The sequence below is a fragment of the Sinohyriopsis cumingii genome, chromosome 3 (assembly GCF_028554795.1).
Source record: "Sinohyriopsis cumingii isolate HCF-2022 chromosome 3, ASM2855479v2, whole genome shotgun sequence".
Classification (NCBI taxonomy): Eukaryota; Metazoa; Mollusca; class Bivalvia; order Unionida; family Unionidae; genus Sinohyriopsis; species Sinohyriopsis cumingii.
The window spans coordinates 143,999,763-144,071,851 of NC_142963.1; the positions used below are offsets into that span (position 1 = coordinate 143,999,763).

The 72,089-nt window shown below is 38.3% G+C and overlaps 6 non-coding genes across 6 annotated transcripts; 5 read left to right on the plus strand and 1 right to left on the minus strand.

Annotated features, from left to right (window-relative positions):
• Positions 1-403: 403 nt before the first annotated feature.
• On the minus strand, positions 404-489 carry Trnay-gua (transfer RNA tyrosine (anticodon GUA)). The gene is given in 2 exon segments: positions 404-439; positions 453-489. It is a non-coding gene; the product is annotated as a tRNA-Tyr (tRNA).
• A 6,902-nt stretch (positions 490-7,391) lies between these two features.
• Trnay-gua (transfer RNA tyrosine (anticodon GUA)) lies at positions 7,392-7,477 on the plus strand. Its single transcript is given in 2 exon segments — positions 7,392-7,428; positions 7,442-7,477. It is a non-coding gene; the product is annotated as a tRNA-Tyr (tRNA).
• An 11,778-nt stretch (positions 7,478-19,255) lies between these two features.
• Positions 19,256-19,341, plus strand: Trnay-gua (transfer RNA tyrosine (anticodon GUA)). The gene is given in 2 exon segments: positions 19,256-19,292; positions 19,306-19,341. It is a non-coding gene; the product is annotated as a tRNA-Tyr (tRNA).
• Positions 19,342-26,717: 7,376 nt separating this feature from the next.
• On the plus strand, positions 26,718-26,804 carry Trnay-gua (transfer RNA tyrosine (anticodon GUA)). Its single transcript is given in 2 exon segments — positions 26,718-26,753; positions 26,769-26,804. It is a non-coding gene; the product is annotated as a tRNA-Tyr (tRNA).
• Positions 26,805-63,237: 36,433 nt separating this feature from the next.
• On the plus strand, positions 63,238-63,324 carry Trnay-gua (transfer RNA tyrosine (anticodon GUA)). The gene is given in 2 exon segments: positions 63,238-63,273; positions 63,289-63,324. It is a non-coding gene; the product is annotated as a tRNA-Tyr (tRNA).
• A 2,653-nt stretch (positions 63,325-65,977) lies between these two features.
• Trnay-gua (transfer RNA tyrosine (anticodon GUA)) lies at positions 65,978-66,065 on the plus strand. Its single transcript is given in 2 exon segments — positions 65,978-66,014; positions 66,030-66,065. It is a non-coding gene; the product is annotated as a tRNA-Tyr (tRNA).
• Positions 66,066-72,089: the final 6,024 nt, after the last annotated feature.

Sequence of the window (72,089 nt, forward strand, 5' to 3'; positions counted from 1 at the left end):
TATCTAACGCTATTCCTCAGAAAACGTCATCATTAAACACTAAAGACACCAAAGATGTATCTTTACCTGGTGCTGAAGGCGTTAAGGACGAGCATAGACCTGTTAATCACCCAGCTAATGGTATTTTGACCGAGGCGAATCTGGGGTCACAAATGAATCATAGAAGATCGGAGATATGGATACTGCTCCAATTAATTAAAAGAGAAAACCCATACCCAAATCATAAACCCCCTTCCACAAACCATTAACTTTCTCAAAATTATTCTTTCCATAACATTCAGTTATCCCTTCAACGGTATTCAACTACCCATTCTATATTATTCCAGTAGTCTTTGCTTGGATAGAATCGATTACATTACAGGTCAATTTAGTTGAACATTAAAAATAAAACAAAACACGTAGTTCCCGCGAGCCGGATTTGAACCAGCGACCTAAGGATAGCCATCAACTTTCTACAGTCCTCCGCTCTACCAACTGAGCTATCACGGGATCATATAAGAGAAACATATTTCAAATTATTTATTGATTTATGTTACTTATTGCCTGCCTTATCTTCCAGGAACGATCGATCAGTTTTCCTGGTGACGCCACCGTTTGAAAGTTGATGGATTGGTTCTGCATCACTAACTGTGCTAAAAGCTTTTAATTGGAACCAAATACATATAATGGGCATTATTAAATTGTGGACTTGTGTTATAATAAAATGGGTAATATAATTATCATGTGTTCAAATATAAATTAAAACCGTATATCTATATTCTAATACAATTGGTGTTGTAATCCGTTTAAATAACCTCAGGATCTGTCACGATATATATGACGTGAGAAAACAATGTCTGCGCATCGTAAGTTCAGACAGACTCCTATTGCAGTGGAGGACACATTCTCGTGAATGAATTCATTTTGGGTGTTGGAAGATGTAAATCTTTATTCCGGTTGAAGTGAGGACTCATCTGAAATTTATTTTCTTCGACAAGGTCATAAAATATTTTTTTAGAATGATACATTTTTGTCTGGACATTAGTGGTGCCAAATAAAATCATGAACAGGTACGCAGGATGGAAAGCATATGGGCGGGAATTCTCGTTGTTATAGAAGAGAATACATCTTATCCAGCTTTATTCCCCAAAAAAATCCGATTGATAGAAAACCAATGACACAAAGGATATACATTTAACAATATTGCATGGTTCTGTGTGTTTTATGGCAGTTTATGGACCTATAAAATTGTATAAATATTTACTTTGCATTGTTTGTTGGTTAACTGTTTATATTTTTCATATTCATTATATGCTATGGATAATTGTATTTTGTTGTTTACTACATTTTATATTAAAAGTTTAGAAATAGACTTCTAATTCCAACCTAGATTTTTCTCTTGTAAACATTTGGAGTCTTCCAGAAGGAAACTTTACATTAGGTAATAGTTTTTTTATTTCTTCAGAAAATGTTAAATGTGACCTGAGGCCAGGTAGAGGACTATATAATATTGTTTTCCTAGAAATTAATTATTCGTGATGTAAGATCAAAGCACAATCAGGTGTATTATTGTTGTGTCCATTAATTAATTTGGGCTGGAATTTATTTATTCGAATTGTTTATTCACTGGAAACACAAACGTGATCTTCCTAGAAATAGACACTTGAATTTATATTGAAATTTCAAATAAGAATATATTTTTGGATTGTATTGTTTTGATCCAACAAAAGACTGTTGGTACATCCCCACTACACTGGCCACCACAGGTACATCAACGCTTCCAGCAATGGATTTAATTTGTAATTCTACTAAAGTTTATTCAGAACTTTAATCATTAGAACCTGTGTCTGTAATTCTAGGATTATTTGGGAGTTAATTCGTAATAAAGTAAATTGCTGTTTTTACATTTATACTTTGTATTCTGGGGACATAAATTATTTGTTTAAGTTTACAAAGTTTGTTGCGTCTCACTCGTTTCCATTACTTAATTTAAGACCATGGAGCCGTAATACTATCACCACATCAATGGTATTTCAGCCGAAACAAAGCTGGAGTCCACTTACCTTTGGTGGGTCACTGACTGGTCCGTAAAGTGAAATTAAGTTTTTCAGTGCAATGCAGTTTTTATTATATTATCTAACTGATAATGAATCTCTTTTGTAAGGAGGCGAGATAGTATTTTATGACGTCTTGCAAGCAGATTGATGGCATACTCTCCTAGAGTGTTTGTAAACACCATATTTATTATAAGATGAACATCAGTCAAGAGTAATGTAATAACCTTAACCTTTGACCCTTTCCTATCACTATTTTTTTACGCGTTCAACTTTCTTTTTTGACATTTTGTGATGATTCTCATGAACTGTAAAAAGAGAAATAGCCAACACTACTATTTTTTTGACAACGATGGGAAGGATGCCACAAATGAATCAATGAAGAGCGATCGATGCACGAAAGAAGATATCGAAAGGGTCCCTATTGGTCAGAAAAAACCCACCTAGTTTTATCCGAATTATTCATTCAATTATTAATTTTAATAATAGTCAATATTCCGATGAACAAAATCTAACTATAGATTCGATATTATTCTAGTATTCTTTGCTTCCAGAGAATCGATTGCATGACGGGTCAATCTAGGCGGATTTAACAAACTAAGAAAAATGTATATCTCGCGAATCGAACCAGCGACCTAAGGATAGCAATGAGCAGTCCTCGGTTCTACCGAATGAGCTATCATGGGATTCAATAACTTCAATATATCATAAATCATTTCCTGAAATATGGTACTTATTACTTGTTTCTTGTCCTGTCTAGCGAAAACGATAATTTTGGCTGGTGACGCAACAGTCTGACAGTTGATGGATTTATATTGCATCACTAGCTAGTGCACATATACAGTTGTTTAATGGGCGTTGAATATACGACAACGACGACGATGATGATGATTTCAATAAACGACGAAAATTAAAATCCTACTTGTATAATTTAGTGCCGTATATATATATATATATATATATATATATATATATATATATATATATATAACACCTTGTTCTCTAATTGAGTGAAAGCTACAACATTAAAAACAAGTACTATTCCACTATTACTATGATACTATTACTGACCACTACGATGACTAATATTGTTGGCGTGCTACAAGTACTACTATAGATTTTCTGCTGCTGTACTACTACCGCCACCACTAAAATAATCATCGTCATCATTATCATCATTCTCCTTTCCATCGCCAGCCGACAAAGTTACTGGTTAGACATATTTGAAACTGTAAATCAATAAAACGTCAATTATTTTCCTTCAGCTCTTAAGAAGCAGTGACAGTTGACATTTGTAGAGTTCATCGGCACAACACTGGCTATACAGAGGTCTAAAAATATAGACGCAAAGGATTGCAACAAAAAAGACACTTGAAGATGGAGCCTTAAAAAAAAGCATATGCATTAGGTGATAAACCACAAAGGTTACAAGTTTAAGATGATAACATTCGATAAGCATATTTTAAAAAAATAAGAGAAAGGTACAATATGTAAAATCCTTGAAAAATGTAGTAGGTGGTATATGTAAAAAGCTGTAAAAGGAACGATCTATAATATTTAAAGTTAGTGTTTCCCAAAATTGTTCAATTATCGACAGAACATGCTGGCGGCTGCACTATACTCATTAAAGTATATTACAAATACACATTGGCGCAGATCAAAATTATTTCAAATCTTTTATTTTTTATAATCTTAGCATTTGTTCATCAGTACTGAACTTTCCCCTATGTCCAAATCCTCCAAAAAGCATATGATAAACTAAATTACCTTCAAAGATGTGCTAGAGGTGAAGTTCTTGCCATAGGTAATCCGGCACTCTTTTTCTCTAAAAATATACTGGGACTACACTCGTGGGTAATGAACCGGAAGTAATAATTGTGGCCCGAGTATTAAAAGACCAATTCATTTATAGCCAATTTTAGTCAAACTTTTTATATTTGCATGCCACATCTATTTCAACTTTACTCAGGGATGTCTTTTGAATTTCACAGCAAATAAGGAGTGTGACAGCTGTCAGAAAGTGTACACAGATTTATTCTGGCACAATTGCACATTGTAATGAACATGTGACATTATACCTACAATATCGTCCATAAGCATCAAAATAGACTTGGGTATGTGTGTGATTTATCAGTCTAAATTTGACCTATCAACAACGGTGCAGGGACAGAAAAAAGCTGAAGAACAATGGACAAGGGAAGAGATCGTTAAGAGTGACGAAAATTAATTTAAAAAACCAGTTACCCCAAAATTGTCCATTGGCAGTTGATCCTATGAACCGTAGTGATTGACTCTTTAAAGCATCAGTTATACATTTTATATTATTCCATGACTATTTAATGAAAAATATAACGAAAATGAGGATTATCCTTAACGTTTATTAAACAGTACTCCGTTCTGCCAACGGCGCAATCATAAGAATGCAAGATATATTTCATTCCAAATTATTTCATCATGTATTTTTTATACTTTGTGTATTGCTTGATCGTAATATAATCAGCAAAGAGTGAGAATTATGTTTAATAATTAGTACTTTTTAAAAATTAAATATATAGAGAGAAGGTAATTTTAAAGAAATGGAAGAAACTTTTATGTTCAACATCCGGTGAAATTTGTTCAAAATTTAATTTCCAAATGCCGTTCCCGCAGAGGGCCCCGCCAGAATGATCCAAATCGGGCCCCGCGTTTGCTAAGGCCGTCCTTGACTGTTTGACATTTAATGGATCTGTAATGCCTAGTCTGGATTACACTTCCAGATTGTTTAATTAGCATAGTCGTAACATCAAACACAACAACCACACAACTAGCTATTAAGCATGACGATTATGACCGCTGTGATTGTTGTTGCTGCTACTGCCACTTCTGTTGCTGCCACGAATAATTACTACATGTCATCTTCATAATTATCACAACCGTGATCAATCGACAAAGCTATCCGGATTCTATGATATTTTAAAATTATGCAATATATGAAATAGCAAGCATTGTTTCATATGTAGAAATATCATACCGTACATCCGGCAACTTGGAACATGGCGGCATCTTTGACAAGGAGGTTTAAGTATAAACTCAGGCATGTCGGTCAGTTTGCGTTCTCTCTTGTCAACAATTAAAAGGACACGTCGAGTAAAAACAAAAATGTAGATTACTTAGACATACATGTTAAAAGTATTTTACGTTTTTAAAAGCCGTGCATAATTAAAGGTCAGCTTAAGACATTTTTACAGTTATATCTTGCTTCAAACGTACCCACCCACCCACCAAAAGTTATTTTTAGTTAATTAAAACTTGGAAGCGTCCACCAGAACTGTAAACTTTCCCTAGTACTTTTAAGGATTTGCATGTATTAAATCGGTGCAGGACTGAAATTGTACTTTTACATTTCCATGCAACTGAAAACGTAGAAGTTTCATTTCAGTTTGATCGGAAATCTGGGAAGCAGGAACATTCAGGTCCTAATATGAGTCGTTTTCATTTTGTTTGGTAGTCTTATGTATGTTCAGTTTATTTAAATAAATGTTTCTTGAACTTCTACGTTTCCTCTATATATTACCGACCGATTGTTTGGCGACTGTCCCCCTGATAGACTGGTATGATTTCAATATTTGGTGATGTAATACATAAAACTAGTATAAACAGAGGATTCATATTCAAACGAGAATAATAAACGAGTGTAATAATTTCATAATTTCAAGTCTTTTTATTACAATGGAAACTATTTTGACTTTATTACTTAAAACGGTGACAATTTTAGGACTTTTTAAGTAGCAGTACATATTAGATATAGAATTTACAATACCATGAATTTCGTTTTGCTCAAGGATAAAGAACTTCACTGTCTGGATTTTAATTCGTTATAATGGTTAATATTAAAAATAAATCAAGCTGCATTTCCACCTATTTTCAGTTGCAATCTTAACTGAGTGATTGTCTATGTCTGTCATGAAAGTTCGCCGTTGTTCAAGCTTTCTTAAACGTTGCAATGCACAGGAAACAATTCCAGACGCTCATTTATCACAGTGGCCACGAGTGCGGAGATTTCCGCGTTTGTCGTATTAAAATCATAGATTAAGTTTGTTTTGTTTAATTTTTGAGTTGGTAAACAGTTTCTAAAAGATCACAATCAAAACTTGTTACGAATCGGTACCGCGAGGGAATGTTTTTAGGACATCATCGGCTCTGATTGGTTCCTCTTGAAATGGAAGAAACTGTTCCCCCAGAAAAGAGATGGATTCTGTGTCCTGGAAAGTGGAAATTCTCCTTTCACGTTGGAATAAGGACTGGATCGAATTGGGTTATCTTCGAAAACGTTGTCAGCGAGAATAAACAATGCGATGATTTTTGTCCAACATTAGTCCACATCTTGTGGCGAGAACATGTGAAGGCAATGAAGTGAACCACTGTTATTTACAGTGGAAGAGCGGATCGAAACGGATTGAGCTTTTTTCACCAATCCTTACATGCGTTACAAAATTTAGTGACAGGGTGGAGTCTGTCTTGCAATCGGAAGAGAGCTGATTGTGACGTCACATTCCCTATATAGATGTGCTAGCGTCTGTGCGCAGTGAATCAATGCGACGGAGTTTTTAAAAATGACGCAAACTAAGAAGACGATGAATTGGGGTGCACCGGCCCTTGAAACGAGAAGCGATGTAATTGCAGTAGTTACTAAAGTCAACACAGTCCTACTTCCAGAAGAGATCGAATTTAATTGGGATTTAGTGGACTTTTTCTCTTCTTCGTAAGAATGTGTTCCGTTACAGCACCTTCGCCACCTTCTCCTTCTTCATCACACGTCGAAGATTTGAAACAGAGACAGAAAGAAGAATTGGTTAAATTTTTACATCAGCAAAAAGAAGCAGAGCAAGCTTTTCTCCTTCAACAGCAACAGCAGACGTCCTCACTTCAACCGGACTAAAGATTTACATCTTCCAACACCCAACACGAAATCATTCACGAGAATGTGTCCTCCACTGCAATAGGAATCTGTCTGAACTTACGATGAGCAGACATTGTTTTCTCACGTCATAGATATCGTGACAGATCCTGAGGTTATTTAAACGGATTACAACACCAATTTGTATTAGAATATAGATATACGGTTTTAATTTATTTGAACACATAATAATTATATTACCCATTATATTATAACACAAGCCCACAATTTAATAATGCCCATTATATGTATTTGGCTCCAATTAAAAGTTTTTAGCACAGTTAGTGATGCAGAACCAATCCATCAACTTTCAAACGGTGGCGTCACCAGAAAACTGATCGTTCCTGCAAGATACGACAAGAAACAAGCAATAAGTAACATAAATCAATAAATATTGTGAAATAAATTTGATCTTATATGATCCCGTGATAGCTCAGTTGGTAGAGCGGAGGACTGTAGAAAGCTGATGGCTATCTCTAGGTCGTTGGTTTAAATCCGGCTCGCGGGAGATAAGTATTTTGTTTTACGTTTTAATGTCCAACTACATTGAGCTCTACTGTAATCGATTCTATCCAAACAAAAACTACTGGAATAAAATAGAATGGGTAGTTGAATATTATTGAAGGGATAACTGAATGTTATGGAAAGAATCATTTTGAGAAAGTTAATGGTTTGGGGGAGGGGGTTTATGATTTGGGTTTGGGTTTTCTCTTTTAATTAATTGAAGCAGTATCACTATCTATACACAATGTTAGTTAATGACATTTTTAATACTAATATCATATAAACGTAGTTTTCACTTTAAAGGTGACTCATGTTTAATGAGTAGAACTATTAAATCCAAGTAAATATCATGCGATCTACTTGCAGGACACGATTTTTGAAAGAACAGGCTGGCCTAATTTGATTAGTTAGTTTAAACCACGTGACGCTGTTTACTTGGAAAGTGATTTCGAAAATGCCAAGATTGTTCATTCCATTAAAATTCTGGTATTGCATTCTCTCTATTGCGTATTTGAATTCTATTTAAGAGAGATGATACTTAGAATTTGGCATATTTAGTAGTAATGTCAGTCTTGGAACTTTTATATTACCAGGGCTGCTTATTATATTTAATTTAATCATTCATTGTAATTATATTGCTCCATCATTCAGTTAAAAACTATTTGGATTTATATTAAATGTGCTGAATTATTGTGAATTCATTTAAGAAGAGTTGGATATAGAATTGCTGTACGGTATTTTGTAAATCAATTTAAGGACACATTCGATTCATTGCTGTACATAATTACTGTAAATGCATTTAAAGACATTTTGTAATTATAACAGTGATCCTTCGGTATTCTTGTTACGTCATTACAAGACAGATTATCGTTTGGAATACCTTTGCAACTCAATCTTATTATTCGAAATGTTCCCATATAGGTCGAGAAGTATCCAGATGAAATCGCAAGGCTTTTAAAATAAGGTGTCTCTAGTGGATATTGAAAGGTACCACTTTCATGTTTTTTGGCGGTACCTCAATGTACACATCGGCTAGTAAACGAAATCAAGTCACTAAGACAGACACTACAGGACGACCCAAATTCATTGGACTCAGTGCTCGAATAAAAAGATGGTAATCCTCCTCTGTTTGAAAATTGTCATTGATTTTCTTCCATGGGAATCGTTGTATCACGAGTGATAAAGGTCTTGGCATGGTAGTCCATTTTAGTACTCTCTTTTGTCGGAGGTAATAAATTTACGTTTTGCACAAAACTGATCGTACTCCGTCGTCGTATCCAAATCGCTTAGTCACTAGTTCACACGTCAAACACAGCACAACATTTTTCTCGACAGACAAACTTTGACAGCGTAAAAGATTTTGGAATTCATTTAACATTTCCGCTGTAATTCGATGTTGCATGGCCACCTTGTAAGTAGTAGAATTAGTAGCCACGAAGGTCGTCAGGTCCTCGTCCAGTTCAACAATGTCTGACCGATGGAACGTTTTCGGACGTTCGGTACTTTGTTCCGTATAGTATCTGAAAAGAAACTGTCCATCGTATCCCGAGAAATTGTGAGCCATCACCGTGGCATTGCGATGATAATCACCGTAAATGTTCGATGTCCACTTGGCTCCACGTGTCGTCGATGATCCATTTGGCAAAACTGGCCAGCGTGTTAGGTCCCCGAAAGATTTTTCACATCCTCCATGAATCTATCCGCAGTGAGGACAATGACTAAAGATAGGCTCTTGGATGCGCGTCTTGGAAGCTCGATGATTAACGCAGAAATTTGGAATGTGAATACCGGTCTATTGCATGCATTTGAAAGCGAAAAGATGAAATTGCCTTTCTTCTGATTATCTTCTTCCTCTTGATGTTTGGAATGATAATTTTGAATGTGGCAATCGTGTTCCGAGAATACCATTTGCTAACAAATGTGATATCGTTTCTTTCCTGAACATATATGAGCCTTGGCATTATTTCTACGTATGTCTTGTCCACAAGTAGGGCAAAATCTCAGTAGTTGACAAGCACTTTTCCGCTGTGAACCTTGCTTCTTCAAATGTTGTTGGTAACTGGTTGGGCTGACAAAAGTGTGCTGACAAGCAAGGCAATGCACTCGTTCTTGTCCTTCGTCAAGACCGGGTTTAGAGGCCAAACATCTCTCACATTTGGATCCTCAATGCTTGTATTGCTCTCGATTGTTATACCCATAGTCACATTTCTCTCAGTAATAATGTACCCCAGGAATCTGGGGATACTGGTAATGGTATCGAAATGTTCATCGTGATGATAGTCGTGAATGTATTTTCTGTCTTTGACATTTTGCCTCGAAACAACAGAGGTCCACGCACTTCTTGAGGGTGTACTTTCAAGGTGTAGCGTGGAGCCAATATGTCTTGCAGTTTTTGCATTTCAGGAATGCCACAAAGTGTGTCTTTAGATAGCCCTGCTTGCTGTAACAGGCGTTCTGCGTCTCTTTGTTGTTTGGCTCGATTCGAGTTTTGAATAGTTTGCGAAACTCTTTTTCATTCTGCCGTGTCGTTCTTGTCGGCATACATTCGTCCCACGACGATGGCACGGTTTAAACACATCTTGTCTTGAGGGTTGTTAATTGGGATGAGACTCCTTTTGGTGCTTCCAAGGTCGTCTACAAATAACACCATCTTGCTTTCCTGTCCCTTGGAGAAGAGAAAAATGTGTCATGAACAGTGTCGCGTTTCCATCGGTGATGTGAAACTTGTCATTGGATTGCTGTAAGTGTTGAATCTTGTCGATGACTTTGGAAGGTGTCAGTTCTAATAGGCTAAACTTGATTCAAACAAGAGGACTTCAGACTGTCGTGATCAAGAGAAGGTCTGAAGCGATTGCCTTCTTTGGCTTGACATTGTCGTTTCAGTGTGGATTAAAGAGAATCCCACAACTCGGTGATGAACCCCTCTGCTTTCTCCGATGTTACGACGGATTTGAAATCTTTTAACGTCACCGTGTACGTGTAGGCCATGGTTCTAAATTTTCTAGAGGAGCGCTTTCCGTCTGTTGAATAGGTAGTACTTTTCAGGGTTTAACAGTGGTGGTGGTCAACTTTGGTTTGGCGTAGACTCCATTGGTCTGGATTTTGACTCACTCATGTCATCTTCATAATCGCTGGCATGAGTTTGAGCCAAGACTTCACCTACTGTGCAAGGCGATAGGTCAGATTTCTGCCTCTTACTTTCTTCCAATTTCTCCACGAAATGACGCGATCGTTTCATCTTGACTGAAATAAGTCAAATAACTACATTTTAAAAACTATGGAGCCCTATATCCATGTCAGGCCGGTATGTTCTCTATATAAAGTGTCAATGTCTTCCCTTCCAATATTCATTTCTCTATCAAACCTATTAGAACGATGGAATAACCAAAACAGATCTAACTTCTGATCAGAGCTTTGTGAGGTGTCATACGAAAGTTTTCTTCAGACATGCTGACGGTCAACTCCCCCTCCTTTGGAGATAAAAGTCAAATTACTTAAACTATCTGTAAGAAAAACGGGCATTCCACTACAGAATGTCCAGACCGTCAAAAAACAAGACAGGTGTCAGACGAGACAAAAGTCAAGATACCTGTTATCATTGTCAAGAGAAAGGAAAATGGTCTTCAGACTGCCCTAAGAAAGAACAAGATCAAGAGGAAGAGACGGGTTCCGAACAGGAAGAAGAAGAGTACCCATCCGAAAGGAAGAACCCAGACACGTCCAGAAAGAGAAAAAGGTGAGGAAGAGAAGACGAGGAAAAAGTGAGGATGAAGTGGAAAAACCTGTGAAAGTGAAGAAATTCAAAATACAGAGAGAGTGAACAAATGCACAGATGAAGTCAATGAACCTTTTCAAATGGTTTTTATATGAAGTGGATTGTAAAATTTGTACCAGAATATAGCAGACAGAAATCTTAAGTGTCGCTTGGTTTTGCTTTCCTAGAATAAGGATCTACACTCACGCACTCACACACATTCAGCATGGGAGGAATTTTTTTTTTAAAATTTTAATTGATTTTGGCAAAATAAATACTATCTCTTTTCGAAAGAAGTGGGTGTCCCTGAATTGGACCGTTTGGTGTTTGTTTTGTTTTACAAAAACAAACCTAGGAACTGGAAGCTATCAGCTTTAACCGCCTCAAGCCTTTGCCACAACCAAGGCCCACTTCTGGACTTGGTCCTGTGGATTATTTGAAACCACTACGGCTGGTATCTCAGGTGTGGTAACAAGATTGGGCTGTTTGGCTCTGGAATGTTGTTTCTTCTTTGGTTCGTATTAAAGAGGTCTGATACATTTGTTTCAGACTCCTTAACACTGCCAAAATGTCTAAGAGTACCGTTACTGTTTGACTTTCACTGTCCTCCGTCTCTACTAGACCTTGTTTCTTCTCTGCTGATGCTTCTTCTTCTTCCTGTCGTCTCCTTCTTCTTGCCTCTACGTCTTGCTGTTTTGCTGTTGAAGGAGAAAAACTTGTTCTGCTTCTTTCTGCTGATGTAAAAATGTATACAATTCTTCTTTCTGTCTCTGTTTAAAATCTTCGACGTGTGGTGAGGAAGGAGAAGGTGGCGAAGGTGCTGTACCGCAACACATACTTGCGAATGAACATTGGTCTCTTCTTTAAGTAAGACTGTGTTGACTTTAGTAGCCACTGCTAAGACATCGCTTCTCGTTTCAACGGCCGGTGCACCCCAATTCATCGTCTTCTTAGTTTGCGTTATATTTACAGACTCCGTCGCATTGATTCACTGCGCACAGACGCTAGCGCATCTATAGAGGAATGTGACGTCACAATCAGCTCTCTTCCGATTGCAAGACAGACTCCACGCTGTGACTAAATTTTGTAACGCGTGTAAGGATTGGTGAAAAAACTCAATCCGTTTCGTTAAACTTTTCCACCATAAATAAGAGCGGGTCACTTCATTGCCTTCACCTGTTCTCGCCACAAAATGTGGACTAACGTTGAATCATCTACTCACGTATCGTGGATGCTGTTCCGTACAGACTCACCCATGTATGTCAAATCATCATGGACAATCATCCGGATCACCGATACCAGCGTTTGGAAAAGAAGGATCTTTGTCGGGAGACAAGGCTGTCTGAAGAGAGTCGTCATTTTCGGTCCATAAGTCAGAAGAAGTTTCAGGAAGAGAAGAAGACCTATGCGATGCCCTCTATGTTAACGGAATGTTGTTGACAAAAAAGCCAACGGCTCTTTTCAGGGCCACTACACTGTCTCGAAACGTTTTGCTCTCTTGCCCAAAATATTTTAGTCGATTTTATATTTTCTATGTTTGCCTCAAAATGAAATTTGCTCTCTTGCCTAATTTTTTTTTTTTTGATTTTATATTTTATGTGTGATAGAGTTATGTTCATAAATATATGTATATAGTATGCTTGTCTTATGCCTCTACTGTATTTGTCTCCACCTAAGGTAGCGCGTATTCAGGTCAGTTCGTTGCAACATTGTTGCCAATGTCCAGTACCGTGACGTCACCTCACCTGTTCCATTTATATTAATCCAATACAGAAAACAAACTTTCCGTTGTCCGTATACAGCCCCAAACTTTTGTCCGTATAAATCGTGTTCGTAAACAGCCCCAATATTCCCATATTCAAGTGTCCGTAATCTTGCCCACAATCTTGACTGGGCTTTCCTTTGTCCGTAAAGTGCCTCCCCCTTCACTACTGCTAATATCCGATCAAAAATCATCGCATTGTATACTCTCACTGACAACCTTTTCGAAGATAACCCAATTCGATCCAGTCCTCATTCCAACAGGAAATGAGAACTTCCAATTTCCAGGACACAGAATCCATCTCTTTTCTGTGGGAACAGTTTCTTCCATTTCAAGAGGAACCTGTCGGAGCCGATGATATCCAAGAAACATTCCCTCGCGTTACCGATTCGTAACAAGCCTTGACCATGATCTTTTAGAAACTGTTTACTAACTTAAAAATTAAACAAAACAAACTTAGTCTATGACTTTCATACGAGAAACTAGGAAATCTCCGCACACGTGGCCACTGTGATAAATGAGCGTCTGGAATTGTTACCCGTGCATTGCGACGGTGAAGAAAGCTTGAAGAACGGCGAACTTTCATGACAGACATAGACAATCACTCAGTTAAGATTGCAACTGAAAATAGGTGGAAATGCAGCTTGATTTATTTTTAATATTAACCATTATAACGAATTAAAATCCAGACAGTTAAGTTCTTTATCCTTGAGCAAAACGAAATTCATGGTATTGTAAATTCTATATCTAATATGTACTGCTACTTGAAAAGTCCTAAAATTATCACTGTTTTAAGTAATAAAATCAAAATAGTTTCCAATGTAATACAAAGACTTGAAATTATGAAATTATTACACTCGTTTATTATTCTCGTTTGAATATGAATCCTCAGTTTTTACTAGCTTCATGTATTACATCACCAAATATTGAAATCATACCAGTTTATCAGGGGGACAGTCGCCAAACAATCGGTTGGTAATATATAGAGGAAACGTAGAAGTTCAAGAAACGTTTATTTAAATAAACTGAAAATACATAAGACTAACAAACAAAATGAAAACGACTCATATTAGGACCTGAATGTTCCTGCTTCCCAGATTTCCGAACAATCTGAAATGAAACTTCTATGTTTTCAATTGCATGGAAATGTAAAAGTACAATTTCAGTCCTGCACCGATTTAATACATGCAAATCTTTACAATTACTAGGGAAAGTTAACAGTTTTGGTAGATTCTTCCAAGTTTTAATTAACTAAAAATAACTTTTGGTGGGTGGGTGGGTACGTTTGAAGGAAGATATAACTGTAAAAATGTCTTAAGCTCAGCTTTAATTATGCACGGCTTTTAAAAACGTAAAATACTTTAAACATGTATGTCTAAGTAATCTACATTTTTGTTTTTACTCGACGTGTCCTTTTAATTGTTGACAAGATAGAACGCAAACTGACCGACATGCCTGAGTTCATACTAAAACCCCCGTGTCAAAGATGCCTCCATGTTCCAAGTTGCCGGATGTACGGTATGATATTTCTACATATGAAACAATGCTTGCTATTTCATATATTGCATAATTTTAAAATATCATAGAATCCGGATAGCTTTGTCGATTGATCACGGTTGTGATAATTATGAAGATGACATGTATTAACTATTCGTGGCAGCAACAGAAGTAGCAGTAACAGCAACAACAATCACAGCGGTCATAATCGTCGTGCTTAATAGCTAGTTGTGTGGTTGTTGTGTTTGATGTTACGACTATGCTAATTAAACGATCTGGAAGTGTAATCCAAACTAGGCATTACAGATCCATCAAATGTCAAACAGGAACGGCCTAAGCAAAAGTGAGGCCCGATTTGGGTCATTCTGGCTGGGCCCTCTGCGTGCACGGCATTTGGAAATACAATTTTGAAACAAATTTTAATTTGAACTCAAAAGTTTCTCCCTTTGCTTTAAAATTACCGTCTCTCTATATATTTAATTTTTAAAAAGTACTAATTATTAAACATAATTCTCACTCTTTGCTGATTATATTACGATCAAGCAATACACAAAGTATAAAAAATACATGATGAAATAATTTGGAATGAAATATATCTTGCATTCTCGTGATTGCGCCGTTGGCAAAACGGAGGATTGCTCAATAAACGTTAAGGATGATCCTCTTTTTCGTTTTCCTTTTTTTTTCATTTAATAGTCATGAAATAATATAAAATGTATAACTGATGCTTTAAAGAGTCAATCACTACGGTTCATAGGATCAACTGCCAATGGACAATCTTTGGGTAACTGGTTTTTTAAATTAATTTTCGTCACTCTTAACGATGTCTTCCTTGTCCATTGTTCTTCAGTTTTTTTCTGTCCCTGCACCGTTGTTGATAGGTCAAATTTAGACTGATAAATCACACACACACCCAAGTCTATTTTGATGCTTATGGACGATATTGTGGGTATGATGTCACATGTTCATTACAATGTGCAATTTTGCCGGAATAAACCTGTGTACACTTTCTGACAGCTGTCACACTCCTTATTTGCTGTGAAATTCAAAAGACATCCCTGAGTAAAGTTGAAATAAGTGTGGCATGCAAATATAAAAGTTTTACTAAATTTGGCTATAAATGAGTTGGCCTAATAATACTCGGGTCGCAATTATTGCTTCCGGTTCATTACCTACAAGTGTAGTCACAGTCTATTTTTAGAGAAAAAGAATGCCGGATAACCTGTGGCAAGAACTTCATGATCACCTCCAGTTCATCACTGAAAGTAGTTTAGGTTATCATATGATTTATTAGGATCTGGGCATAGGGGAAAGTTCAGTACTGAGGAACAAATGCCAAGATTATAAAAAATAAAATAATTGAAATAATTTTGATCTGCGCCAGTGTGCATTTGTATTATACTTTAATGTGCATAGTGCCGCCGGCATCATGTTCTGTTGATAATTGAACAATTTTGGGAAACACTAACTTTAAATATTATATATCGTTCTTTTTACACCTTTTTGCATCACCTACTATATTTTTCAAGGATTTTACATATTGTACCTTTCTCTTATTTATTTAAAAATATGTTTAGAGAATGTTATCATTTTTAACTTTTAACCTTTGTGGTTTTGTACGTAATGCATATGCTTTTTTAAGGTTCCATCTTCATGTGTCTTTTTTGTTGCAATCCTTTGCGTCTATATTTTTAGAGCTCTAATTTTAATCGGTACTGTATAGCCAGTGTTGTGCCGATGAACTCTACAACTGTCAACTGTCACTGCTTCTTAAGAGCTGAAGAAAAATAATTGATGTTTTATTGATTTACAGTTTTCAAATATGTCTAACCTTGTCGGCTGGCGATGGAAATGAGAATGATGATGATTATTTTAGTGGTGGCGGTAATACTAACAGCAGCAGAAAATCTATAGTAGTACTTGTAGTACGCCAACAGTATTAGTCATCGTAGTGGCGAGTAATATAATACCATAGTAATAGTGGAATAGTACTTGTTTTTAATGTTGTGGCTATCACTCAATTAAAGAACAAGGTGTTAAAAATGCTGTCCATAATGCAATAAATTATACAAGTAACATTTTAAAAGTCGTCGTTTATTGTTATCATCATCGTCGTCGTCGTTGTCGTATAATCAACGCCCATTAAACAACTGTATATGTGCACTAGCTAGTGATACGATATAAATCAATCAACTGTCAGACAGTGGCGTCACCAGCCAAAATTATCGTCTTCGCGAGACAGGACAAGAAACAAATAATAAGTACCGTATTTCAGGAAATGATTTATGATATATTGCAGTTATTGAATTCCGTGATAGCTCAGTCGAGCCGTGCACCATTGATTTCTATCCCTAGGTCGCTTTTTCGAATCCGGCTCGCGGGAGATACATTTTTCCAAATTTGTAAAATCCGCCTAGATTGACCCGTCAAGCAATCTATTCTTTGGAAACAAAGAATACAAGAATAATATCGAATCGATAGTTAGATTGTGTTCACTGGAATATTGACTATTATTAAAATTAATAATTGAATGAATGGTTATGGTAAAACAAGGTGAGTTTTTCTCTGACCAGTAGGAACCCTTTCGATATCTTCTTTCGTCCATCGATCGCTCTTGATTGATTCATTTGTCGCATCCTTCCCAGCGTTGTCAATGAATGAAACAATAATATTGTTGGCTATTTCTCTTTTTACAGTTCATAAGAATCATCACAAAATGTCAAGTCGAACGCGTTAAAAATTAGTGATCGGAAAGGGTGAAAGGTTAAGGTCATTACGGTTAAGGTCATTACATTACTCTTGACTGCAAAGGTTAAGGTTATTACATTACTCTTGACTGCAAAGGTTAAGGTTATTACATTACTCTTGACTGCAAAGGTTAAGGTTATTACATTACTCTTGACTGCAAAGGTTAAGGTTATTACATTACTCTTGACTGCAAAGGTTAAGGTTATTACATTACTCTTGACTGCAAAGGTTAAGGTTATTACATTACTCTTGACTGCAAAGGTTAAGGTTATTACATTACTCTTGACTGCAATTCATCTTACAATAAATGGATGTTTACAAACACTCTAGGAGAGTATGACGTCAATCTGCTTGCACGACGTCATACAATGCTAATACGCCTCCATACAAAAGAAATTCATTTTAGTCGGATAATATAATAAATATTGCATGGTACTGAAAAACCTAATTTCACTTCATGGACCAGTCAGTGACTTACCGTAAGTATGTGGACTCCAGATTTGTTTCGACTCAAACACCATTCGTGGGGTGATAGTATTACGGTTCCACGATCTTAAATTAGGTAATAGAAACGGGTGAGAAGGAACAAAATTTGTAAACTTAAATAATTTATGTCCCTAGAATACAACGGGTAAATGTAGAAAAAGGAATTTACGTTATCGCGAATTAAATCCGAAATAATCCTAGAATTACAGACACAGGTCCTAATTATTAAAGTTCTGAATAAACTTTAGTGAAATCCAAATTAATTCCATTGCTGGAAGCGTTGATATACCTGTGGTGGCCAGTGTCTTTTGTCGGATCACAATAATACAATCCAAAAATATATTCTTATTTTGAAATTTCAAGATAAATCCAAGTCTCTGTTTCTAGGAAGTCCACGTTTGTGTTTCCAGTGAATAAACAATTCGAATAAATAAATTCCAGCTCCAAATAATTAATGGACACAACAATAATACACCTAATTGTGCTTTGATCTTACATCACAAATAATTAATTTCTAGGAAAACAATATTATATAGTCCTCTACCTGGCCTCAGGTCACAATTAGCATTTTCTGAAAAAATAAAAAAAAAATATTACCTAATGAAAAGTTTTCTTCTGGAAGACTCCAAATGTTTACAAGAGAAAAATCTAGGTTGGAATTAGAAGTCTATTTCTAAACTTTTAATATAAAATGTAGTAAACAACAAAATACAATTATCCATAGCATATAATGAAAATGAAAACTATAAACAGTTAACAAACAAACAACGCAAATTAAATATTTATACAATTTTATAGGTCCATAAACTGCCATAATGCACTAAGAACCATGCAATATTGTTAAATGTATATCCTTTGTGTCACTGGTTTTCTATCAATCGGATTTTTTTGGGGAATAATGCTGGATAAGATGTATTCTCTTATTTAACAACGAGAATTCCCCCCCCCCCCCTTTGTTTTCCATCCTGCGTACCTGTTCATGATTTTTTCTGGCACCACTATGTCCAGACAAATATGTATCATTGTAAAAAAATATTTTATGACCTTGTTGAAGAAAATAAATTTCCGATGAGTCCTCACTTCAACCGGAATAAAGATTTACATCTTCCAACACCCAAAATGAATTCATTCACGAGAATGTGCCCTCCACTGCAATAGGAGTCTGTCTGAACTTACGATGCGCAGACATTGTTTTCTCACGTCATATATATCGTGACAGATCCTGAGGTTATTTAAACGGATTACAACACCAATTGTATTAGAATATAGATATACAGTTTTAATTTATATTTGAACACATGATAATTATATTACCCATTATATTATAACACAAGCCCACAATTTAATAATGCCCATTATATGTATTCGGTGTCAATTAAAAGTTTTTAGCACAGTTAGTGATGCAGAACCTATCCATCATCTGTCAGACGGTGGTATCACCAGGCAAAATGATCGTTCCTGCAAGATATGAAAAGAAACAAGCAATAAGTAACAGAAATCAATAAATAATTTGAAATATATATCTGTTATATGATCCTGTGATAGCTCAGTTGGTAGAGCGGAGGACTGTAGAAAGTTGATGGCTATCCTTAGGTCGCTGGTTCAAATCCGGCTCGCGGGAACTACGTTTTTTGCATTTTTGTTTTAATGTCCAGCTATATTGACTTGTAATGTAATCGATTCTATCCAAGCAAAGACTACTGGAATAAAATAGAATGGGTAGTTGAATATTATTGAAGGGATAACTGAATGTTATGGAAAGAATCATTTTGAGAAAGGTAATGGTTTTGGGGAGGGGATTTATGATTTGGGTATAGGTTTTCTCTTCTAATTAATTGGAGCAGTATCCATATCTCTGATCTTCTATAATTATTTGTGACCCCAGATCCGCCTCGGTCAAAATACCATTAACAGGTCTATGATCGACCTTATCGCCTTCAGCACCAGGTAATATTTGCTAAAGATGCATCTTAGGTGTCTTTGGTGTCTAATGGTTGCATTTTTTGAGGAATAGCGTTAGATACCATGTATCATCTTTAACCAGGAAAGGCGTCGCCATTTGCTATCAATCCTGTGTACACGTACATGCTTATCTCTGACACCAATAATGACCACTTACACTTTTCCTACTGTTTTGAATCTTTTACTACATTGTGGAAGAGAACACATTTCCAAACAGTCCTCATTTCAAAGGCGACGGAGATTTCCAGCTTCTAACACCACGAATGAATGCGCCTTGTTTGGAATTGAGGATGTCCTCCACTGTCCGTAGATCCTGTCTGAACCGTTGATGCGCATACACTGTGTTCTCATTTCAACGACGTTTCGACTTTTCCCGACTTTGGTCCATGAGAAATTGTATACAGTGTTAAAAAAGAAAGCTTCTCGCGTACCGAACCGAGTTTCATAGAAAGGAACTAACAATTTGGTTCAGATTAATTTGAAATCTACGTCAGCATATTATAATACCCATAATATTGTAGCATAGGTAAACAGTTTTAAATACACTTTAAATTATAATATAGGTCCACAATTTAATAATATTGTTATTATATATATAATGTTTGTTAATGACATTTGCAATACTAATATACTATAAACGTAGTTTTCACTTTAAAGATGAGTCATGAGTAATGAGTAGAGCTGTCAACTCCAAGTAAACATCTCGTGATTTACTTTCAGGCCATGAGTTCTGAAAGAACAGGCTGGCCTAATTTGATAGTTAGTTTGAACCACGTGACGCTGTTTACTTGGAAAGTGATTTCGAAAATGCTACGATTATTCATTCCATTAAAATTCTGGTATTGAATTGTCTCTATTGCGTATTAGCATTCTATTTAAGGGACATGATACTTAGAATTTTGCATTATTGTCGCATAATAGAAACCGAGTGGGTTTTTGGACTAAATGAATAAGACAAAGACAATGTGAGAAAGATGGAAATTTATGAAATGAATTAATAAAGAAAAATATATGATGTAAAAATACAATGATTCTCTCACGCTCTCAACATGCGATTGACTCAAATCACTTTACACAACATTCACACATTGAAAATAAACCAAAATATTAAATCAATATGAAGTACAGATCCAAGAAACCTCATGGACTGCAGATACGCTTCAAACAGTATTTTACACTATAAGAGAGATTCACATAATCTCGAATACGAACTCTATTAAAATTCAAAATAATCTTATGAACACAACTAAAATTCAAAATAATCTTATGAACACAACTAAGATTCAAAATAATCTTATGAACACAACTAAGATTCAAAATAATCTTATGAACACAACGAATATTCAAAATAATCTTACGAACATAAAAATGCAATTGGAACAACAATTGAACCAAAGGTATGCTCCTAGACCTCTTGTACAGTCGCACGATTCCTTGGGTTGGCCCACACTCTTATCGGCCGCTCGCACCTTTATGGATTCACCACATGTACAGTCATACGTATAAACACGTACAGACAGCATACAGCACCCTTTTTAATTTGCTACGTCTACGTCCGTGGCACAGACATAGGTACATACATACATACGTTTCGACAGCACGCAGCCTTAAATACTCTGGAAACTCCAGACAGCTCTAAACAACTTTAGACAGCTTCAGACAGCTGTAGTCATATTCACAGTCACAAATCACAGTGACAGTCACAATCACAGCGACAGACACAATCAGCTACAATAAAACCAAATTGGTCATAATAATAGTTTCTGTAAAATCTCTAGATATATGATAATACTTTAACCTCTAATAGTGACTTGTAATTCAAAGTTCAAATCTGCGTTTTAATAAATGCATTATTACGCGATAAGACATTACAAACCAAATTAGCTTCGCATATGAAATGAAAATGCAAATTTAACATTTACCCCTATGGCTGGAGAACAACGGAGAGCGTACACTCCTCAACGTGATCCAAAACGACCAGTGTCGGTTTTAGAAATTGATCTTGCTTAAATCCATAGGAGAGTGAGCAAACGTCATGGTAAAATACCCGTGCATATCATGTTAGTAATGTTACAAGTAATTTCTGGCGAGGTACATGTTAATACAGTAGCTTACCTGGAAAAACACGTATTCACCCTAGATAACGTTGTACGCATGTACAACGAGAAATATTCGAATAGTTCTAAGGCAAAACCAAGTTATTTCTTTGCCTAATTATGTGACAAGTAGTACTGTCAGTCTTTGAACTGTTATATTACCAAAGTTGCTTATTATGTTTAATTTAATCATTCGTTGGAATTATAGGCTCCATCGTTCAGTTAAAGACTATTTGGTTATATATTAGCTGTGCGGAATTATTGTGAATTCATTTAAGAACAACTGGATATACAATAGCTGTATGGTATATTGTGAATTAATTTAAGGACACTCTGGATTCATAGCTGTACGTAATTACTGTGAATTCATTTAAAGACATTTTGGAATTATAGCATTGATCTTTATACATTTTACAATACAGATTATCATTTGGAACACCTTTGCGACTCAATCAGATTATTCGAAACATTCAGAACTGATAGAACATATAAGACTTTAGGAATTCAGTCACCATAATGTAAGTTATTTTTTTAACTCTTTCACTTCGTATTTTAAAGACTAATCAATGCACAGTCATCAACTTTAATTGGCTACACAGTGTAGATTAGTTCTTGCAACTTATATTTAAAATCAGAGACATAGTCTAGAAGATTAATTTCTGAATTTAACGTTGAAAGAAATTTGCCTTTCAGTAACCTCAGTAGTCCACGCATTGTCAAAATATTGGTTCAAAAGGATCAAATACTAATGATTCTTGAACTGATTCCGTAACAGGTAACAATAGTAAATGAACACTTCGTTCCAGTCTTTTTTCTTTATCAAAGCAATATGGCCAAATTATATTCTTCAAAAATTGATGAAATCTTTCTAAACTCAATCGACCTTCAGGGTGATTGACATAATACTTAAACGGCTGGATGGCTTATTCATGCATAACTTGCTGGAATATTCAAGACACAAGTTTTGTCCTAGACCTGGTTAAACGAAAGGCCAAAAAGAGGAAAAAGAAAATTTATGAAAAGCTTTACTATGGTTTTATTTTTCTTATTCCTAAAAGGAATTGCTTTTGGAAATCTTGTCGACTCACACATTATGGTCAATAAGTATTAATTGTCTGACTTGGGTTTAGGTAAGGGACCAACACAATCTAGCATTATTCTGCTAAATGGTTCAGCATATCCAGAAATAGGTTGCAGACGAGCCTCAGATAGCTTCTGAGTGGGGTTAGTTACAATTTGACCAATATGATAAGATTTACAGTATTTCAAAACATAATTTTCAATTTTTGACTAATGAAAATGGTTAAAGATCTCTAAATGACCAGCCAGGGAAGTTTCATCGGCTAGACTTAGTATTTCTTGTCGGTATGTCTTATGATCAATTAGTTCAAAGCTCACTGGCAACTCGGTACAAGCGGGTACCTCGGGTGGTCTATTTTCTTTCATAAAGACCTTAGTTTACAGAAAATAACAATCTGGTACTATTGTGGCTTCAGTCTCGCTAATAGCCCTCTAAAACAAACAGGAGATCCCAGGATCATGTTCCTGTTTGAAAATGAGTAAATGTATTTTGTCACCCTCATTAAAATAAAGTGAATGAGCAGTACGAAGAGGATCACTATAATCAAAAGCTCTTGACTGATCAATACTTGGAGCAAATGTGACCTCATACAATAACTTACCAATAAATGTGTCAACTAAACGAATAATGTCCAGGTCAAAATCATTATGAAGAGCTCTTTTTGCCATAGCTCTTGTAAATGCAAAAGCTGATTATAAAATTAAGTTCAAATAGGACGGACTATTTTATCTGAACATGGCTTGCCAGTTACAAGTGGATTAATCTCAACCTTACCTCAGGCTAGGTCATTATCTAGTAATAAAAAATACCGTCAATGAGTAAAGAAGCCACTGTTGGGACTGTCACCGGTCCTGAGACTAAGTATGATGCAAAATTGACGCTATGGAGAGGAAAGTGAACAAAAACCGCACTCTATTCTCTGATTACGAATGCTTTTACTGTCAGTAGACTACTTAGATAAAGGCAAAGGATCTGATAATAAAAGACCCTGAGAATCTCATGTGTCTCTTAATATTTTAATAGGGATGTGCTTGACAGAATCACCAACATGTTATATAGAATTTTTCGATATGAATGGTTCGTAATACTCCATAATAAAATCAGAATGGGGTTTGTCTGATCGAACAAATATATTGCTTTCAATATATGACCGTGCATCTTGGAAATAAATGAGTGTTTAAAATAGTCCCGTGTTTATTTCAATCTGTAGCAATCAGAAAGAACGTGCCCATTCTTCTTACAGTAAGTGCACGAGGGAATAGATAAGGATTTCTGATCAGTCTCTCACTAACAATAACAAACTACTGAGAGGAAGAATTATTGAAAAAGTATACTTTGTGACTTAAGGAATAGACATCAGTTGTACGAGCAGCATTTTCTAACGTTTTTACCTTTTATTCATCAAGTTAGATCTTGACGTCACTATGGACGCCCGTAATCATCATGGATTAGCAACACCTATCAAATACTTGTTCTTTTGCATTGCAAAATCAACATGATTCTGACTATTTTTATTTCGGATTTCTTTTTGAAGCTGAAGTTTTCTAAAACTATTTCCAGCTGGTGTTTTCATTTCAAGTGTTTTAATTTATTTCAAAGCCAAACAGAGACTTACTAATTAATCCCAAAGCACCTTTATCCTAATGATTCCTTTCTACCAGCTACTGGACCAAAATATTTTTTATTTCTTATATATTAAAGAAGCTTTCGCTTCAAAAAGATTATAATGTTTGGCAAGCTGGAACAATTCGTCCTTGTCCAAGGAATCTAACCCTTCAATGGTACAATTTAAAAGAAAGTTCTCAACTGTAGATGACATTGCCAAAGTTAGTTGGTTTCACTAAAGATTTCTCAACTACGTGAAATCAAAATACCACTGACTAAAAGAAAAACAATTCTCTTCAGTATTTTTACAGAAATTCGTATCCCGTACGAGTCCCCAAGTTTATGTTACGGATCTATGGTCTTATAACTAAGTAACAGAAAAGAGCGAAAAACAACAAGTTTTTTTTAAAAAATTCTACAAATAATTTAGTTCCAAGGAATACAACGTAATAATGGTAAAGAAACGTATGTTCTTTCACAAGTCCAATGTTATAGGTGTTCTGATCGAATTCCAGTGGTGTTCCGAATGAATTCCAATCTTGCAAGTGGTGACGTACCAATAACCTGGAATTAGTCCGAAAGAATTATTGAACACTTTGCAATTCCAATGAATAATTTAAATAAACTGAACATAACTATAAGAGTGACTCTATATATAGGACTCACAGATCGAACCCCTAGCGGAGATGCAATGAGAGCTCGCTACCTCTGCTAATTGTATTTGTATTATACTTTAATGTGGTAAATGCGCTAGTACGTTCTCGGTGCCTGATTTAGACATAGGAGGTCCTAAGTTCTATGGTGTAGCACTGTTTTTATTGAAATCAAACAACACTTAATATAGAAAATTACGCTTTAAATTAAATATTCTAAATATATAAATAGATATATAATTATTATAATTATTCAAAACGTATCAACGTCATACGAACGTGTCAAAGATATTCAAAATATACTTAAAATAGTATTAATTCAAAATTTTTAACTAATACCAAACTAATTTTGTCGTAATGATAAATTAATAACGCAGCTTAAATACCGAAATATCACGTTTTGAAACTTGACCGCTATTTCATGTCTAAAATAATAATCATAGAGCATGAAGCTGGCAGCAAGTTGTTTTAAGAATAATCTAACACTATGATTACAATACATGGTGAAGTTATAACAATATATAAAACATTATAGTTCATAATTAATATTCTGAATTTATGTACTATATAATTACTACAAAACTCTGATTTTCATGAACATAAAAATGAAAATTAGTTATAACAAGAAAAATTGCATTTTGTGAAGTTTTCTTGGAAATTCAATCATAACGCATGAGTATTGGTTGCAATTTGTCTTACAACAGATGAGATGTTTAAAGAGTAACACTGCACGAGGATATGAAGTCATGATCATTGCAGAATATTATACAGTACTAACAGGCTTCCTTAAAAAAGAGATTCATTGCATTTGGTTAATATAATAAATATTGCATGGCACTGAAAAACAAAATGGCTATTTAAGGACCAATCAGTGACCCCTCAAAAAGGCATATGGATTCCAGATTCGATTCGGTCCAAATACCGCTCATGCGGGTGATACACAGGTTCATAAACTGCCAAAAATCAGTCAGCACCATATGCATCCTTTGTGTCACTGGATCTGTGTTCGTCGGATTCTTGGGGGAATATTGTTGGATCATAAGTATCCTCTTTTTTAGCCATGAGAATGGACGCACATTTGCTTTCCATTCTGCTTACCTGTTCATGTTTTTATCTGGCACCACTTATGTACAGTCAAAAGTTCCAATTGTATGAAGAGGATGCATTTCCAATCAGTCCTCATTCTAAACGGAGTGGAGATTTCCAACTTCTAACACCCAAAATGAGTTCATCCAAGAGAATGTGTCCTTCGCTCTAAGAGGAGCCTATCTGAATGGATGATGCAAAGACAACGCGATCTCGCTTCATGGACATTGGCAGATCCTATGGCTATGTATATAGATTCTATATATACAATTTGTATTATAATATGGGTACACAGTCTAAAAATACCCATTATACGACAATGCATAGTCGATGTCTGTTCAACGTTTTTAGCATTAGATATTGATGCAGAACGAATCCATCAACTGTCAGGGAGTGGCGCCACTTGACCAAATGATCGTTCTCGTCAGACAGGGCAATTAACAAGCAATAAGTAACGTAATTCAGAAAATAATCTAAGACATAAATAATTTGATGTATGTTTCAGTTTTAATATCCCGTGATAGCTCAGTGGTAGAGAGGAAGACTGTAGAAAAAGGTGATGGCTATCCTTAGGTCGCTGGTTCGAATCCGGCTCGCGGGATGATTAGTTTGTAGTTTCTAAATGCAAACTTAGATTGACCTTAAAGAAAAGAATACTGGATTAATATGGCATCGATAACTGAATTTTATTAAATGGATAGTTAACTTAAGGCTCTCAGTGCCATAAAATATTTGATAAACATGCATTCATTTTTGTCATTGGCTCAGTAATCGTCGCGTTCTTGGGAAATAGTGTAAAATACGGTATATCTTCTTTAATTATGAAATTTGTATCACCTTTTTACTTTGTATCATGTATATATAAAAAGCATGTTTCTCTCTGGCACCATCACTAGCCAGTCAAACTTATTCCATTATGTTAACACGCAGTCAACGTGTACTCATTTCACAGACTTTGAAACTTGTCCCGATTTTGGTAATAGAGAAATGTTATGCTTAGTTATTAAAAAATTAGCAACAAGACCAAAAAGGAAAGCAACTAATTACGTACGAAGCGGCGATTGACATAATATGTAAACGGGTGTATACCTAATTCATGCTTAATTTAGGGTTTCCTTCAATTTGACCAATATGACCAGATCTACAATATTTCAAAATATCACTTTATTTTTAGACCAATAAAAATGGTAAAAATCTCTAAATGAGCAGCCAGAGAAGTTTAATGGTCTGACTAGAATTTCATGTGGATATGAGCTATGATCAACAATTTGAAAACTCACTGACAACTCGGTACAAGCGGGTACCTCAGGTGGTCTACAGTGTCTCATAATGATCTTGTTTTACAGAAAATGACAATGTGTTACTTACATGTCTTCAGTCTCCATAACAGCCCTCTGATACCAACAGGAGATCTCAGGATCTTGTTCCTATTGACAATGATAAATTGTCTTTTGTCACCCCCATTAAAGTAAAGAGAATGAGCAGTACAAAGGGGATCACTGTGATCAAAACCTCTTGACTAATCAATAGTCGGAGCGAAAGTGACCTCGTCAAAAAAGTGTCCAATAAACATGTCATCTAAAAGAAGCATGTCCAGGTCAACATCATTCCTAAGAGCTGTTTTTGCCAACTATACAAGCGGGTACAAATCAGAAATGTAATGCGCAATCGGACGGACTGTTTAATCCAAACAAGGCTTGTCAGCTAGAAGTGAATTAACCACAGTTGTATCTCAAGCTAGATCATTGTCTAGTAATAAATGAATGACGTCAATGGCTAGAGAAGTTTCTGTTGCGACATTCATCGGTACTGAGATAAAGTCTGATGCCAAAGTGACACAATGGAGAGGAATATTAATAAAAAAACACTCTCTGCTCCCTGATTACGAACACTTTTACTGGAAGAAAAGAACTCAGAAAAAAAGGCAAAGCACCTGATAATAAAAGACTTTTCGACATGAATGGTTCGAAATTCTTCGTAGTAAAATCAGACCGGGCTTTGATTGAATAAATATATTGCTTTCAATACATGACCGTGACATTTTGCATAGAAAGAGCATATTGAAATAGCCTCGTCCTTATTCTATTGCGTTTTTCAATCTGTAGAAATCAGAAATAAGGTGCCACTTCTTCTTATAATAAGTGAACGAAGACAGAGATAAAGAAATTCTGATCAATGTTTCGATAAATTTATAAATTGCTGAGAGGAAGAATAATTGACAAATTAAACTTAGTGAGTTAAGGAATAGTCATCAGCTGTACGAGCAGCATGATCTAAAGTTCTGACCTTTTTCACATCAAGGTAGATCTACACGTCGCTATGGACACAGTTCTTTCACTCTGAGATTATTGTAATCAACCAGCTTGGCTGAGCATCACCCATCAAATAGTTATATTTTTCCATTGCAAATACGACATGGGTCTGTCCAGTTTCTAAGTTTGAATTGCTTCTTAAGCTGGATCGCTCCGATGGCCCAAGTGATTAGAGTGCCCGCCTCGAATGCGGAAACTCGTGGGTTCGAACCCCGACTGAATCATAACAAAGACGTATAAAAATGGTACTATCAGCTGCCTAGATTGACGCTCAGTACTAAGAGGTTAGTGTTAGGACTGACAGGCCCAGTGTCAGGATAATGTGACTGCATGGGACATCACGCTACGTGTCTGCGGCATGATGCCCTAGTGCTAGTTATCACTGTGAACTGCCACAGTGCAGACATGGTAGCGATATGTCTGAAACATTTTTAAGGCTACGTTAAAAATCCAAATCACACACACACACACACACACACCCACGCACGCACGCACACATTGGGAAGCTATAGCTTTCTTAATTCTATTTGCATCTGGTTATTTAATTTCAAATGTTTAAATTTCATTTAAATTAATCTCAAATTAAAACTGAACACAACTAAAAGACTGACTCTACTGGTCAAATGTGTAGGTAGGAAAGTGGAATTCTAATAAAAACAACTCGAATATAAAAACCTAAGTCACAACTTGATGACCAGGATGAGCGTCATCATAATGGAACTTTCCATCAAACTATAAACAAAATCGGCTTCTGGAATCTTCTAGGTTCGGAATCGAGGCTGTATCTAGACCTCGAAAGCAATGAGACATGTTTATTCGCAAATAATAATAATCTTAATATATCATCTACAATGATAGACAAAAATTAGCTATGAAATTATCTTATCGTGGTTTGCGTTCCTAAATATGTCTGTGTACGGTCTAAATTGTCTTGATATCAGTCGTTTGAAATGCTAATTCGTTTTGGTGAGGATGCCACTTTATTTTCCTCATTTGCACTGCATGTGGCATTTACCGTTGATTTTTCATACATGGTGAACCGGCATAATGTTGAACGTAATGCCTCAAATGAATAAATAAAACAAGTTACTGTAACTTAAGTGGCACATTCTCAATGAACCAGATGTTTTGTAGAAGTGCAAAATTAGAAAAGGTCAAGGTATAGGACCACAGATGGAGAGAGGGCGGAGATGCAAAGAGAGCTCGCTACCTGTGCTATATGATTTGTATTATACTTTAATGTGGAATATATCAGCAGCTAACATGTTCTGCAGGGGAATTGCACGATTTTGGGAAAGAATAGCTTTTAATTCTATACTACTATTCTTTCTACGTTTTTTTTACATATACCATCTACCATATTTTTCAAGAATTTTACTTATATCACCGTTTTATTTTTATTTTTTTTAATAAGTTTTAGAGAATTGCATCTTCTTTATCTTCTAATTTTGATGATTTATTACGTAACGTTCATAACTTCCTATGTGTCATTATTCTTTTGCCATCGTTTGTGTCTCCTTTTTTGAGCTCTACTTTTAATTAGCACTACGTGCCGACAATCACTACAACTACCACTCCTATTTAAGAAATGAAGAATAATAATTGACGTTTAATTTCAAACTGTTTCTAACCATTAACTGTTTCGGTTGGTGCTGGTAGTTGTGAAGATGACGATCATCATCATCGTCATGACGACGATTGTAGCGATAGTAGAAGCAGAAATAAAGAAGCAAAAGTAGTAATAGTAGTACACCAACAATATTAGTCATCGTTGTCATGCGTAATAGTTCTTTGAATAGTGATTGTTTACAGTGTTTCGGCTATGACGCTAATATGGAGACATGAGTAGTGTATGGGAAAGTACATAACAAAACCCTTTGAGGCTGCTGTTTACGGACATGATTTTTCAGATCACCCTGGGGCTGTTTACGGACAATGGGAATTTAACATGGGGAATATTGGGCGTGTTTAAGGATAAGGGAAAGTTGGGTTGAATTGAAATATAACAGGTGAGGTGACGTCACGATGCTTTAGATTGGCAACAATAAGGCAATGGTGTTACCTGAATACGCGCTACAATAGACATATATAACACATGCATAGATTGATGAACATCAATCTATTATACCTGAACTATAAAATCGACTAAAATATTTTTTAGGTAAATCTTTTTGATGCCTTTGAGTTTTTTTATCTTGTTCTTTTAGTTTCTTCTTTTACTCCACCATTATCTTAGTTTTGTAATCGCTGTTGTCTTCTTTTTTCACTTTTTCCTCCTCCTGTTTATCCTTCTCCTCGTCCTCTTTCTTCCTTTGATTTTCATCTTCCTTGTCTATTTTGTTATACCATTCTCTCATCCTCTGTATGTCCTCTTCATTCTTCTTCTCCTCCTTTTCTTCTTTAATCAGTCCTCTTAACATATCCTTAGAGCCACAATAGCGTCAAGGGTTATTGCAAGGTCGATGGTCACTATAGCGTCAAGGGGAATTTAACATGGGAAAATTGAATGGGCTACTATAGCATCAAGGGGAATTGAACACGGGAAATTGAATAGGCCACTTTGGTGTCATGGGGAGTTGATCATGGGAATATTGGGGTTGTATATGTGTTAGCGTAAAATGTAAGAGAGGGAGATCAAATCTCACAAAATAGACCAACTCTTACACTGCCAAAAATAATATGTGGAATAAAGCTAGTATATATCTATAATCACCACCGGTAGGGAATCCCTTTGGAAGAACATAGTATTTATTTTTAGCCACAACTTGTAGGAAATTCCTCTGAAAAAACCCACTATCTATTTATAGCCTCAACTTGTGTGACGTTCCTGTATAAAAGCGCTAGTATTTATTTATAGCTATAACCTGTAGAAAAACCCAAGTCTATATTTATGGTCTCAAAATCTCCAGCTTCAATAACGTCTCTGTACTGGACAATAGGGTAATAATGGCAACAGTGTTGCAAGTGGCTGACCTCAATATGCTCTACTGTAGGTAGGTAGGTAGTTGAAATGAATTTGATAGGGATAAAGGGAGTTTTATAGGGACAAACAAAAACCGATACATATACACAAACTAACGTACGCGGGCACACATACACACAAACAAACACACAAACCAAACAACCAAACTTACGAGTGCACACAAACACATGCACACACAAACGTACGAGTGCGCGCACACACACACAAGCACACACACACCACAATGAGGGAAGAAGAAAAAACAAACCCCAAATCTACTATTCACAAAGGGAAGAGGAACAAAACAAACCCCATATCTACTATCCAGATAGAAGGGAGGGAAAACAAACCCAATATCTACTATCCGCACAGAGGGAAGAAGGAAACACAAGCCCTAAGTACACTATCTACACAGAGGGAAGATGAAAAAACAAACACAATATATGCTAGCTACACAAACGTCCATGAACGCATATAAAACCCAAAAATAATATTCACGCAAACATACGCGAACGTATACAAACACAATATCTACTATCCACACAAACGTACGTGAACTCATACAACAACACTATCTAATATGTACAGAAACGTACGTGAAGGTATACAAACCCAAAATGTACTATCCACACAAACATACGCGAACGCATACAAACACGATATCTACTATCCACACAAACATACGCGAACGCATACAAACACACAATCTACTATCTACACCGGGAAGAGGAAGAAAACAAACCCCAAATCTACTATCCACACAAACGTACGCGAAAGCATACAAAAACACACACTACTATCCACACAAACGTATGCGAACGCATACAAACACAACACACTCCACTATCCACATAGAAGGGAGCGAAAACTAACCCTAAATATTCTATCCACACACGCGAAGGAGAAAAAACAAACCCCAAATAGACTCACCACACAAACGTACGAGAACGCATACAAATACAATATCTACTATCAACACAAACGTACGCGAACGCATACAAACCCAAAATATACTATCCACACACGGGAAGAAGAAAAAACAAACCCCAAATATACTATCCACACAAAAGTACGCGATCGCATACAAACACAATATCTACTATCCACACAAGGTACGCGCACGCATACACACCTCAAAATATACTATCCACACTCTGCTATTACTCAAACGTACGCGAGTGCATACAATTACAATATCTACTATAAAAACCACGTACGCGAACCCATACAAACTCTCTCTCTCTCTCTCTCTCTCTCTCTCTCACACACACACACACACACACACACACGCATATTAGGAAATGAATGAATGTTTATAATCACACTACCCCACCTTCACACAAATTGGCAACTTGAATAGTCTCTTTTCTAAAGATTTGGTTAACCCTGAGAAGGCCTAATTTTTGAAATCCAAATACACCAGGGTAATTGTGACATCTCCCAAGCCTGACACTAAGACACATCGCCGGCACCAGTCCTGCTCCCAATTTAATATTGTGGCTGGTAACGCAGAGGGGGTTGGCTGGCTTTAATCTCCCAATCTTCACTTTCAGGGATAGTGAAGAGTTCCCTCTGTCTTCCTTTATTACACACTCATGGAAGCTGTGACCTACTTATCTCAGTTGCACTCAACTGTACGGATACTGGCTGTTGTCCTCGTAGAGGCTGCATTACTGGTAGTGGCTATTGTGCCGTACTGGTTGTGGTACTGGTACTGGTCGTAGAGGTGTCAACACCTCAGGCTTGACCTCACACAAAGGTCTTAGCATGAGGTGAGGCAGGATCCCTCTTCTTTTTTCTTTTTTCGTCTTCCTCCTCCTCTATCCTACCTTGTTCGGCTATGGCGTCCATAGACAGTTCGTCTAAAATGCGCCTGACATACTCCAGGTGCATTTGGAGTTTGATCAATTTCAGTATTCTGTTGTTCACCGTCTTAAGTTGATAGGTCAACGCTGGGTAGCCAGACTGACGAACGCTTCCTTTATATTTGTGAAACGCGAACGTGAAGGAAAACATCCCTACTATTTTTTTTGGGTTGGAACTCTATGATAGTTGACTTTAGGGTGAGGGATATAGAGAAGACAATGAGCATGTATAATGATAAAAATTCAAAACATTATTTTTATTCAAACAACTAACAACCAACAATTAACAATGAAACAAACAAACTATTCTTGACAAGGTTGACAGTGTTGTGAAGTGAAGTCAGATTTCCGCTGATGGAAGTCATTGGGCCATTGATGTACACAACGTTTCCTAGCTAAATACAAAAGTTTGCCATATTGGTCACAAAACCATCGATCTACTTTGTCATCGTTTCTAGAAAAGCGACCATCAAAATAAGTCACTAAATGTTCTAAGAATATTCAAGACTGCGTTGATGAAGAACATTCACACAATATTATTCACACACCATATAATCTGTGCTTTCTAATTTTACATTATTGAATCGTGTCGTCTAGGCATTTATTCTCATGAAATCGATGTTGTCGTCTTCCAAAGGTGATACTTCACACGAATCAAAATACTCCTCTACTTTCGGAAAGTAGACAGCTACCCAGTTGGTTCCTGGGAGATGACTGTCGTCCGTGTTGATGACATAAACGTGATGGTCATGAGGTTAGTGACGAGGCAGTTCATCTTTAGCACACATTACTGGATTCCAAGAAGTGGTGTACGAAATGTTTCAAAAGGTAATAAAGTTCCCAGCTATCCATTTCTTGACCATTTGGCGAAGAACGTGTCGATGCTTTGTCTAAGCATTCTTTCTGTTGTGGAGACTAAGGTATCGTGCCTTTCAAGACACTCAGACAAAATTTACTCACGGTATCGACGACGTCTTTGGATGATATTTGAGTGAGTTTATTTTGCAGGGGTGGAGGGGCTTTCGACGGGGTTAACAAACCGTCCCAATGTTTGACTAAACGAGGATGAAGTCCTTTCCTTTTCTTTCCTTTGGGTGTAGAAGAGGGATGGCTTCGGGGAGGTGACATATTTGTTTGTTCTGGAGCACAACAACATTGATTCTCATTCTTTACCGCAGGTCTTTTTATGCTGGAAATCGTCGCCACTGATTGTCCTTACGTTGTATCAACTCGATGATAGGTAACATGCGTCGCGGAAGGGTTCGCAATGGACTAACTCGGGACAGCTCTTGCTTGCATACATCCAGTTAACTCTCTAACATGCCAGATCTTTCTTGGACTTTGATTTTTGGGGTAGGTACTTTGTGAGCAGCTTATACTGCAGCTAAAGCGGCAGGGTTGTCACCGTTGGAGACGTTTATGGAGACGCTGGTTTCCATTGTTTCATCAAATGTGGAAGAACGGATGTCAAATTAGTTTTGGCTGGCATTACCAGCAATGGGGAAGTGGAAGATCTCGAAGCTACTAGAGACGTGGTCACTGTCGCTGCAGATCGTGGTTTGCGAACGGAAGGTTGCGTTCTGGTCGAAGTGCCTCTCTTGTGAGTAGATGCTTTTACTGGGGCTTTTCTTTATATGGGATATTTCTTTATCTGAGGCCGTGACCTGGTTTTGACACCACTACTAATTTTCTTTTGGGTTCGTTTGGCTTTCTTGGGAGTGGCTTTTACTGCGTGAAAACTTTGGGAACATTGGTATCCCATTTTAGGAGGGAGCGAATGTTGACACCTCCTAGAGAACTGCTACATCCAGGTTTCAAAATGATTTGCTTTTTGGTTTGAGTGTCGATGCGGGATTCGGCCAGTTGCGTCAAGGCTACTTTGTTTCTCTCATAAAAGCGCTTGGGCTGATGAGGAATGTGAATGATGCCTTGCAGTAATTCGAGTGCTGTCACCGTACACCATCGTAAGACTTCTCTGAGACTGGCTTCTAAGACAAGAACACGTATTTGTTGATTTTTTTCACGACTGATGCCGTACAAGGCACGAATCAATTTCATGGGAAGATGAAACTGAAGGTATGTTGACGCTGTATGAAAAAGAACCAAAGTGTTAGAGGTTTGTAAAGATGTTTGTTGTTGTTGTTAAGTCGACGACGGGAACGTGTACACGACATGTTCTCCGTCTTGGCACCAGTGGTGAAATAGATGGGTACGAAATCGCAAATAATCGTGGTGGGTGGGTTTTAAATCCACGAGTAAATAGGCGTGTGGGGCTTGAATTGCATCGTCGTACGCACGAGTCATCCATGGCGTTCTTAACTCTTTGTCTAAGACTTGCACTTGTGATTTATCTCTAAGGGTTTTACTCAAGACCGCGTGAGAAGCATTGAGGCTGATGCTGCTATGGGCTTTATTTTGTTGAAAAGAATTTGAGTGATGTAAATGACACTGCGATTACCATGATGCCCTTAGCGTGTATAAAACAGTTTAATTTCTTCTTCGTCTTCTCCTAACATGTCATCGAAGATGAAGAGATGGTTCGACTTGGGTCAGACACTACACTGTCGTCTTTGCCAGGAATGCCATCCACAAACATGATGACATCACCTTGACTTTCTCGTACACCATCCGTTGAGGTGGACGGTTAATGAAATGATGTTTATATTCGATCAAACGTTTGAAAAATTCGGTTTTGCCTGAACCGCTGGGTCTGGTAATTAACATGGCGATGATACAAGGCCAGTAGTGAAGTGGGGCGATTCAGCCTCAAGGGGAATTAGCATTAAAAACCACCCTGGGCCTGTTTAGCCTCTATGTAAATTTAACATGGGCAAAAGCCGTGGGCCTGTTTAGCCTCAAGGGAATTTCACATGGAAAAAAAATCTTGGGCCTGTTTAGCGTCAAGGGGAAATGGAACAGGGTCGGGACCCTATTTTAATACGGTCCCGACCTGATGGGTCTATGGAAATGGAACATGGGAAAATTGAAACAGGGAGGGTCTCTATTTTTTTTTTAAAAAGGGGTTAGGCAATGAAAGTCAAGGTCTTTTCGAGACCTATGAGTGGCCCTGAAAAGGGCCTTTGGGTTTATGTTAACATACCCTATTGTTAACACAGAGGGCACCGCATTGGTCTTCTTCTTGTCCTCAAGCTGTGCCTGACTGCAGGGCCATATATTAAGACTCTTTTTAGGCATCCTTGCCTTTCCACATATATTCTTCTGATCCACAGGCTGGTGTTTGTCCACTTGGATCGGACATACATTGGTATGTCCGTCCGGAACATCATGGAAGATACAAGAATTGATGATTGCACGTCGGTCCACACGAGAACAGGTAAAGGAATGCAGTGAACTGCGCTTATTTATAGGGAGAGGAAGGATTGAAACGGATTGAGTTCATTGACCAATCCAAACAAAATTCAGTCAGCCCACGTCCAATCCGAAGAAAGCAGTCTGTGACGTCACATGTTCTATATAGATTCGCTAGCGCCTGTGCACAGTCAATCCATGCGACAGTTTTTCAATATGACGGAAACTCAGAAAATTGGGGTGCACCAGCCATGGAGACTACCCAAGGGAACCCGGACTTACTTTCAGAAGAGGTGAATTGGAATTTTGTGGATTTTCTTACCTCGCAAGAATTTGTTCTGGAACCTTCGCCACCTTCTTTACCACACGTGGAAAATTTTAGACAGAGACAGAAAGAAGAATTGAAGAAAGCGGAACAAGTTTTCCTCTTACAGCAACAGCAGCAAGAAGAAGAGGTAAGAAAAAAACAACAAGAAGAAGCAGCAGCAGCAAAGAAACAAGGGTGTGAAAGTCAAACAGTCACGGTACTGTTAGACATTTTAGCGGAGTTAAGAAGTCTGAAACAAATGTATCAGACTTCTTTATTACGACCGAAGAGAATACGACCTTTCCGAGCTAAACACTCCTACTATGTGACTAAGCCTACCGTACCACCCTTAGTGATTTTAACCAAATCATCATCATCATCATCAACATTACGCAGTCCAGAAGTAGGCCTTGGCCGTGGCAAAGGCTTAAGACAGTTAAAGTTGATTGCTTAAACTCACCCCTACCCCCAAAGGCCCTTTTCAGGGCCACCCATGTCTCTCGAAAAGAGATAGACTTTCAATTGCCAATAACTTAAAAAAAAAACATTTTACCCCCATAGTACGTTTCTGTGTATGAGTGCGTGAGTATAGCTTCTTATTTTAAAATCAAAACCCAAAGGCACTTACCTTTATATCGAATATATTCTTTTATAAATATTTACAATCCAATTCACAATTCACAACATAGCACTTTAAAAAGTTCATAGACTTCTTCTGTCTTATTGTTCACTCTCTCTGTTTTCTTCAATTTCTTCACAGTTACAGTCTTTTCTTCTCTTCCTCCTCACTTTCTTCCCTTCTTCTTTTCTTCTGTTTCTTTTTCTTCAGCTGTCTGCTTTCTTCCTCTTCTTCCTCTCTATCACTCTTCTCTTCTTCTTCTTGCTAATGTTGTTTCTTAGGGCAATCTGGAGACCAGTGTCCTTTTTCTTGACAATGATAACAGGTATCTTGACTTTTGTCTCTTTTTACCCCTGTTTTGCTTTTTTGACGGCCTGGACACTCTGAAGACCAATGCCCTTTCTTCTGACAGATATAGCAAGTATCCTGACTTTTATCTCGATAGAAGGGTGAGCAGTCCCTCGGCTGGTGTGAAGAGAATTTTCGGATGACCCCTCGCAAAGCTCTGATGAAACGTTCGATCTGTGTAGTCTTTTCCATCGTTGTGCTCGGTTTGAGAGTGAAATGAATAGTGAAAGGACAAAACACATACCCTTTATATACGCTGGTCTGCCATGACTATAAAGTAACCCATGGTGTTTAAACTTTAGTCATTTGACTTTTTGCTATCAAGATGAAACGATCCAATTCATTCAAGAAGAAAGAAGAAAGTAAGAGGCAGAAACGTGATCTATCGCCTCGTACCAGGGCTGAAGTCTTGGCACAGATTCATGCCAGTGATTTTGAAGAGGACATGAGTGAAGTAGAATTTAAACACTCTAAACAAAGTTCACCACCCTTAGTCAACCCTGAAAAATACTATTCCATTGAAGAGACTGAAAAGCGTCCCTCTAGAAAATTTAGAACTACGGCTTACAAATACACGGTGAAGTTTAAAGATTTCAAGTCCGACGTACCGTTAGAGAAAGCAGAAGGGTTCATCACCGAGATGTGGGATTCTTTGCTCACCACACTCAAGCGACAATGCTAACCCAAAGAAGACGATCGCTTGAGACTTTCCATACAACACGACGGCTTGAAATCCCCTGTTTGGATCGAGTTTAGCAGCCCTGCAGAATTGACTGCTTCCAAAGTCATGGACAAGATTCAACACGTACAACAATCTAATGACCAGTTTGACATCACCGATGGAAAAGCCACACTGGACATGACCCACGTTTCTCCTCCTCAAGGGACCGGACGGCGCAAAAAGGTTTTATTGGTGAACGGTCTTCGCGGCACCAAAAAGAGCCTTGTCCAAATTCACAACCCTCAAGACCAGATGTGTTTAGCCAGGGCTATCGTGGTGGGACGAACCTATGTCGACAAAAACGACACGGCAGAATGGTAAAGAGCCTGGAAAACTATTCGACAATCGGACCAAGCCAAACAACGAAAAGAAACAGAACTCCTGTTACAACAAGCCGGCTTGCCCAAAGACAAACCCTGTGGCAAGATGTCCTAGCTCCACGCTACACCTTGAAAGTGCACCCTCAAGACCTCTGTTGTTTCGAGGGAAAGACTTTAAGGATGGAAAATACATTCACCTCTATCATCACGATGAACATTTCGACACCATTACCAGTATCACTGCATTCCTGGGATACAGTTATTACTGTGAGCAATGTGACCATGGCTATAACATTCGAGAGCAACAGAAACATTGTGGATCGAAATGTTCAGGATGTTTGGCCTCTCAACCCTGTCTGAACGAAGGACAAGAACGAGTGCATTGTCCTGCTTGTCTGCGCACGTTTGTCAGTCCTGCCTGTTACCAACAACATCTGAAGACGCAAGGTTCACAGCAGAAATGTGCTTGTCAACTCCTGAGATTGTGCCCCACGTGTGGACAAGGCATACTTACCAATAATACCAAGGCACACGTTTGTCGAGGAAAGAAAAAATGTCACATTTGTCACCGAATCGTGGACTTGGAACACCAATGCTACGTGCAAAAATACCAACCCCAACCAGACAAAGAGGACGGTCACAAGAAGAATGGCAATTTCATCTTTTTCGATTTCGAATGCATGCAAGAGACCGGTATTCACATTCCTAATTTCTGCGTGGCTCATTCAGCGTGCGAGAAGTACATTCAAGAACCTATTTTGAGTTATTGCCCTCACTGCAGCAAGATTCCTGGAGGACGTGAAAAAATCTTTCGGGGACTGAACACGCTAGCCGATTTCGCCCGATGGGTCTTAGACCCCATCGACAAGACGTGGAGCCAAGAGGACATCGAACGTTACGGAGATTGTCATCGTCATGCCACGGTGATGGCTCACAATTTCTCCGGATACGATGGACAGTTTCTTTTGAGATTCTATACAGAACATGGCACCGAGCGTCCTAAAGTCACTTTGAACGGAGCCAAAATCATGTTCATGCAAGTGGGATAAGTACAGTTTAAAGATTCGATGAGTTACTTGGCCACGCCTTTGAGTCGTATGTCTAAAACGTTTGGAATGACATAAATGACCTAAATGGCTAAAGGGTACTTTCCTCACATTTTCAATACGAAAGCCAATCAACATGCCGTTCTACCCCATTTGCCTGAGGCTCACTATTACGAGCCCGACAACATGCGTATCGAACAACGAGAAGCTTTCTACGCTTGGTACCAAGCTCACGCCTCGGACCCTTTCGACTTTCAGGAAGAAATGCTAAAGTATTGTCGTTCCGACGTGGACATTTTACGGCGATGCTGTGGAAAATTTCGAGAACTGTTCATGGAACACGGAGGGGTCGATCCTTTGAAAGAAGCTTGCACCATTGCCAAAGCGTGTTCCTTAGTGTACCGGCAACGATTCATGCCTGAAAACACCGTGGCTGTCATCAGTCCTCAAACGACCAACTATGTCAAACGTCAATACTCGGTCAAAGCCTGGTTACATTACTTGTGCGACAAGGAAGACAAATGGATTCAGCATGTCCGCAACGGAGGGGGCGAAAAGATCATCGGAACGCATTCGGTCGATGGCTGGGACTTAGAAAACCCCAAGATCGTGTACGAGTTTAACGGTTGCTTATTTCACGGATGCCCCGTCTGTTACCCTGACCGTGGCACTAAAAATCAGTTTTTACAACGAACCATGGAAAACTTGTACCAGGCCACTTGTCAGCGACGCCTAAAGTTAGAACACAAAGGATACCAAGTGGTGGAAATGTGGGAACACGAGTACGATAACCGTTTGAAAAACGATCCCGAGTTTAAACGCAACGTGGAAAGTTACCAGTTCATGGACCCCCTGAACCCGAGGGATAGTTTGTACGGAGGGAGGACCAATGCCACCTGTTTGTTGTACCAAGCCGACGAAGAGAAAGGAGAAGAAATCAAATATTTGGACATGTGTTCGCTGTGTCCCTACGTGTGCAAATATTGTCGCTTTCCTGCAGGGCACCCACAATTGTTAACGGAACACATTGACTTGAAAAACATTCGAAAATACGAAGGCTTGATCAAATGTAAAGTTTTGCCTTCCACCGACTTGTATCATGCCGTTGTACCTCACCATTGTCAAGACAAACTGATGTTTCCTTTGTGCCGTACTTGTGCTGAAACGTGCAACCAAGACCAACCTTGTCAGCACACCCAGGAAGAACGTGCCTTGACGGGGACGTGGGTCAGCGTAGAATTGTTCAAAACTCTGGACATGGGATACCAATTGTTAGAAGTGTACGAAATTTGTCACTTTCCCAAGACACAACAATACCACAAGGGTGACCCCACGCAGAAAGGCATTTTCGCAGACTACGTGGATGCCTTTTTGAAACTAAAGCAAGAAGCCAGTGGTTATCCGTCCTGGTGTCACACTCCCGAAGACCAAAAGACATTCAAAGAGAAATACTGGGCACAAGAAGGCATTACTTTAGATCACATCGAGAAAAACGAAGGCAGGCGATCGTTTGCCAAAGTGATGTTAAATTGCTTGTGGGGTAAAATGGCACAACCACCGTGTTTACCCAAGACGGAATATTTGACAGAACCTTCCCGCTACTTCCAGATGATTCACGACAAAACTAAATTCATGAAACACTTGGACGTCGTTCGCGAAGATTTGTTCTTAGTCATTTACGAAGAAGATCTGGACTTTGTAGAAGCCGACCCTTTTGGAAATGTCATCATTGCTACTTACTTGACAGCTCATGCTCGCTTAAAACTGTACGAAGCTTTTGAACTGTTAGGGGAACGCGTCCTGTACTTTGACACGGACACTTGCATGTACATCGATCACCCGAGTCAACAGCACACTAATATCGATGGAGACCGTTTGGGAGCCTGGACAGACGAGCATCCCGACGACAAGATTCTAAGTGTCGCAAGTAGCGGTCCTAAAAATTACGGCTACGAATACCGGGACAAACAAGGAGAAGTGCACACGAAGTGTAAAGTGAAAGGATTGACTCTGAATTATCGTACCAGTCGAGTTTTGAACAATGGCGTATTGAAAGAAGCTTTGCAGTCTAGAGAAGATGAACACTTTAAAGTGACCACCTATCAGCCCAACAAGATTGTACGTTTACCCACTCACCACATCGTCAGTCGACCCTTGGAAAAAGTCTATCAAATCGTGTACCAGAAGTGACTGCGGCTTCCCAACCACTTTACTTTGCCGTATGGACATGTCGGTATAAAACATTGGCTGTAAGAGGATAGCCACCCACAAGAAGTATGACTTCGCCACAGCAAGAATTGAGTGAGAAATCCAGTGAGAACTCCAAGTTCAAACCCTACCATTTTCCGGGCTTCTTACATGACTATTGTGATTGAAGCATTTCAAGCATGGCCTACGGATAGGGAAGGATTACCTTCTTCGCATGTTTTAGCTAGAACAGGATTTGTCTACTTGGGACCTGAGTCAGGATTGGGATACGAAATACAGTGTTTCGCTTGCGGACTGAAGTTAGAGACGGTACCTGCCAAAACTAGACATAAAAAAGGAACGATGTACAAGCTTGAGACTGCATTGCGACTAGTATAAAAAGGGGCTATGGTCAAGATCGATAGTTCATTGTGACTACCAAGACCAAGCGAACAAGATGAATACTTTCAGAGAAACACAAAACAAGTTCAGACAGACACAATTCAAGTTTGGGGACTCTGAAGTAGAATGCGATTGTGAGCCTTGCGATGGGAACGATGCTGTACGTTTTGACCTTAGCGATGCCGTAAAGCATCATGGGAAATTTAGTGTCACTACCCCTATCATGGAAAGTGATGCTGTGCGTGTCAAACCTGAGGGATGCGAAAGCGATGCCGCTCGTCCTCTTGGACACTTTACTGGGTTTTGTTTTAAATGTGGATGTCCACCTTCACGTCTACCTCCCTACGGATGTCATCCAGCCCTGAGCAAACTCCTGTCCATGTCACATTACCCTCATCGAAACGAACCTGTGAAAGACGAATATTCGTTCCCTGTGCGTTTGTCGGAATACTGCGACTTTGAAAATCGTCTTCAATCGTTCAAAGGAAAATGGCCTAAGTATCTGGGAGGACCGACCTCCGAAGAATTAGCCAGAGCCGGATTTTTCTACTTGGGCGAAGGGGATAAAGTCAAGTGCTTCAGTTGCGGTGTGTCACTTCACCACTGGGAACCACAAGATTCGGCCTACCTAGAACATGCTCGATGGTCACCGAATTGTCATTACTTACCCTTAGTGGGACCGAGACATTGAAGTAACTTACCATGTCGTGGAAGAAGAAGAAACCAGATTGGTTAGGAGTCAAATGTTGGACATATTCGAGACCAGTATTTAAACTCCATTTCAAAAACGATATTGAATCATTACCTAAAGAACTGCAATAGAAGATTTACAAGGAAGTTTGGCATGGACTTGCCAGAGTGAAATCTCAATGGGTAACTGTAGAACTTTTGGGCCGAGAAATTCACAAGAGGAAAGTGAAAAAAGTCAACCAATGTGTTAGCTTTCTCTGGGTCAAATGTGCATTCATCCTAATATATCACTCTAGACCGTTTACATCAAAAGAGTTCAATGAGATTCTTGGATGTTACCCTGAGTGGCAGTGGTCAGAAATCACTCACTATGTGGATTACTTTTGCTCTAGGAGAAGATTGTGAATTGTACTGACTGACCTATTCATGGATACTTTACAAGAGAACATTCGTGCTTTGCCTGTGGAGTTGAGAGAACGCATTTACGAGAACTGGTCAAAATACAAGTCAAACGTAAAGAACAATTGCATCCGTTACGTCACCGGTGTTTGAACCACTGGTACCTGAATGCTATAAGAGAACTGATTCGTCAGAAATTGTTCCAGTGGTCAGACATTGTTCAAAACTTCGAGGTCGCCAATGATCGACATGTTCATCATTTTGGTTACTTCGAGATTCACCTAGTGCAACTCTTTGAGGAAGACAAGTTAAAGGATTACCAACATATTTTACGTGGAATCTGCTTAGTGGAAGAGGAAACTTCTAAACGAACTCTGAACTGTAGGTTACAGTTTGGAGCATTTAGATTCCCAACTGGAGAACGAAGACCTCTGGCTAGAAAGTACGTGTATTGCATCCGAAAAAAAAAAAGAGAATATAAAAACAGGCTGCCAGAAGGAAGAAGAGATATGAGAAGTGTTTCAAACACCGTCAGCGGCTCCCATTTCAAGTAAGATTGCAGCATCCTTGTTGACCCCGTCCCCCACACCCCAACGAGAAGAAATGAAAGCTGGGGTTAAAAATATGATGTCTACTCCTCCTTCGACAGAAGTGAAAAAGAAAGAAGGGAAACCAGAAGTGAAACAAGAAAAGAAGACCAAAGCCATTCCATTGCCACCTCCACCACTACCTTCGACTTCTCCTCCCGTAGCCCACGTAAATCCGTTTCCAAACCACCCTTTCGTCCCACCCAAAGTAGCATCCTCGAAGAGTGGGTGCCTTATTAACAAACCAAAAAAATGGAGAATGTGTTAGCCAGCATTTACTACGATCCCTCCCATCCTGCAGGTTACGCAGGAGTTCAAAAATTGTAACGTGCTGCCAAAACTCGACTGAAAAGTCTCTGTTTACCTCAAGTGCAACGATGGTTACACGAACAAGCTACCTACACTTTACACAAACCCATTCGACGCAAGTTTTCCAGAAGTCGCACCCGAGTGGAAGGCATCGATCATCAATGGCAAGCCGATTTAGCCGATGTCTCTCATTTGGCCAGCTACAATCGCGGCTACAAATATTTGTTGTGTGTCATCGACGTCTTTTCCAAATTTGCCTGAGTTGTGCCCTTGACTTCCAAATCGAGCAGTGAGTTAGTGCGAGCCCTGCAACGGGTGTTGAAACAAAGCGGTCGTCACCCTCTTCGATTGCAAACGGACAAAGGTACCGAATTTCTGAACCAAGCTTTCCAAAAAGAATTAAAGAAACGTGACATTCATTTTTACCACCGAGAATCCTGAAACCAAAACCAGCATCGTGGAACGTTTTCAACGCACTTTGAAAGAACGCATGTGGAAATATTTTACGCATCACCACACTCTGAAGTACATCGACATCTTACCGCACCTGGTGCAAGCGTACAACCAATCTTACCATCGAAGCATTGGACGTGCCCCGCAAGAGGTGACTCCCGACAACGAAGTGTTGGTGTCTGATCGCCTGTTTGGTACGTCCCCGACGAGGGCTGTCCCCAAGAAAAGTGGAGTGTTGGCCGTAGGAGATTGGATACGCATTGACAAAACCAAACGAACTTTCGACAAAGGTTACTTATCTAACTGGACTACCGAATTGTTTCGTGTCACTGGACGAGTGCATGGCCGTCATCCTGCCGTCTATAAATTGGAAGACATTAACGGAGAAGTGCTCAAACGAACATTTTATTTGCCCGAGTTACAACGTCTCACCAAAAAAGAAGACGACATGTACGACATCGAAAGCATTCTCGAACGCAGAACCCGTAAAGCGGGCAAACGACGTGTCAAAGAAGTCAAAGTACGTTGGAAAGGATTTCCACCCAGTTATGATTCTTGGATTGACGCTTCGCAAGTCATCGACTATAAAAAGAAGTGACCATCATGCCCTTTCACACAAACGCAGCTACGGCGACCACTCCTTCACCCAGTTCTTCTCTGCAAGAATTACAAAAACAACCCTTGTGGGTGTGGTGTGAAGAACGTGTGCCTAAAACGCAAATCGTCTTTTTCTGCCAAATCTTTGTGGTGTATTGTGTCATCGGGGCAGCCATCGCCAATTTGAGTTTGCAACAAAGAGACAAACAATTGTGGACCATTTTATTAACCAGTTGCATCGGTTGCCTGCTTCCCAATCCCTCCCTGAAATTCTCTTCCAACGGGAACAACGGGAACCTTGTGTCCAGTGCCAGTGTCAGTCACCACTCCAACAACAACAACAAGAACAACAACAACCCCATTTTGGGCGGAGACACTCCTCTGACGTCCAGTAACCCCTCGGACAGCCACAGAACTCTGGAATTATGAGTCATCAAAACCAGTTTTACTTAACCTTACCCAGTGACAGTTCCATGGAGGTGTTTCCCAACAACACGTTGTGCTGTTACACGGCCAAATTACCTCAGGCCATCCCATTAGATCACGAAGCCCATTGGGAAGTGGCTTTAGTGGAAATGATTCACTCTACACAAATCCAAAACATCACTGTAAAGCAAAACACTTTTGAGGTCGAAATCATGACCGAACAGTTGCAACAAACCATGAATGAAATGGGGTTTTCAGGTGATGTAAGACCAGCCAACAATTCACCCTTCTTAATCTACACCTCGAAAATTCCGTCAGGGTTATATTTTGGTGGGCAATATTTGGTGGATACCATTGCTTACAGGTTCGAGTTAGCCTTTGGCAAAGCCCTGAACAGAATCAAAAAAAGTGTCACCCTGGAGTACCATAAAGTGGCTCATCGCTTGCTGATGAAATTTCAGGATAACCAAACGTTGTCCATCAGTTTTAATCGTGACTTGTTTGATATTTTAGGTGGAGACACAAAAATGGCTCCAAATTTTAAACCGAAGATCAACAACAATACGGAATTTTACAAGTTTTTTCGATTCCCTGTAGAACTGAACCAAGGACTGAATTTGATGTTTGTGTACTCCGATGTGGTGGAGTATAACGTGGTGGGACACACTTCCGTACCGTTACTGCGTGTCATTCCTTTCAAAGTGGATAGTACCGCAACCAATGACCTGGAAGGTGGAAACACCTATCACGTTCACCGCGAATTTGTACATCCTCACTATTTGCCGGTCAGCAAGTTGTATTTGGACACGGTCAGGATTGCTATAAAAGGAGATCGGGGACAAAATATTCCATTCACCAAAGGGAAAGTCACGGTGAAACTCCATTTTCGAAAACGGTTCTCTAACGAGTCATAAGTCATGTATCCAGTATACCGAGGCGTTGCTTGACAGCGAGGACACGGTTTAGGGGATATACTGAAATCAGCCTTTCGTTCGGTGGCCCCAGTCTTGAAACCGATGGTGACACGCGGATCGCACGCCTTGAAAGATGCGGCATTGACACAAGGCAAAGAATTTCTTCAAAATGTCATTATCGACAAACAAAACCCAAAAGAAGCCTTCTTGAGGGCAGGCAAAAATGTCTTGATGCAAACGGGTAAAGACCTTTAAACACCTATAAATGCCCTGCACGCTACTGAGTCAGGCATTCAGCAAGGACAAGGCAGAAAGAGACGACGATGAAAACACCCTTTCACCAGACTCCACACTTCTAAAGCTAGAAAGACAAAGAAAAGACGAACCGTTATAGACCTAGACGTTTTCGATTATTAAAGTATTGAGAAAGAGAAAAATGATGCACCGAGAATCTTGCGCTTGTTCCAAGTCGGAACTGGATCTGTTTGCCATACCCCCCACCATGATGACCATGCAAGAATCCCAGTGGGTGGAATTTCACCCCGTCTCCTCTTTGACAGCCTCAGCTCCCATCGAGTTTGAAATCAAAGGACAAACCGAAGATTATATCGATCTGAATAGCAGTTACTTGTACCTGAAAGTCAAAGTTCTAGGTAAGACAGGAGGTGATATAAACACTGAAGCAGTAGCTCCCGTCAACAATTTCATGCATTCCTTGTTTAGTGGAGTGGACTTGTACTTGAATAACAAAATAGTCAGTAGCAGCATGGATACTTACCCTTATCGTGCCTACCTGGAAAATCTCTTGACCTACGGAATAGACGTCAAAAACACTCATCTCAATGCCTGTGTGGTATGGGAAGCTGACGATGCAGGCCAGTTTGAAATATTGGAAACTAATACAAAGGAAGACCACAATGAGGGATTTGTAGAACGAAGAAAGAGAATCATGGGAGTCAACAAAAGTTTAGAACTGATGGATCGTTTGCATTTGGACATGTGGTTGGAAGAGAAATATTTGCTGAACGGGGTGGATGTTCGCCTGAGACTGAATCGTAGCAGTACCACTTTCCATTTGATGGCTGGTGCTGACGATTACAAAACTATCATCGAGGAAGCTAGACTCTATGTGGAAGTGTTACCTAAAGTGGGAAACGACATCAGTCACACGTTGAGCAGAACGACCGCAAAGTATCCGATCCGACGCGTGGAAGTGAAAACCTTCACCATTCCCAGGGGACAGCGATCCATGATCGAAGATCATCTGTTCCAAGGACAGCTACCCAAACGTTTAATCGTTGGTATGGTCGAGAATACAGCCTTCAACGGAGCTGCCGATAAAAATCCTCTCTACTTGCGACACTTTGGCGTGTCCAAGATTGAAGTCAGTCGCGATGGCAAGACCTTGTGTACCAGACCTTTCGAGTCTGACTTTTAATCCCACGGAGATGAATTACTTGAGATCGTACTTGTCTCTGTACGAAGCCACTGGACAGTTAGGAACCAACACCAGTCATGGCATTACGTACGAAGATTATGCAGGAGGCTATGCTTTGTGGGCGTTTGATTTCACTTCAGACCAAGGCAGCGACGAGGGACATTTCCACCCTATAAAATCCGGTCAGATTCGTGTGGAAATTCAGTTTGCAAAACGAGAACCTGATGAAACGGTGAACGTCATCCTGTATGCAGAATTTGACAATACCATAGAAATCAACAGTTTGAGAGAAGTCATTCTTGACTATTAGAAGCTATGGAAGACTGTTATCCCTCTTTACCTAGTGGAGAAACTTGGACATGGAATGTGAGGAAACTGTGGAAGAAGAAGAATCTCAAGACAAAGACGACGAAGTTATGATGAAGTCGAGATGGCCAGAACAAGAAGCGCATTTAGTCTCCTGTTTTGCCAAACACTTGGTCGAAAAAATGACGGAATTGATCAAGAAAGATTGCTATGGATGTAAAAACGATCATCCCAGTCAAATTCAACACGATACATGCCTGATGCTGAGTCAAGAAGAAAAATTTAACGAGTATCTGGACGAAGCTTGGAGTCTCATCTCGGACGAAGTCGTGTTGCATCAGTGGTATAAACACTTGCGTAAACATTCTTGTCCACCATTGACCACTCAAGAGATCCATCGTATCGAAGCTCTCCTGAATCAGAGTGGGGAAACGAAGCGAAGAAACGGTTATTTGTCAGACATTTTGAAGCAAAAAGTCAGGATTGAATTGATCACTTATTATTACCTGTGAAGAAGAAAAAACATGGATACCTGGGAACTTTATTACCTTTTGAACCACAGCTCGTACACGGCTTCTTGGAATCCTGTCGTCTGTGCTAAAGATGAACTCCCTCATCGCAAACCTCAAGACCATCAAGCTTATGTGATCAACACGGACGACAGTCATCTCCCAGGAACCCACTGGGTAGCCGTCTACTTTCCTCAAGAAGGATGTGTGGAATATTTCGATGCGTATGGATTGCCTCCTTTGGAAAACGATATCATTGACTTTATGAGAAGAAATGCTCAGACCACCCGATTCAATAATGTGAAATTACAAGGCACAGATTCCTTGGTGTGTGGACAATATTGTGTGTATTTACTGCATCATCGTATCCTGGGCTATTCCTTAGAACATTTAGTGACTCATTTTGATCCTCGTTCTTCTTCTAGAAACGATGTGAAAGTAGATCGATAGTTTTGTGACAATTATGCTTATTTTTTGTCTCAAGCAAGGAAACGTAGTGTCCATCAATGGCCTAATGACTTCCAGCAGTGGAAATCACAATTTCATTCACAACGTTGTCAGCCTGTCCAAAGCAATGTGTTAGTTGAAAAAAATGTTTGTAATTTGAAAAAAATGTTTGATGTTATATTGTTTGATTATTGTTAAAAATGTTATAGTTGTTTGTTAGTGTTAAGTGATTTTGAATAAAAAATGTTGTTTTGAAGAAAAAATGCCTTTGTCTTTTGTTTTGCTATAGTAATCTTGATTCATGCTCTTTGACTTCTTACTATCCCTCTCATGACACTCATTGAACGTTCCGGCTCGAAAACCGTGTATGGATGTTTTCCTTCACGTCCGCGCTTTGACTTTAAAACCGGGGGCAGTCTCCAGTCTAATCATCCATTGTCGACTCATCCTCCTACGATGTGCTCCAGACTAGCTAAGCTAAACGAAGCCTACGTGAATTTGCATAGGGTCTGATACCGAAGCCAGAAGAGTACGAAAATGTGAGAATGTTAAAAGTCACTGAAGACCTGATAGAAGAGCTCTTCAGAGAAGAAATGAACAGGGAGAAAGAAGAATGGACAGAGAAGTACAGACTTCAGAAACAGCAGAGAGAGCAGCAACAGCAGCAGCAGCAACAGCAACCTGAACCTGACAGAGGCTTTGCCGATTGTCGTATCGATACCAAAGAGTTCTTCTTCTCTTTCCGAAGAAGCAGACCTTATCCTGGGAGAAAGCCTATCGTCAAAGGAGGCCACAGTCTTAGCACCTAAAAAAAAGATGGCCATAGCAAACAAAAAAACAGCCCTTTTCAGGGCTACCCCAACCTCTAGAAAAGAAATAATTATGAATTTGCCAATGTGTAAATGTAGAGTAGTGTAAATATAAACAATCATGTGTGTGTGTGTGATTGTAAGCACTCACGTACGTTTGTGTGGAAAGTAGGTTATGATAATGTTTTTTTTGTTGTTTGAAGTGTGTGGATAGTAGATTTTGGGTTTAATTTGACTGCTTTGCGTATGTGGATAGTATAACATTTATTTAAATGGCTTGTAAATTTTTTTAGAATAGTGATGGGTAGTATAAAAAAGTGAGTGAGTGTTTCTTTTAGGTCCGCGCGTTGTTTGGTCATGATCTAGGTAATATAAGATTTGAGTCTTAGAGGGATGTTTTCCTTCACGTCCGCGCTTTTCGTATAAATTGAAAACCGCTAGGCAGTCTAGCTACCCTTGTTGATTGATCAACACTAGAGAATGAACACCAGACTAGCGAAACTGTTAGAACTTCATGTGCACCTGGAATATGCCAGGCTCATACTGAATGAGCTGGCCGCAGAGGCTATAGTGGAAGAAGGAAGGATAAAAGAGGAGGAGAGAAGAAAAAAAGAAGAGGAGGAAAAGGAGAGAGGAATGGCTGTACCACAGCCACAACAAGGAAATTTCAGAATCCCAGAGACAGAAGATTGGGATTCTGAAGCCACTCATTCCACCTCTGCTCTCCCAGCGAAAAGAGTGAAAAGAAACTGGAGTAGGAGATGCGTTTGCGGTGCCAGGCCGGGGAGGTGCAACCACTAACAGGTGTCTGTAGAGTTGGAAAAAAACAGCCCTTTTCAGGGCTACCCAAACCTCTAGAAAAGAAATAGTAATCGATTTGCCAATGTGTGTATGTAGAGTAGTGTGAATATAAACACTGACTCTTTTTTCCTAGTGTGAGTGTATGTGTTTGTGTTTGTAAGCGCTCACGTACGTTTGTGTGGATAGTAGATTATTGGGGTTAGTAAGTGATAAAGTAAGTTTGTGTGGATAGTAGATCTGGGTTTCATTTTAATGCTTTGCGAGTGTGGATAGAAGATTTTGGGCTTGTTTATTGCTGCTTCGCGTATGTGGATAGTACATAATATGAGATCAGAAAAGTAGGGGATGTTTTCCTTCACGTTCGCGCGTTGTTTGGTGATGATATAGGTAATATAAGTTTTGGGTCTTAGGGGGATGCTTTCCTTCACGTCCGCGCTTTTCCTATAAGAACTCATAGCATTCGTCGTTCGCGCCATTCTACGGAATAAGTGAAAAGAAAATGGTAGCTGTATCTGACCTGTTCAACAACTTAAAGAAACATACTATTGGATGATAGACAGTGAATATGTAGTGGAAAGAATTGAAAAAGAGAATGGAGGATAAGAAACAGTCTGGACTTTGCTAACAAACTAAAAGTAGCCAGGGAGAAGATAGAAAAGTTAATAGAAGAAGAAGAAGTGAAGAAGTAGAGAGGGTTTATTAATCTTCCCTATGTCAAAATTGGAATGTTAAAAGTGGCCTTGGATGATGTTGTAGAAGTAAGGTGTTTTTTGAAAGGAATGGTGAAATGGTCAGATTGGCCCTTTGTCAAAGGGGGTTTGGAAAAGCTGAAGAAAACTGAAGAACTAATTAGAAAAGTGATGGTGGAAGAAGTAAAGAAGATAAAGGAGAAATGGAGTAAAGAAAGAAAGGATAAGGAAAATTTAAAGAAAAAGGAAGAGTTTGAGAGGCTCAATCAGAATTGGATAAAAGTTCAGGAAAAGTTCAGAGCTCTAGGCCATTCTGACTGGATGCCAGAAAAGGAGAAGAAGAAGACAGGAATAGTGGCAAAAGTGAGAAGATGGTTGAAGAAGTGGAGGAGTTAGAAGAAGAAGAAGAAGAAACCCAAAGGCCCTTTTCAGGGCCACTCATAGGTCTCGAAAAGACCTTGACTTTCATTGCCTAGCCCCTTTTTTTAAAAAAAAAAAGAGACCCATGTTCCATTTCCATAGACCCATCAGGTCGGAACCTTATTAAAATAGGGTCCCCACCCTAATCCATTTCCCCTTGACGCTAAACAGGCCCAAGATTTTTTTCCATGTTAAATTCCCTTGAGGCTAAACAGGCCCACGGTTTTTGCCCATGTTAAATTTACATAGAGGCTAAACAGGCCCAGGGTGGTTTTTAATGCTAATTCCCCTTGAGGCTGAATCGCCCCACTTCACTACTAAGGCCTCCCTACTGGCACGATCTAAGTGTTCAGCGATGACTTTGAAAGTGCAGGAAGAGGAAGCAGAGACAGCGGAGGTAGCCATAGTGCAGGTGTTGGCTATTTTGACACGAAAACAGACAAAACAAGAGTTTATATACTTTTTTCAGGACACGTTTATTGATTTAAAAAAAAATGGAACAACACGAATACGTAATAGCCAAGAGGTTAAGTACATCATTAAAATACACATCACAAAGATCAAAGTGGAGTATAAACAAGTCACTGTACAACATATTTTTGGTAACAATGGTGTCCTAGGGACAGTGCGTAATGTTCTTACAGTATCTACATTGAGTACAGTCATACAGGTGTCCTCCCGGAATGGTCTTTCGGTAATATCCAAGACATGCCTCTCATGATAAGTGTGGTTTTGTCGGTGGCGGGTTCTTCTTCTTCTGACACTGTCGTTAACACAGATTTAAAAGTTCCTTTCCTCACGGGACGTTTGAATTTAGGATCACAACTCTTGTGCATAATTGGACACTTTATTGGTCCATGCCTCGAAACCCAACTTTTCCAAGCACGTACATCTGTCACGTGAGGGTGTAAGTCACAAGCTATACACACATCGTCGTACACATCTTCAGTACCTAAAAGTTGACGAATCTTTTTTTCCCGTTAAGGTCGTGAAGTATCCAGATGAAAACGCAAGGCTTTAAACAAAATGAGTCTCTCGTGGACATTAAAAGGGACCACTTTCATGTTTTATTTGGTATTAGGTAATGCTCGTAAAGAGTCCACAAGGAATCGGCTGGTAAACGAAATCCCAGAAAGGAGGTCACTAAGACATCCACCACACGTCGACCCCAATTCATGGGACATAGTTCTTGTAATAAGTTTTTGTAGTCCTCCACAGTTTGAATACTGCCATTGATTTCCTTCCACGGAACCTGTTGTATCACTACTGATAAAAAGTCGTGGCCCGCTAGCCCGTTTTTATACCTCTTTTTGTTGGAGGCAATAAGTGTACTTTCTGCACAAAACTGATCGTATCCCACTGGCGAATATAAATGGTTTAGTCACTAACTTGCACATCACAAACCGTTCTGAAGATTCCTCTTGAACTAAGTTTACGTTTGTGTAAAATATTTTTGTAACCCTCTAACTTTCTCTGGATGGGTGGAAAGAATATAGAAAGGTAAGGACAGTGCGGAGACCATTATGTTCCAAAATAGCTGAATCTTTATAAATACATCGATACATTCGGAACTTCAGGCCACAAGAGAGGGGTTAGGAAGAAGAAAACATTGATGAGAAAGAACTTGTGCCAGTGAAGAGGTGGAAAAGGAAAAATTGACAATTTCAGCCGATGCGTTGGCCCTGATGTGAAATTTTTATATTAACTTCTAAAAGAGACCTGACCAGAAAGAGAACGTAAGTGTCTCTTGGTCTTGACTTTTTATAATATGGATGGTGTATTTTGTTTTGATTGACATTGTATGAATATGTGCTATTTCACCTCTCTCTATCCCTCTGCATCATTTTTAGTTAGACTTTAAATTGTGAATGGATGTTTTCCTTCACGCACGCACCTTAGGATGCAAGTGGGCACAAACTAGTCAGTCTGTCCATCCATCATTTTGAGTCTGGAATTTTTCTAAAGTCACACACCGACGCCATAGAATAACGGGTTAAATGGGTTTTGGAGTGTCTGTGTCGGTGTGGGTGTTTGGTAGAGTTCGTTATTGTAGCTGAGGGCTTATGTGTTTTCCAAAACAATTCGTCTTCACTCTGTGCTGATCGAATAATGGGTAATCTTCTTCACTATGTGTGCATAATGTATATTGGGTTATTATTTCTAATTCACCCTGTGTGGAAAGTATATATAATGGTTTATTTCTTCACTCTGTGTGGATAGTATCTATTTTTTCTTCTTCTTTCCTCTGTGTGGATAGTGTATATTGGGTTATTTTTTCTTCTTCCCTCTGTGTGCATAGAAGTTATGGGGTTTGTTTTTAACTTCTCAACTCTGTGCGCATAGTAGATATAAGGTTTGTTTTCTAGTTCTCACCTCTGAGCGGATGGTAGATTTGGGGTTTGTTTTGTTTTCCTCTTCCCTGTGTGGATAGTAGATATTGTATTTGTATGCGTTCACGTAAGTTTGTGCGGATTGTACATCTAGGGTTTGTATGCGTTCACGTAAGTTTGTGTGGTTAGTAGATATTGTGTTTGTATGCGTTCGCGTACGTTTGTGTGGATAGTAGGTATTGTGTTTGTATGCGTTCGCGTACGTTTGTGTGGATAGTATATTTGGGGTTTGTATGCCTTCACGTACGTTTGTGTAGATATTAGATATTGTGTTTGTATGTGTTCACGTAAGTTTGTGTGGATTGTACATCTGGGGTTTGTATGCGTTCACGTATGTTTGTGTGTTTAGTAGATATTGTGTTTGTATGCGTTCTCGTACGTTTGTCTGGATAGTAGATATTGTGTCTGTATGCGTTCGCGTACGTTTGTGTGGACAGTATATTTGGGGTTTGTATGCGTTCGCGTACGTTTGTGTGGATACTATATTTGGGGTTTGAATGCGTTCATGTACGTTTGTGTCGATAGTAGATAGTGTGTTTGTATGCGTTCGCGTACGTTTGAGTGGATAGTATATTTTACTTTTTTCTCATATTCCCTCTGTGTTGAAAGTGTAATTGGGTTATTGTTTTTCTGCATCCTTCTGTGTGGATAGTATATTTTGGGGATTGTTTTTTCTCCTTCCCGTGTGTGGATAGTATATTTTCGGTTTGTTTTCTTCCCTTCAGTGTGGATAGTAGAGTGTGTGTTTTCTATGCGTTTGCGTACGTTGTGTGGATATTATAGTGTTTGTTTTGTATGCGTTCGCGTACGTTTGTGTGGATAGTAGAGTATGTGTTTTCTATGCGTTTGTGTACGTTTGTGTGGATATTATAGTGTTTGTTTGTATGCGTTCGCGTACGTTTGTATGGATAGTATATTTGGGGTTCGTATGCGTTCACGTACGTTTGTGCGGATTGTACATCTGGGGTTTATATGCGTTCACGTATGTTTCTGTGGTTAGTAGATATTGTGTTTGTATGCGTTCGCGTACGTTTGTGTTGATAGTATATTTGGGGTTTGTGTGCCTTCACGTACGTTTATGTAGATATTAGATATTGTGTTTTTATGTGTTCACATAAGTTTGTGAGGATTGTACATGAGGGGTTTGTATACGTTCACGTAAGTTTTTGTGGTTAGTAGATATTGTGTTTGTACGCATTCTCGCACGTTTGTCTGGATACTAGATATTGTGTTTGTATGCGTTCGCGTACGTTTGTGTGGATAGTATATTTGGGGTTTGTATGTCCTCACGTACGTTTGTGTAGATATTTGATATTGAGTTTGTATGTGTTCACGTTAGCTTGTGTGAATTGTGCATCTGGGGTTTGTATGCGTTCACGTAAGTTTGTGTGCTTAGTAGATATTGTGTTTGTATGCGTTCGCGTACGTTTGTGTGGACAGTAGATATTGTGTTTGTATGCGTTCGCTTGCGTTTGTGTGGATAGTATATTTGGGGTTTGTATGCGTTCGCGTACGTTTGTGTGGATAGTATATTTGGGGTTTGAATGCGTTCACGTACGTTTGTGTGGATAGTAGATAGTATATTGATTTTTTTTTCTTCATCTTCCTAATGTGTGGATAGTATATTTTCGGTCTTTGTTTCTTCTTCCCCCTGTGAAGTGTGTGTGTGTGTGTGCGAGCGTACTCGTACGTTTGTGTGTGTATGTTTTTGTGTGCACGCGTGCGTTTAGTTTGTATGTTTGTTTATATGTGAATGCGTGCGCGCGTACGTTTGTTTGTGTGTGTATTTGTCTTTGTTTTTCCCTATAAAACTCCGTTCATACCTATCAAATTTATTTTACCTACCTACCTACCTACCTACCTACAGTAGCGCATATTCAGGTCAGCCTCTTGCAACACTGTTGCCATTATTCCCCTAGTGTCCAGTACAGTGACAGCATTGAAGCTGAAATTTTGGAAACTATAAATATAGACTTGGGTTTTTCCACAGAATGTAGCTATAAAAACAGGAACGTCATACAAGTTGAGGCTAGAAATAGTAGGGTTTTCCAAAGGAATTTCCCACCAGTTGTAGCTATACATTTTAAGCTAACACATAACGACTATACAACACCAATATTGCCATGATTGGATTCCCGATGACACCAAAATAGTCCATTCATTTTCCCTATGTTCAATTCCCCTTGACGATATAGTGACCGACGACCTTTCAATAACCCTTGACGCTATAGTGGCCCACGACATTTTAAGGATATGATAAGAGAGCTGATTAAAGAAGAAAAGAAGGAGAAGGAGAATTAAGAAGACATACAGAGGATGAGAGATAGGAATAATTAAACAGAAAATGAAGAAAAATGAAAGAAAGAACGAGAAAGAGAAGAAACAAAAACAGGAGGAGGAAAAAATGAAAAAAGAAGAACACAACAGCGATTACAATACTAAAAAAATGGTGGAGTAAAAGAAGAAACTAAAAAAGAAGACAAAAACGATTTGCTGTCTTGCCTAAATATTTGTTGTCGATTTTATAGTTAAGGTATGATATATTGATGTTCATCAATCTATGTATGTGTTATATATGTATATGTATATATGTCTACTGTATTTCTCTCTCTCTCTCTCTCTCTCTCTCTCTCTAGAGTAGCGCGTATTCAGGTTACACCCTTGCCACATTGTTGTCAGTCCGGAAACAGCCCCAGGGTGATCTTAAAAACCTTGTCCGTAAACAGCCCCAAGGGGATTTGTAATGTATTTTCCCACTGTCCGTAAAGAGCCCCCAATACACTACTGCCGTGGTAAATGAGTTGTCAATATGTTTGACTTGTAAGCCAATAGTTGTGGGTTCGTTACCAACCCAAGCCAGCCCGGATCGACTTCCTACGTGTGTTCGTGGGACAGACACTTAGCTACATTTCTTCAGCATGATACAGCGAACAGTGTATTAAACGTGACATTCGTCTTCGTTATCGTAGCAGTATATTCAACGCCTATTCAACAAGCCGTATATGTGTATCAGGCAGTGATGTAATACAAATCCATCCATTGTCAGAAAAGGCAAGACACGAGCATTAAGTACCATATTTTAAGAAATGATTTGTGATATACTATTGCAATAGATTCACGTGATAACTCAGTTGGTAGAGCCGAGGGCGATAAAGGAAGTTGATGGCTATCCTTAGGTCATTGGTTGGAGGTCACTGGTTCGAATGCGGCTCGCGGGAGCTACGTTTTAATTTTTTCAAGTCTTGTTATATTCATCTGGGAAGCAATCGAATCTTTGGAAGCAGAGAATATTGAAATAATGTAGAATCAATTATTGAATAGTTTTGAATTTAATATGAAATAGATAACTAAACGTCTATAATTTAATGGATAATTGAATGAATGGGCAATTGAATTAATTTGGCACGTTATGGCTTTTTTAATCAGGACAAATGGAGTCTCGATAACTTCCTTCGTTGATCGATCGCTCTTCCTTGATTCATTTGTGGCGTTTTCCCATCACTGTCGAGGAATGAAAAATAGTATTGTTGGCTATTTCTCTTTTTACACATCATTAGAATCAGCACAACATGTCAAAGAAGAAAACTACCAACGCTTCATAATGTATTTATGGGAAGGGGTCAAAGGTTAAGGTCATTATTAATGACATTTTCACTAGTTATCATGGGTGAGATTTTTCTACCAATCTTCCAATTATCGTGCCAATTATTGTTATTGTGTAAAGATGCTTTAATGATAAGAATGTTTTCCCCACTTATTTTTTATGTAAGGGTTATTTGTGTAAAGCATTATTTTGGTTAGTTTTTTTTCCTCATGTCTCAATTATTCGTGGGACTGCTCTCAGATCGAAGGAGAGAGAGAGAGAGAAGTATTATTACGGCCTACGTTTGCGGATGGGTCATTCCTTGCGATTTCGATGGTTACATTGCTGATGTGCAAAGGTAAAAGGTTCGAAGTGCAAGAGGAAGTCAGAATTATGTAGCACATTTTTTATTGAATTAAACAGTACTCAGTATCGAGAATTACTCTTTAAATTCTAAATATAGATATACCATTTCGATACTCATACAAAGCTGACCAACCACATACGGTTCCGAAATGTATGTCTTTTTAAACTATGGCGTAAATATATCGAAAGATATTCAAAATATACTTACAATAGTATTAATAACAAAATCATTTGGTCGCAATGACAAGTGATTAAAAGCTTTACCTTAAATATCGAAATATCACGTTTTGTAACACTAACCCCTGGAGGTTTTGTCGTTTTCGCATGAAATTCGAGTAGGAAACACATTTTGAAAGCTTTTTCTGAATGCATGCTAAGACATCAACTTCCAGGTGATTTTCCAATAACCTAATGCCTAGTTGTGTTAGATTGTTTGGTATCACTGTAGAGCTACATCTGTCTACCTTTCTATAATACCACCACTTTAGTGTATCATGCATGACCTTAACGCTACAAAGCTCGAAAGAAGGCTACTACCTCCTGCCACGTTAACTCGTCGCCAGGGTTGAATGTGTTGAGGGTATTTTGTTTCTAAATTAGCAATCAAAGAGCATGAAGTTGTCAGGAAGCCTTTTGGTAAGAATAATCTACCATTACAATTCATAATAAAGTACAAACAATATATAAAACATTATAGTTCACACTTAATATTATAGTATAACAAAGAAAGAATAAAATACTTTCCAGCTCTGTTTTTCAACAACAATTAAATGCTTTGTGACACTAAGAGGATGTCTTTAGACTGTAATTAGATACATTTCATTTTTCTTACCTGCATGACGATGTACGAATTCATATATATATATATATATATATATATATATATATATATATATATATATATACACACACATACACACACACAAACACACAGCTTCAAGGCCACAATGACAAGGCACATAGTTTTAACCCTTAAAGCTAAATAGTTTTCCCGTCAAAGGTAGCGCCCTCTACCTGAGTTCATGATCTTCCTTCCACTGTTATAGGGGGTTTCACGACTAGTATCTCCCATTGAAAACACCAGAGGGCTTATCGGTGCAATTCACTTCCAGTTCAATCAATTAAAAAGGTGACAGACCACTCACATTATGCAAGGAGGATCGATATCTCACTATCTTAAAAAGAAATCCTATCAATATTTGATCAAATTTTTTACATCTTATATTTTTTCACTAACTTGCGCAGCTCCCAGCTTTCAAATAAATATTATCTGCCCATTTCAGAACTTCATTATCTTTCCATTACTACCTTATGCTTTAGTTTGTATTATTTGATTGTGCGAAAGTGTATGGCTGCGTAAAAAGTTTTTGCAATTTATCTCGCTTGAAGAATAATGAAAATATGTTTATTTTGTACAGATTCAATCATAGCAGTTAATGGAGGTTGAACGACAACGAGAAAAAATTGCAACTTCTTAAGGTTTTTTTATTATTGATTTAGACTGTTGCTTTTCTATTAATGTTCATTATATTTTTCATGAAATAACTTGAGTTTTTTCAAAATGCACAAATGTCAACCACCCTTGAACAGACAGGTGCACGTACGAGTCTCCTTGATGATTATTTTAATTTTATTTCCTTGAACGGGTGGAAATTTTAGAGTATACAATTTGGAGAAATATCAATGTTAGACGCACTATGCATGTATAGGATATGTGTGGCTCTCGCCTATCTGTATGTCTGTATATCTGTCTTCTTTCATCTGGTGCATGGGTATGTATATCCTCGAATGACTGTATTCGCATACATATAGTACATAAACATACTTCTGGTTAAAAACGAGTATAAAATGATGCTAAGTTAGAAAGAGTGACTGATAGATAAAGACAACAAATATAAATATTTATCAGTATCCATTTATTATTGACTTGTAGAATATGTTCTTACAAGCAGTCTCTTTTTAAAATCATACTGTTTGCAATTTTACATTCGGTCACGTGGATCAATATTGATTTAAAAGGCGAACCAAAGTAATATGACGGAATCTGTGAAATAATTGGATCTTTAAAACTTACATATTTGATGCAAGGAACGTTAAACAGAATTAAACTAATTTTAAGAAGGCTGTTCTAGATGAATTTGCTGGTGGCAATCAGAAATATTGTCTAAAGACCCCAGCAAATATGAGAGTTATTACGTGTCAGCATAAGCAAAGAAAAATCATTCTGACAGTTATTGCATGTTCCGTTCGATATTTGATGTTTCAAAAGTTAAAAAGAAAATGAAACAACAAAGGAACGTCACTGGGCATGTTATTTATTCTGGATATTGTACGATATTTTACACCCAAATATGAATAAATATTTCGTCTGCATTAATTACACTCATTTGTCGTTATGATAGCTAATGTCATTTTTGCTTTGTTAAGTTCATCTGAATACACTAAAATACTGTGTTCCATTTTTAAAAAAAACAGCAACTTTTCTGGTTTAAAATATTCAGCAATACAAATCAGCTGACGTATCGAATTCGTGTTATAATTTTCTTATTAAAATTGTGTTATAACTTTCTTAACACGTGTTATAAACGAACTATTAGCCTTGCGAAAATAAATGAGAAAGAAGGTTATATCAACATATGAAAAATGCAAATTGTTGAGATTGTTTTTGTTAAAGTTATATGACCAAAAATGTGCGATAAATGTTTAAAAGTGGAGAGCAGTGTGAAATATTCCTACAAATGTATCTGAAATTAGGATAATTAATTTATATTATCAGGTATGGACAGTGTATTTAATTGAATTATTTGATATCATTTAAGTATGGAAAGTACATATTTAATTATATGATATAATGTAAGTATGGAGACTGAATCTAAGGAGCTAAGGGAGGTAATTTTAGGCGCTACGATCAGTAACTCGGTTGCAACCGTAAAACACCCATATGTCTTCATCCTATCTATTTTGTGAAGGAATTTGCTGACGTAAGCTTATCCTCATGAAACTCTCACGCTTGTAATATAGTATGAATCCCCAATATTTTTCTAGAATGTGAATTTCAGTACTGTTGAAGTACTACAAATTCAGATTGATTGAGAATCATAAAAATTTAAGTGCTAACAGTACGAATTACATTTTTAAAAAATTCCCACAAACTTCAATCGTAACACAGGAGAACTGATTGCAATTTGACTTACAATCGATTGGATGTTTAAAGGGTAAAGCTGCACGATGGTATGACGTCATGCTCGTTGCAGAATGTTATACAGTAATAACACGCTTCCTTGCAAAAGAGATTCATCGCATTCGGTTAATATAATAAACATTGCATGGCACTGAAAAACCCAGTGGCTATTTAAGGACCAATCAGTGACCCCTCAAAAAGGTATATGGACTCAGATTTGCTTTGGTCGGAATACCATTATTGGAAGTCATATACAGGTTCCTAAACTGGAGTTATTTAAGAAAGTTTCCAATACTCTGGAACTCTGCTCTGGAATAGTATTCCAGTTGAGATTAGAAATGCCCACTTTATTTCCTTCTTCCAAACCCAATATATCCAGTGGCTTCAGAGATGCAGCTTAAATAAATGAATTCCTTTGTATGAGGGCCTCAAGGTAGATTAGTTTTTAGCTAATTGTGTTACCCTCTTTAAATAAGGTCATTATTATTATTATTATTATTATTATTATAACTGCCATAAAGGACTAGGCACCATATGCATCCTTTCTATCACTGGTTCTCAATTCGTCGGATTCTTGGGGGAATATTGTTCGCAATATGTATCCTTTTCTTTGACCATGAGAATTGCCGTCTATTTGGTTTCCATCCAATGTATATGTCCATGTATTTATCTGGCACCACTAATGTCCAGTCAAATGTTCCAATTGTATGAACTCATTTATGACTTTGTTGAAGAGGATACATTTCCAATCAGTCCTCATTCCAACCGGAATAGAGCTTTCCAACTTGCAACACCCAGAATGAGTTTATCCAAGAGAATATGTCCTCCACTCTACTAGGAGTCTGTCTGAACGGATGATGCAAAGACATTGTGATGTCGCTTCATAGACATTGTGACAGATCCTGAGGTTATATAAACATATTGTAATACCTATTTTATATTATAATATAGATACACAGTCTAATAATGCCATTATACGACCCGGCCAGACTATCTGGCGCCCAAGTCAAGGTTAGATTCTGCCCCCCCCCCCCCCCGCGGAAAATATCAATTTCAAAATTTATAAAGAATAAATTTTTTAAAAATGCTCCCCCTGAAATCAGTGCCCTAGGCGGCTGCCTAGTTCGCCTATATGGTAGCGCCGGCCCTGCCATTTTAGCATTAGTCAGCGATGCAGAAGCAATCCATCAACTGTCAAACAGTGGTGTCAGCAGCCAAAATGATCGTTCTCGCGAGACAAGACAAGAAACATGCAATACGTAACATAACTCAGGAAATATTCTGAGGTATAATTAATATGACATATGTTGTTCTCATATGATCCCGTGATAGCTCAGTGGTAGAGCGGAGGACTGTAGAAAAAGTTGAAAGCTATCCTTAGGTCGCCGGTTCAAATCCGGCTCGCGGGATTTATTATTTTTTGTGGTTTGTAAATATCAAACCTGGAAACAAGGAATACTGGAATATACTAGAACAATATCGAATCGATAACCGAAAATTATTAAATGGATAACTAACTTAAGGCTCTCGGGCTTTCTTAACCATGCATCCTTTGTGTCTTTGGTTCTCTAATTGTCACGTTCTTGGAAATAGTGTTAGACACGTTGTATCTTCGCCTTTAATTATGAGAATTTTATCGACTTTTTACTTTGCATCCTGCACATATGTACATGTTTCTCTCAGCCACTAATAATGTCCAGTCAAACTTGTTCCATTATGTTGACACGTCGACAATGTGTTCTCATTTAATCAACTTTGAGACTTATCCCGACTTCGGTAGTTGAGAAATTGTGTGCCATATTAAAAAAAATACTATAATAAAACATCCCACACCCACCCACAAGAATACAACAACTAATCATTACAAAGCGGAGATTCCAAAAACATCATGTAACGGAACGACAACAGAATAATTTGACAGCTACTTAAATATAGTATAATACAAATAAAGTAGTCCACCTCTTGAACGGCTCCCCCGACCAGCGGCCACCCGCTTCTTACAACCAGAATCCCTTGTCACCGACGAGTTTGTATTCAAAAGTACCCTTCAAGAACGGCCACCCCTCTAACGCGACCAGCGGCCAGCATATTAGTACGAAAATGTAAATTGTTCCCCTCACGAGCGGCCACATTTCGGGGAACAAAGACCGAAAAATCATGTGACAACACATTTATCGCTTCCTTATCCAAGAAGGAATTTGGTCCAGTCTATACACGTTTCGTCTGCAAAATTGAATCGCATACAGTTAGCAACATCTGAATAAATCATTAGTAAAATTAACATGTGATCACATAAACGGATACGTATTATTTTAGAATAAAGTCGGTTATTCTACTCGATGATATCGGGTGAGGTGGGGAGAGGGGGGGGGGACTTGCCGAACAATTTTATGTAGAAAAGACTCAAATAAAAAAAAAATTATGTTGAAAAGAATGGAATAAACAACGTCATAACCAATAAGGAGGTTATTCAGCAGCAGTCTGAAAATGGAGCAAATGGAAAGTGAATTATGTATGTACCAAGATTTAAATGACGTTTTTGAATGGTTTTGCAATGTGCCTGACAACAATATCTGCTTGCATTTTACGCCTACGCCAAGAATAAGAACAATTAATGAATATTCAGTTGAAATAAGTCTATTATTATAACAAGAAGAATATTTTAATACTTAATTTTACTTTTAAACGAAGATATTAAATGAAGATATTAAATGTTTTCAAGTATGTAGCTTTCCTACTACGTACATTACATATACTTCTCACAACAAAATGTAGTACCCCTCTGGAAAGGCCACCCGTCTTATAATGTCACTTTCCCTGTGCAGAAGGGGTGGTCGTATAAGAAGGGGACCACTGTAATATTATAATATAGATACACAGTTTTAAGGTACCCATTATATTATAGGTTCACAGTTTAAGACCACGAGGGGACATTTATTTTATTTGATATCATGGGGCTACTTCGATATTTTCTAAAACAAAGTTAATCTAACGATGTAGTTTTTAATTTGACCGGCCATCCATTAATGCAGGTTATTTATCATTTGTTGAAATTCCAGCAACTGATACGGAATGAAATTACATAGGCAATTACTAATTAACTTAATAAAAAAATTATTCCACATTCATCAACTTGAAATGGCTATCTTTCTTTTTAATGGTTCGAAAATGTGGAGATAAAATTATTTTCAAATTTTATATATATATCTCGGGGTTTTCTTTTTGAGTTGTTATTTTATAATCAATCAGTAAGTATTGGCATGTATTTTCAAGCAATCAGAATGTTTCAGGAGTTAACAATGCACTGTGCAACAATGTTACAAGCAATTAGCACCAAATTTGCCAAAATCAATATTTGTTTTTGTCACCAAAATTAAAACGTATCACAATGTACATTAACGATATTTACTGCGGGCTCTGGGTTGCTCGGATCTTACCTTTCGGTCAATGGTGAAATCCAAGACTATCAGAATGCATAACGGCACTTCTTGCCAGAATTTGTCCAAACGTACAAATCGGCGAACAATTATTGCATTTTCTCCATTATGTCACAAACTGAACGAAGTGTGTCGAGCTGTTTTGAATATTGAACTATTCTTGATTAGGACTGGCTTAAGTTGGAAATTAGCAGACGCAATTAGGATAGACTAGCAGTGTTGGAACTACCGAGGGGTGCTGCCCCGTGTCTTCCCTTCTGTTATATTGTTACAAGTTAGAACCCCAATCCCTTGATTCATGGATGGATACTCCATATTTTCTTTGTAACGAGCCCCTGTAGTTATTATAGTTTCTATTTTGAAGCCAGTGTGTCAGTCTGATGTGTGCCGTTTCGTCGTCATCGTCCTTAAAGTGGTCCTAGACTTAACTGTAGTCGTCGCAGAAGTAATAATAATATATTCTAAGCGTATCGAAGAAATTATCAGTCCACTATATTCTAACAATACCAATCCATGACCTGTCACGCATAGGCGACAGCAGACGTAATGGTCACTCTCTATTGCCCCCAATCGAAATAGAAACAAATGATAAACACTGTAGTTCACTACAGTGTAATCGCCATATCCCGTGATAGCTCAGTTGGTAGAGCGGAGGACTGTAGAAAAAGAATATTGGTATCCTTAGGTCGCTGGTTCAAATCCGGCTCGCGGGATTACTTTTTGTGTTTCAGATGCAAATTATATTGACGTTTGAAACGATCGATTGCACGGTCCCTTATATATTCCCTTAACTAATGATAATGGAATAATATAGCATGAAGAATAAAACAAAACAAAGAAAGAAAGTATATATAAAAAACAAACTGGTCGGAGGTATGTTTTCAGATTTTTTATTTTTTTATTTTTTTACCGTATCTTCAGGAGTCTCAGTTTCGCTAGCCAAGGTTCCAGCACTCATATCTTCACCATGGCATATCGAGCAGATATTTATGTGCTTCCGGTCTGTGAATTTCATTTGATGCGGCGGCAAGCCACCGCATCCAATCAAAATTAAGTTGTTCAAATTTGAACGATGTTCCTACATGATCGAGAAAAGTGGAGCACACAACTTGAATGCACTGATAAATAAGGAATTTTCCAGTGCCGGTCCCTGCCTGCACAAATACCTTTCTCTCACATACACCTTTAATGGCTTCGCTCTTGTACATAGTCATATTTTCGATGTTAAACTTACAAAGTATCCTTTGTAGGTCAATTGCCACACAGTTTTTGGCCGATGTACATTGCATCACGCTAATGGTTAGTTGCCATTACATACCAAGGGAGGCAACACATGAAATCCATAGTTCTTGTAATAAGTTTTTTCTTGTCCTCCACAGTTTGAATACTGTCATTGATTTCCTTCCATGGAACCTGTTGTATCTCTACTGATGAAAGTCGTGGCCCGCTAGCCCGTTTTTATACCTCTGTTTGTTGGAGGCAATTAGTGTTACTTCCTGCACAAAACTGATTGTATCCCAGTGGCGAATCTAAATGGTTTAGTCACTAACTTGCACATCACAAACCGTTCTGAAGGTTCCTCTAGAACTAAGTTTACATTTTTATAAAATATTTTTGTAACCCTCTAACTCTTTCTCTGGATGGGTGGAAAGGCCATAGAAAGGTAAGGACAGTGCGGAGACCATTGAGTATGTTGCAAAAATAGCTGAATCTTTATAGATACATCGATACATTCGGAACTTAAGGCCACAAGAGAGGGGTTAGGAAGAAGAAAACATTGATGAGAAAGAACTTGTGCCAGTGAAGAGGTGGAAATGGAAAAATTGACAATTTGATGCGTTGGCCCTGATGTGAAATTTCATACTAACTTCTAAAAGAGACCTGACCAGAAAGAGAACGTAAGTGTCTCTTGGTCTTGACTTTTTATAATATGGATGGTGCATTTTGTTTTGATTGACAATGTATGAATTTGTGCTCTTTCACCTCTCTCTATCCCTCTGCATCACGTTTAGCTAGACTTTAAATTTGAATGGATGTTTTCCTTCACGCACGCACTTTAGGCATGCAAGTGGGCACAAACCAGCCAGTCTGTCCATCCATCATTTTGAGTCTGGAATGTTTCTAAAGTCACACACTGACGCCATAGAATGACGGGTTAAATGGGTTTTGCAGTGTCTGTGTCGGTGTGTGTGTTTGGTAGAGTTGGTCATTGTAGCTGAGGGCTTAGGTGCTTTCCGAAACAATTCGTCTTCACTCTGTGCTGATCGAATAATGGGTTATCTTCTTCCCTCTGTGTGCATAGTATAAATTGGGTTATTATTTCTCCTTAACTCTGTGTGCAAAGTATATATAATGGTTTATTTCTTCACTCTGTGTGGATAGTATCTATTTGTTGTTTTCTTCTTTCCTCTGTGTGGATAGTGTATATTGGGTTATTTTTTCTTCTTCCCTCTGTGTGCATAGTAGATATGAGGTTTGTTTTCTATTTCTCACTTCTGAGCGGATCGTAGATTTGGGGTTTGGTTTGTTTTCCTCTTCCCTGTTATGTGCGTTCACGTAAGTTTGTGTGATTAGTAGATATTGTGTTTGTGTGCGTTCACGTACGTTTGTGTGGATAGTAGATATTGTGTATGCGTTCGCGGACGTAAATGTGGCTAGTATATTTGGGTGTGTATGCCTTCACGTACATTTGTGTAGATATTAGATATTGTGTTTTTATGTGTTCATGTAAGCTTGTGTGGATTGTACATAAGGGGTTTGTATACGTTCACGTAAGTTTCTGTGGTTAGTAGATATTGTGTTTGTACGCGTTAGCGTACGTTTGTGTAGATAGTAGATATTGTGTATGCGTTCGCGTACGTAAATGTGGCTAGTATATTTGGGTGTGTATGCCTTCACGTACATTTGTGTAGATATTAGATATTGTGTTTGTATGTGTTCACGTACGTTTCTGTGGATTGTGCATCTGAGGTTTGTATTCGTTCACGTAAGTTTCTGTGCTTAGTAGATATTGTGTTTGTATGCTTTCGGGTCAGTTTGTGTGGATAGTAGATATTGTGTTTGTATGCGTTCGCGTACGTTTGTGTGGATAGTATATTTGGGGTTTGTATGCGTTCGCTTACGTTTGTGTGGATAGTATATTTGGGGTTTGAATACGTTCACGTACGTTCGTGTGGATAGTAGATAATTTGTTTGTATGCGTTCGCGAACGTTTGTGTGGATAGTATATTTGACTTTCTTTCTCATATTCCCTCTGTGTCGATAGTGTATTTGGGTTTTTGTTTTTCTACATCCTTCTGTGTGGATAGTTTATATGGCTTTTTTTTCCTCTTCTCTGTGTGGAGATATATTTTGGGAGTTGTTTTTTCTCCTTCCCGTTTGTGGATAGTATATTTTCGGCTTGTTTTCTTTACTTTAGTGTGAATAGTAGAGTGTGTGTTTTTTATGCGTTTGCGTACGTTTGTGTGGATATTATAGTGCTTCTATTCGTTTGCGTACATTTGTGTAGATAGTAGAGTCTGTGTTTTCTATGCGTTTGCGTACGTTTGTGTGGATATTATAGTGTTTGTATGCGTTCGCGTACGTTTGTGTGGATAGTATATTTGGGGTTTGTATGCGTTCACGTACGTTTGTGTCGATTGTAGATAGTATATTTGTTTTTTTCTTCATCTTCCTTCTGTGTGGATGGTTGTTGTTGTTGTGGGGTTTAACGCCATTTTTTAGCACACGATAGGCTATGCATGGCGGCCAGTATTAATGGTGGAGGAAGAATCCGGAAAACCCCCGGGAAGAACCACCGACCCACGACAAGCTACTGGCAAGATTTCTCACATACCCACATTGGCCGAATCCTAGACTCGAACCTACGCAGAGAGAGGTGAGATGTCAGTGATCCGTAACGGAGAGCGCTTTAGACCAATCGGCCACTCGGCCCCACCCCCACCCCCGTGTGGATGGCATAGTTTGGGTTTGTGTTTCTTCTTCCCTTTGTGTAGTGTGTGTGTTCGAGCGCACTCATACGTTTGTGGATGTATGTTTTTGTATGCAGGCGTGCGTTTGGTTTGTGTGTTTGCTTTTATGTGTATGCGTGCGCCCGTACGTTTGTTTGTGTGTGTGTGTGTATTTGTCTTTGTCTTTCCCTATAAAACTCCCTTCATATCTATCAAATTTATTTTACCTACCTACCTACCTAGCTACCTACAGTAGCGCACATTCAGGTCAGCCTCTAGCAACACTGTTGCCATTATTCCCCTAGTGTCCAGTACAGTGACAGCATTGAAGCTGAAATTTTGGAAACTATAAATATAGACTTGGGTTTTTCCACAGAGTATACAACCCCAATATTCCCATGTTCGATTCCCGATGACACCAAAATGGTTCATTCAATCTCCCTATGTTCAATTCCCATTCACGCTATAGTAGCCCATTCATATTCACCATGATAAATTCCCCTTGACGATATAGTGACCCACGACCTTTCAATAACCATTGACGCTATAGTGGCCCACGACATTTTAAAGGATATGTCAAGAGAGCTGATTAAAGAAGAAAAGGAGGAGAAGGAAAATGAAGAAGACATACAGAAGATGAGAGATAGGAATAATTAAATAGAAAAGAAAGAAAAAATTAAAGAAAGAACGAGAAAGACAAGAAACAAAAACAGGAGGAGGAAAAAATGAAAAAAGAAGAACACAACAGCGATTACAATACTAAGAAAATGGTGGAGTAAAAGAAGAAACTAAAAAAGAAGACAAAAACGATTTGCTGTCTTGCCTAAATATTTGTTGTCGATTTTATAGTTAAGGTATGATATATTGATGTTCATCAATCTATGTATATATTATATATGTCTATATCTATATGTCTACTGTATTTCTCTCTCTGTCTGTCTGTCTGTCTGTCTGTCTGTCTGTCTCTCTCTCTCTCTCTCGATTAGTGCGTATTGAGGTTACATCCTTGCCACATTGGTGTCAGTCCGTAAACAGCCCCAGGGTGATCTGAAAAACCTTGTCCATAAACATCCCCAAGGGGATTTGTAATGTATTTTCCCGCTGTCCGTAAACAGTCGCAATACACTACTGACGTGGTAGCTGAGTTGTCAATGCGTTTGACTCGTAAGCCAATAGCTGTGGGTTCGTTACCCACCCAGGCCAGCCCGAATCGACTTCCTACGTGTGTTCGTGTGACGGACACTTACCGACATTTCTTCAACATGATATAGCGAACAGTGTATTAAACGCGACATTCGTCTTCGTTGTCGTAGCAATATATTTAACGCCTATTCAACAAACCGTATATGTGTATCAGGCAGTGATGCAATACAAATCCATCCATTGTTAGAAAAAGCAAGACACGAGCATTAAGTACTATATTTTAAGAAATGATTTGTGATATACTTTTGTAATAGGTTCACGTGATAGCTCAGTTGGCAGAGCACATGACGATAAAGGAGGTTGATGGCTAACCTTAGGTCATTGGTTCGAATGCGGCTCGCGGGAGCTACGTTTTAATTCTTTAAAGTCTGGCTATATTCATCTGGGAAGCAATCGATTCTTTGGAAGCAGAAAATATTGAAATAATGTTGAATCGATTATTGAATAGTTTTGAATATAATATGAAATAGACAATTAAATGTAACTGGTTAGATAATAGTCTATAATTTCATGGATAATTGAATGAATGGGTAATTGAATTAATGTGGCACGTTATGGCTTTTTCTATTCAGGACAATGGAGTATCGATAACTTCCTTCGTTCATTGATCGCTCTTCCTTGATTCATTTGTGGCGTTTTCCCATCATTGTCGAGGAATGAAAAATAGTATTGTTGGCTATTTCTCTTTTTACACATCATTAGAATCAGCACAAATTGTCAAAGAAGAAAACTACGAACGCTTCATAATGTATTTATGGGAAGGCGTCAAAGGTTAAGGTCATTATTAATGACATTTTCACTAGTTATCATGGATGAAATTTTTCTACCAATCTTCCAATTATCGTGCCAATTATTGTTATTGTGTAAAGATGCTTTAATAATAAGAATGTTTTCCCCAGTTATTATTTATGTAAGGGTATTTGTGTAAAGTATTATTTAGGTCAGTTGTTTCCATCATGTCTCAATTATTCGTGGGACTGGTCTCAGAGAGAGAGAGAGAGAGAGAGAGAGAGAGAGAGAGAGAGTAGTATTATTACGGCCTAAGCTTCCGGATGGGTCATTCCTTGCGATTTCGATGGTTACATTGCTGGTGTTCAAGGTAAAGGGTTCGAAGTGCAAGAGAAAGTCGGAATTCTATAGTACACTTTTTTATTGAATTAAAGTAGAGCTCAGTATGGAGAATTACTCGTTAAAATCAAAATATAGATATTCTATTTTGATACTCATACAAAGCTGACCAATCTCATTCGGTTCTGAAATGTATGTCTTTTTAATCTATGGCGTAAAAATCAAAGATATTCAAAATATATTTACAATAGTAGTAATACCAGAATCATTAGTCGTAATGACAAGTGATTAAAAGCTTTACCTTAAATACCGAAATATCACGTTTTGTAACATTAAACCCTTGAGGTTTTAATCGTTTTCGCATGAAATTCGAGTAGGAAACACATTTTGAAAGCTTTTTCTGAATGCATGCTAAGACATCAACTTCCAGGTGATTTTCCAATAACCTACTGCCTAGTTGTGTTAGATTATTTGGTATCATTGTAGAGGTACATCTGACTACCTTTCTATAATACC